Genomic DNA, 69,403 nt, shown 5'->3' on the forward strand with positions numbered 1-69,403 from the left:
ATATCTTAATAAAGATGATTAATATAAGGGCTGGAGAGGTGGCTCAGTAGTTAAGAGCACTGGCTGCTCTTTCAGAGGACCAGGTTCAATTCTTAGCCCCCACATGGAAGCTCACAACTCCAAGTTCCAGGTGATCTGACACCTTCACACCAATACATATAAAAATAAAGGTAAATAAATTATTTTTTAAAAGATGATTAATAAAACAACAATATATTTTTTGAAGATAGAGGCAGAGACAGAGAAGAGAGACAGGTAGCCAAAGAAACAGGCATATGGCTTCTGTGGTGGTTTGATAGAAAATGGTCCCCAAAGGAGTGACACTATCAGGAGGTGTAGCTTTGTTGGAGTGGGTGTGGCCTTGTTGGAGGAAGTGTGTCACTGTAGAGGCAGGCTTTGAGGTCTCACATATGCTCAAGCCACACCCAGTGTCTCAGTTCACTTCCTGTTGCCTTCGAGATGTAGAACTCTCAGCTCCTTCAGCTCCTTCTCCAGCACCGAGTCCCACTATGATGATAATGGACTGAACCTCTGAAACTGTAAGTCACCCCAATAAAATGTCTTCCCTTTTAAGGGTTGCTGTGGTTGGTGAGAGAGGAGGCGAGAAATGGAGAGAGGTGGAAAAAAAAGTCTGATTAAAAAAAGAAGAAAAGAGTTGCTGTGGTTATGGTGTCTCTTCACATCTATAGAAATCCTAAGACAGCTCCTATAAGAGATAAGCAGACAATTAAGCTTCCAGTTCAGTTGTTAACATTTAGAAGTCTATTATAAGTTCAACATTCGCCGTGGAATGCATGATACATTATAGACTTCACACACACACACACACAAATCATGACTTAAGATTCTCTTCCTTTGAAAACTCCTTCTTTCCCTCCCCATTTTTTCACCCTGATGACCTCGGGGACATGAACAATGATGGAGAAGACAAAAGAGGCATATATGTTAGAAGGATAAGAATCCAGGTGACAGCTGACGGGGTGGCACATGCCTTTAAACCCAGCACTCAGGAGGCAGAGGCAGGCGGATCTCCGGAGTTTGAGACAAAACTGGTCTACATAGTGAATTCCAGGACAACCAGGACTGCATAGAGAAGTCCTGTCTCAAAAAAGAGAAAAAGAAAGAAAGAAAGAAAGAAAGAAAGAAAAGAAAAGAATCGAGGTGAGGATCAGAGAGAGGGAAGATCGGAATGGGATTCATGATGGTGGCGCAGGAAGCAGACAGGCTACGTTGGGAGTGGAGCTGAGCTGAAGTGAGGGAAGGAGGTGGATGGAACAGTGTTTGAGGCACATGCAGGTCACTGAATGTCTATTGCACAGTGCCTGGGAAACAGAAGGCATTGTATAAACATTTACTGAGCCAAAGAAGGTTCTGGGAACAGGGTAACAGCGTGGGGTATACTACCAACATTTACGAAGTTTTACCACAAGCCAAGCATTCTGCTGAACATTTTAAATCTTTGCCAAAACTCCACTAGCGCATTTAATAGTTGAAGAAACTGGGGTTCAGATAGTTGAAGTAAAGTAATCACATGGGCAGTAAGTGACAGAGACAAGAGTTGAATTTTTACTTGTCTGGCTTCTTTCCAGTAACTGCATGAACTCCTACTTTGAGTCAAGGATCAGTCTATGCCCCTCACTTCCCTTACTGCCTTAAACACCCAAAAGCCTAGAGGGGACCCCAAAAGGTATGCCTGAAAGAAGGATTAAAAGAGGAGAGATGGGTGCTTTCTCCCACTGAGGAGGGGCCATATTAAAGTCTCATCTTCGACAACAGAAAGAAAAACAATTTGAAACTTAATCATCTCCCAGAATTATGATCCCTCCCCGCAGCAGGGAGCACATTAGTAGAACCGAGAAATGGTAATTCAGCAGCCCCCAACCCAGCAGGGATGGAAAGAGGAGGGGAGGGAGGAGAGAGGAAGAAAGCGGGCACAGGCCGAGAGATGGGGGAGGGGAGGCAAGGCCTGAGCTCCGAGGTTTGTTTGTTTGTTTTCCTGCTCAGGTCTGAGATAGGGTTCAGAGGAGCAGTCTCGCGACCTTCAATTTTTCAATTCTGCTCAGATGAAGGATCATGTTACTCCTCAGATCAGTTCTGAGCACCGAGGGATTCCCACACTCAGAGCATCCAAGCCCACCTAGGACAGATGTAGCGTGCGATCTTAGCTTAGGCGAGGAAGACTTCCTGAGCTACCAGGGCTGGCTCTGGGAGTCCTCGTCTAATGGCACCTAGGCGAATTAGCAGTTTATCAAATCTGAAGTGCTGGACAGCTCCCGACCCTGCTCTGGTTTTCCCGAATGCAGAGGGGTGGGGCTAGACTCCGCCCGCCCCTTCTCTGACACCGCATCAGTCCCCACCCTCAAGGGATGCGCGAAGGCTGCTGGGAACTACTGGGGACCCAACTTGGGGTCATGAAAGGGTCCCTACTGAGATCTGGTGGAGACCTTGAGATTGGAGGACCTCCCCCCCACCGCGCCTGGGGCGGGCAACTTTTCCAGACGCATTCCTTTCTTCTGAGTCGAGACCCCCGCTCAGTCCCCATGCTATATGCTCCCCCGCGGGGGGGGGGGGACACGACAATGGTGCCTTCAGCCCCCAGACATGAATGAGGCCTTTGAGAACTGCACGCCATGGGGTCAGCAGAGGCCACCGGGTCCCCCGGGGCTGCCCAGCCTTCTGATTCCACAGTCGCCTGGCTAGGGAGGGTGAGGAGCTGGTGGGGAGAGGTGTCCTATGGTCCCTGCCTTATAGACTGATGGGTCCGGGGAACAAAGTCATTCCCAATCAGGCAGTTTCTGGTAAACAGGATCTTGAGGGGCTGAAGATGGGGAGCGATCCCCTTTCTCTGTGCCAGGAGAAGGCAGTTCTGGGACCCCTTCTCAGGAAGGCAAGGCAAGCTGCATGCAAGCAGAATCCAGCAGGCATTTTCTACCTCCCCAAACCTCCCCTCCCCAAACCGGGGTCCACTCTGGATGGAGCAGATCCCCGCGTTCTCTCAAGTACCCATGCTTCTCCATCTGGGGCTGCCCTTGAAGCCCGGTCCCTCTTTCCTTCTGCCTCCCCTCCCACTCCCGCACTGCACAACCTACCAGGTTTCTATGGAAACAAGCTAGGGAGGCTCTGCCCGGAGGCCAGGGCCACTACTGCTCTTGGAGGGAGGGGAGAGAGGAAACTGAAGATCAGAATTCAAGTTCTAGCTGTTCCCAGAGGGGAAGCGGATGCATTGGGACTGAGGTTTTCTCCAGGGGGAGTGGGGTACAGGAACAGTAACTGAATGACTGAGGGGTTCCCTCCAATACCCCCAATCTTCAGTGCTCCCGACATTTAGACAAGTTCCCTCGGAGGGAACATTCACAGAGGCTAAAGGCAGGGAGGCAGGTAACACCAAGAGTTCTGGTCCTTTTCCCTCACATCAGACTCGTCCGTTTAGAAAACACCGATTTGAGAGGACATCTCCGGGGAAATAAGACATAGGAGAGAAATAAGAGTGGGTTAGAGAATTTGGGGTTGCTCAGGAGCCTCCCTTAGGAAGGCAATGCTAGAGGTGGCCAGGGACCTAGGACTGTCAGGTGCCTTTATGACACCCTTCCCAACTCAGGCACCTCACTGAGGAGCTGGGGTGGGTGGGGTGGGTGGGGTGGGTGGAGGATGGCAGTTTTCTCGCCTCAGTCCATGTCATCAGGGTGTTGGGCTATAAATATAGGGAAGTAGAGATGGCCAAGCATGGGCTAGGAGTAAGGAGGAGCATCTGAGACAGGAGGGGAGGGTGGGCGCAGAAGTATTCCACTAGGGAAGGCATGGAGACTCTTAGCTCTTACTCTCCCCTCATACACTGACCCCAGGAAAAGCTGTCACTTGACCAGAAAGTAGACCATGGGGTTCCCTTGGGAAGCGAGCTCCCAGGTTATCAGAAGGCTCAGGAAGCTTCCCCAGCGAAGAGAGGAAGTGGCGGGTTCCCAGGATCTTACCTATCAGTGTTTCTTTGGCCATAGCCCCCAATGAAGAGAGGGAGTGGAGGGTTCTCCTGGAACCCAGGGCTCCCAGGATCTCACCTATCAGTGTTTCTTTAGCCCCCAATGAAGAGAGGGAGTGGAGGGTTCTCCTGGAACCCAGGGTTCCCAGGATCTCACCTATCAGTGTTTCTTTAGCCCCCAATGAAGAGAGGGAGTGGAGGGTTCTCCTGGAACCCAGGGTTCCCAGGATCTTACCTATCAGTGTTTCTTTGGCCATAGCCCCCAGTACAGCCATCCTGGTGTTTGCTTATTTTGGTTATTTTTTGATCAGATATTTTGGCACTATGCACACTGCCTCCTGTTGCCATGGCAGCCGTGACAGGGGCTGAGGCACCGTGAGAAAAATACCAAAATTAATGAGTGAGCGAAAGTGCAGCCGAGAGAAAAACAAGGTTAAAAAAAGAGTTAAGACAGTAATGAAAACAGGCTTCCGAACTCCACAGCAGAACAGCTGCCGAGGCCTCCCCAGAGCAGCAACTCCAGACTAACCTTAGGGTGCTGGCATCTCCCAGACCTCTAGACAGGGCTCACCTGCCCTCCCCAACCTAGCCCATCACTAACCCAGCAATGGCCACTGGAGGACCATCCTAAGCCGATCAGCTCCTATCTCCAGTAGCATGCTGCCTTCCAGAACAGCTTCTTGGGGAACAGCTCCTCATTTCCTAGACAACGGAGTCTTAACTACAGCCCCCACACAACAGTGGTCCAGCTATATTACCAAGAAATGGCGTCCTAGCTACACTCAGAGCTTTAGCTGCAGGCGAAACAGCATCTCAGTGAGAGCCTTGCACACAAGAACAGCCCAGTCACAATCCTGGGCAATAGCATCTTAGCTATAGCCAATCCTCAATATGCTGTCATCACAGCTATAGCTTCAGGACCAATAGCATGTCAGCTACAGTCCTATGTACAACAGTGGCTCAGCTCTTATCCCAGGTAACAGCCTGCTTCTCAGGCACAGGCTCCTAGCAACAGCCTTTTATCCTCTAAGACCTAAACAGTAGATGCAGCTACAGCCCTAACCACGTAAAGTAACACAGACCAGCTTAGCGACAGCCAGTCTCAGGTGTACCAGCATTACACCTACAGCTTCCAGACCAATGGCTTTTCATTTGTGGCCCTCCTCCAACGCACATACACACACATAAACACATACTTCACAACAGCTTCTTGGGTCAACTGATTATCTGGCTACAGCCTAGGCACACCAGCATCACAACAAACAGAGGCAACAGCCTTTTCTATTGGTTTTAGATTCCCATGTATCCCAGGCTTCTTTGCTACAGCCCATCCCAGGTAAACACATATCAGCAAGCATCCCAGACAATTTCCTACCTAGCATCACCCAGGCTCCATTCTCTGGACACAGTCCCAGATGGACTCTCAGTCACTGTCAGTTTGAGGAGCCTCCCCCAACGCTTCACTTGCCAACTGGTCCTCCTCCCAGTTTGGTACAGGGCCAAGAGCCTGGCTTCTCTTCTTCAGACGCTACCCCCTCTACTCCCCAACCATTCTCCTCGAAGTCTCAGCTCTGCCTGCCTTCCCAGGGGAAAACAAGCCCCAGTACTCATACCTACATTGTCCCCACTCAGGTCCCCACAGACACAGCCTGGCAGCCAGAGTAAGAAGGGACAGAAAGCAGGGAATAATAAGCACACCTCCTATTGCTGCCTTGGCCCAGTTCTATTCCAACCACTTGGTGCAGGATTTTGGGTTGATGGTGGAGGAGCAGGGAGGACGGAGGGGAACATCTGGGAGATTAGCATTTCCTGCCCAGCTCTGAGGCTGCTGATCCTGCTCAACCCTGAGCAAGGGAGGAGAACAGAGAAGCCTTTGAATGGCTCCCAGCAAGCAGCCTGGGGAGGGTTTGCTGCAGCGGGCAGCGGGCACATGCTGGGGGCAGGGAGGCTGGGACAGTCCCTCTGCTGAAGATTTCTTCTCTGGCCCACTGATTTGCTTCTCGGGGCTGTGCTCAAAGATGGGGCCAGTTTGCAAGGGAGAGAGAAAGGACAGTCCCTCCTCCCCACAGCTTTCGGCATCTCCTGTTGGGCAGCCCCCCTCTCGGGCTCCCGGGGCTGAAGGACGGGGTTAAGGGTGAGTAGAGGGTTCAGATCAGAAAGGGAGACAGTAGGTTAGGGGTGCTCTGGCACATCTCTGGCAATTCTCCATTGCTTCTTCAGCTAGTACGGATCCCACCCTACCTTGAAGAATGTCCCACATAAAGAGACCCAGGGGCTAGGAAGATGAGGAAGCAGAAAAAAAAAATACATGAGACAGAAGAAAGGTAGAGATAAGTAGGGGAAATGAGGGAGGGACAGAGATTTTTGGCGGAAGGGGGTGGTGTCCAGAGGCAACGGCAGCGAGCTAGAGAGCAGTCATCTCATAGAAGAGCCCTTTCCAAACCTAGCGCCAGGCCTTGGTACATTCGTCTGACCTGGAACACGGGGCCTTGGCTTATAAAGCGGCACCAGGCAGGAGGTCCTACTGAACTGGGGCACTTGGCAGCCGGGGTACCAAAACCTGAGCAAGAGGGAGTGTCCAAGGTGCTCAAGCACCTCAAGATGGCGCCAGAGAGCCAGAGCTGAGCGCCAGAAACCAAGTATTGGAGTGTGAGACACTGCGTGTGACACGGTGTGTGACTCGCCGAGTGTGTAACAGGGAGCTTGTGGCACTGTGAGGGCGTGTGACACAAGTCGTGACACTGAGCGGCTTTACGGGGTAGAGATCCATTTGACTCTATGAGGTGTGTTAAGTCACCGCCTCGAGTGTGTTGGCGGCAGCTCCCCACCGCCCAGGGGGCAGGTGGACAGGGACCCTCGAGCAGCTGAAGTCAGGAGCGTCATTTCATTCTCACACTCGAATACCTTCCTCGCCCTCGCTCTAGAGCTCCAGGATCCCATCCCCTAACCTTTCCACCGTCACCTTTAGAGTCTCAGCCCCCGCTGCAGCTCCGTTTGGAGGGGGAGGGGCAGAATCCCCTGAGCGCAAAGAGAGGGAGGGCCACTCGGGGTGACTCGGGGGGCGGGGGTCTGACTGGGAAAAGGGCGGACCTGGTTGGGCAGCTGCCCAGGGAAGAGATGCTGGGGAAGAAATAACTAGAGGAGACACTTCCCCTGACTTGGCTCCCAGGAGGCAGAGTGGGGGACAGGTGTTTGAGGTTGGAGAGAGCCTTTCCGAGGGGGTCCGAGATGCAAGCTTGGGTGGGATGAGCGTACGGTGGAGAGCCGAAAAGGAAGCCTGCGCACCCGGCCTTAGGCGGGGGGGGAGGGAGGCGCGGAGGGGGCGCAGCGAAAGAGGAGGGGTGCTTGTTTGGGGGCGCGGTGCTCAGGGTCCCCTCCCAGCTGGACCAGAGCAGCCCCGGCTCCACCTCCCGGTCCGGGGGGGCTGGCGGAGGGCGGGCAGGCCGGGAGGGAGGGGGAGGGAGGGGGCGGGCCGGCTGTGCGCTCCGCTCGCTGCTGGCTCCGCCGCCGCCGCCGCCGCCGCTGCCGCCTCTCACACTAGCGGAGCGGGAGCGCGGCGCGGACGCGAAGCCGCCTGGCTGCTGCGCCCACAGCCCTGCCGGAGCCGGAGCCGGAACCGCAGCGCCAGCCCCAGCCGTGTGGAGCCGCAGCCCGCGCCGGGGCCGGCGGCGGCTCACCGACAGCGGGGCGGGCGGCGGGTGCTGCCCCGAGGCGGGTAAGGATCTAGCGGCGGCGGCGGCTCCGAGCCCAGAGCGGCCATGGCTGGCGGGAGCTGAGGGAGGGGCGCTCGGCGGAGCGAGGCGATCGGGGCCCAGCCGGTGTCCAGCGCGCTGGGGCTGAGGTGGAGGCCGTTGGGACACTGAGCGGGGAGGTTGCGGCTGGGGCTCCCCGGCCTCCGAGGTCCACGGCAAGGAGCGGAGAGAAGGGAGGGGGTGCTGAGCTGGACCCCAGCCCCGGCGTCCGCACCCGAGCGCGCTCCAAACCGCGGGGATGAGAGACTCCAGGAGCGCGCGGAACGGAGAAGGTTTGGGGGAAGCGCAAGGCCCTCAGTTAAGCCGGTGGCTGCCGGAGGAGCAGGCAAGCTGGGAACATTATCCACCACACACACACTTGTTGGGCGATTTGCTCAGCTCACTCAGGCGCTTCCAGCTCGTCGCGGACGCCTGGAAGAGCCACATTACAGACACACACACACACATGCATCCATCCGTACATACGTGAACACAGACATACCTCCCGCACACCAGCGCCCACTGGGCACAGTCACCAGCTCAGAATCTGCTTCGGTGCCTGCACGATCGGCAGCACCCGTGGCCATAGACAACCACAGCAAATCGGGTGTGATGCTGGGCAGTGCCAGACACAGAAACACAACCTCGTGTCTTCACGTACGAATACGACTGCCTCGGTTCGCCAAGTGAACGCTCCAAACCCAGCTCCCTGCTCATTCCGCTGAAGGAGCACACCCTAACAAAAATGATTGCCCACTCCCGGCCAGGACATAGGTTCACAGCTCAGGTCTTGCTTGTCCGCCTCTACTGCACCCACACACAACCCAGTGTCTCATAACACGCTCTGATAGCACACACCCTACCTAGCACAGAGGCACCTACAGCAGAGACTCATAAACAGAATCCACTGCTCACAGCACTGGTTGTCACACACACACACACCTTACACCAACAGTATCACATTACACTCTGCTGCGCGCGCGCGCGCACACACACACACACACACACACACACACACACACATGCACACACCCTATACACTCCACTCTCCCTGGCCAGATCCCCTCGGGAGAAGCCTCCAGGTTCTCCTAGAGAGCACCAAAAGCCCTGTCACCTCAGTCGGGACTTTGTTATTGTAAATATCGGCACGACTGGAGCCCAGGGCCCGGGGCCGGCCAGACCGGCTTCCCGGCGGCACCTCCCCCCACTTCCACTCCCGGGCCTGACCTGCTGGGTGTTCCGAGAACAAGCTGGACAGGGCCGGCCGCGCCATGCCGCCACCCTGGGGCTGTGTGACCCTAGGCCCTAATGCACAAGGTACGACACTGAAGGAGGTGTTTGAGACCTTTTCCGGGCCATTTAGCCGGATCCTCCGAGCCACCTGGGTCCCTCGCACACCTGGGTGCCGCACACCTGGGTGCCCCTCTACGCCGGCCCGGTTGCAGGCCAGTCCTGTGTGCTGACAAGGCCCGGGGGCCGGAACCGAGACCGCAGCATGCGCAGAAGAAAAACTGGTAGGCGACTAGGACTCTCGTCCCTTCCTTCGGCCACTCTCCGGTAGTTCAGGCTTCTGGTCTCAGTTTCCCCAGCCGTAGAAGGCGACTGTCCTTTCAGCAGGTGACGCTAAGGCCTTCGAGGACCGAGTGCAGGGCAAGTACCCCGTTTCTACTGTCGTGAGAGGATCGGTTTTATGAGAATGTCCCCGCCCGGCCAGGCTCGCGGCTTTGTGATTCCGGCGCCGGCTTCCTCCCTGCCCCCCTCCCGGCGTCCGCTGTGCTGCTCCCGCCGGCGCCGGCTTGTGGGGGACCTAGGCGGAGGCCGGAGATGCGGGAGAGGAGGGATTCCCCGCGGCGGTCCTGGAGGCAAGGGACGCCAGTGGCCGCCCGGCCTAGAGAGTTCTCACTGTGCTGAGCCTCACCTAGCCTCACCTTGGGCTCCAGAAGGCCAGGCGGCACCCTGGTGGGGGGCGGGGGTGGGGTGACTAGAACCCTAGGAGCGACCGCCGTCCCCCCAACACACACACACACACACACACACACACACACACACACACACACACACACACACACACACACACGGTCTCCTCTGGGAGGAGGCGCTGGGCGTGCTGGGCGTGTACTGAGAGTGCTCACTGACCGAGATGGTGAGGACTAGGGCCGCTCATGCTGGTTACTCCCAGGACTTAGTACCGGAAGGTGCAGGGCTCTTTCCAGCACCAGCTCTTGGGTCAGATTCCTGGACAGGGACAATCCAGAAGGTGTTTGCATCACTGTTAGAGGTTCAGATACGTGTGAGAGCACCTGGATATTACTTTCTTGACTGTGTGTGGGGGGAGGGGAGCGTCCGCGGTGGGGTTGGGATCTATGACAACAACTAGGCTGGGGCAGAGGGTGGGTTCCAGGAGAGAACCTAAGAAACCTCGGGAAAGGGCGAGAGTGGGTAGGAGGACAGGCCTGGGTTCTGGGGCACCTCATCTAGCTGCCTCTCCTCCTTCATCCATGCCTAGGTCTTTCCATGTAAGAGGGGACCAGCTATAAGGGGGTATCTTGCAGCTCTGGCTGCTTCAGCAGAGAGCTGGGCAAGAGCTGCCTGGAATGGGGCCTGCATGGGTGAGGAGGAGCTAAGAGGGAGTCCGAGTTCTGATGATGAGAGGCGTCCCTGCCAGGAACAAAGCTGGTTGGTGTTGGAGAGGTTTTGTTAAACAATGTATTGAGCAGATACTGTTAGGCAGTGCCCACTGTGGGGGCAGTAGTAGAACACACACTATTTTTTCTTTCATAGGCTAGCAGATTCGTGTGTTCCTTCTCTGAGCTGGGGAGCACCTCCTATGTGCCTGGTGGTGGGATAAAATGCTGTCTTACAGGACTGGAAGACTTGCATATCTAACCCTTCTTACATGTCTAACCCTTAGGTGCACTGGGTCCCATTTAGTTTTCCTAAATAACTTAGAGAGGCAGGATTTGTTTTTAAATGTGTTACTTCATTTATTTAGTTTATCTGTGGGCACACACATTTGGAGGTCAGAGAATGACTTTCAGTTGCCTGTTTTCCACTATCTAGGTCTCAGGAATCAAACTGCAAGCTTCCTTACCCACTGAGCCATCTTGCTTGCCCGAGAGGCAGGACCCCCCCCCTCCCCATTTAATGATACTGAAATGGGTTCAGAAGAGTGAATCACCTGGCTAAGGTCGCACAGCTCGAAAGTGTTGGGATGAGGGTTTGAACTCTGCAGTCGTGCAGGAACGCAGGTGCCTGGAAGCCTGCAGATGCAATGGAGGGTTCTGGAAGACAGGAAAGGCAGGAGCGCTGCGGGGAGCCTCTGAACAGCTCCACCCCAGGCAGCCTACTGGCTTCCCCTCCGCCCAGGCTCTCAGATGGTCCCTTTGTCCTGCGGTGTTTTGCAGCACCGGTGGCTGTTGTGTGATGGTGCTGGGGCAGGTGTGGGGGGCCGGAGACTTCAGAGCTGACCTGGCCACTGCAGCCGAGTAAGAGCTCTTCTCACAGCACCCAGCAAGAAGGGGACCGTGGTTCCAAAGTGGGGTGCAGACGAAGCTTCCTAGTGAACCCTCATCTGCTCTCATTACTTCTCGGATGTTGTGTCCCCTCGCCCCTCACCCCTAAAGCCTTGGAGGGCTCTTGCTGTTTTGTGGGGGGAGGGGTTGTTCGTTTGTTTTTGTTTTTGCCTCCTCAGTCCTCATGGAAATGGGTCACTGTGCCTTTCTCTACTTAGGGTCTGTCTTGCTAGGACCCTGGGCACCCATGTCACTGGGTGGAGAGGCGCTCTTGCCTGGGAAGGTAGCCTGTGCAGATAATGCAGCTTCAAAGACTGCCGCCGGAGACTAATGCCTCCCAACACCAACTGCCTGGGACAAAGTTCAGCAGTGTTGGGGGTAGGGATGTGGAAAGGCCACTTTACTGCTTCTCCCAGGTCACATGACTCTCCACAGCTGCAAATGGCTGGATGAGAAGTGATAGTTGTAGTAAATGCCATATTCAGCCTCAGGTTTCTGTTAATTCTTTCTCCAAATCCCGTCTTTAAGAGGAGACGAGGCACTCTTTAATAGATCCGGCCTATTCCTGTTTCTATGACTAGACTGTTTTACACATTTTCGAGTCTTAGAACTTCAGTGGTGGAGGGGGCATGGTAACTTTAATCCCAGCACTCGGGAAGGAGGCAGAGGCAGGTGGATCTCTGAGGACAGCCAGGCCTACACAGAGAAATCCCTGCCTCAGACCCCCAAAAAGATTTGGGGCGGGTGGCATAATAATCAGTAATGTCCATTAGAGTTCATTGGGATGTGGTGGTGTTGGGTGGCCGTGGCAGCAGAGGTGGTGATGACACAGTTTGCAGGGCTTAAGCTCCTTTTCAATCCTTTCAGGACTGTCTTCCAAGACCCTTGTATCACAGTTGCCCAGGGGGTTTCTCCAGGTCCCACCTTCACGTCAGAATCCCTAAGGGTAGAGCCAGGTAACCCTTATCTTGGTAGAACTCCAAGTACCTCAGGTACCTAAGCCCTCTCTAAGACTTGTCCCCATTTTGGGCCACCCTCCCTCCAGACATCCCCTTAACTTCCTTGGGCTGTGCCTTACACTGTGTCAAGCCTTCTTGACTGCCTCTGACTGGAGGCAAAGCAAGCTGTTAAAGGGTGGTGGGGCTGGGAGGCCTGAGGGGTGTGTCTCAGGTTGTGATCCCCAGATAGGAAGAGAGCCCCAAGAGAGAGGCTTAGTATTTAGCTTTCAAAGTGGCCATGAATCAAAATCACCCTGACTTTGTCAGACCACAGATCCTTCAATGAGTTGCGAAGTGTTATGAACAGACGTTTTCCTAGAAAAATCCTGCTGGATAATGTTGTACATCCTCAAAGGGGATGTGATCACCAAACATGAACTCTTCTCAGCCTCCGGTGGGGAGGAAAGTGAGGAAGTTTTGAGTTGGAGCTGGAAGTGTGATGGAGGGTGGATTCAAATGGTCTCCCTTTAAAGAGAGCACGCTTGCGGCTGAGGATTAGCATCTGTGTTTGTCTGGTGAAGGTCTCACAGGTTGTGAAGGGGCTCATATTTGGGGGTAGCTCCCCAAGGGAGGTGAAGTGCTTGGGTTGTACAAGGAATCTGTACATTTGGTGAACATTTGCTAAACGTTACCACTGAGTAGACTCACAGTGGAGATTTGCATTTTATCCCAGTAGATTCCTAGGGAATTGGCAAATAGGCAGTGAGTAACACATTCACCATACAGCCAAGACCACCAGGAATTAAACCCTGGGAATCACACAAGACCTAAGAACTGTTTACTTCAGGTCTGCTATGTGTCTGTGTCCAATGCACGGTAAGCAATTAGAGGGTTATAACTGTAATCTCGGCTCCCAAGAGGCTGAGTCTAAGGTCAGCCTGGACTATATCTTGAATTCCAGGTCAGCCTGGGTAACAGTGTATAGGACCCTGCCTCAAGAAATGCTCTCCACTTACTGTCCTGTAGGAAAGATAACCATTAGCCAATTTTCCAAACAGGCTGAAACTACACTCTGCCAAGTGCTTTGAAAGAAAGACCATTTGTTGAGTGCCTACATTGTTATAAACATTCAGTCTACATTAACTCAGACCCACTAGGAAATAGATAGTATCATCTCCATTTGACAGATGAAGAAACTGAGGCTTTCAATTGTTTACTCCAGGAAATAGGCAGCCAGGGTTTGCCTCACATTGTCTGAGGTCACAACCTAAGCTCATCTCCACCCTGCTGCCTTGGCACAAAGGGGTACATAGAGATAACCCAGGAAACTGACAGTCATGAGCTTGAACCACTGTTTCAGCATATGGGCCCAGTCTTTACTGCTGTTGCGTTCTAGTGCCCAGGACACAGTCTAGTACATTGTAAGTGACTAGTAAGCTTTTGTTGAGAAGCACTTGCCATACCCAGTTTTTACCAAGCTACATCAGAGGACGGGGTGGGAGGGCATATGAACTCTTGCCTCTTTGGAATGTCTGGCGTCTTCCTGGGGAGACGGAGAACACAAGAATAGGTGCCCAATACTATAGTTGAACAACAGGGCTGGGCGGTGTCCGGGGCAGCCCAGTGATTCATTGCCGTAGGACTGGAGTAGACAATAAGTGGCTGTGAGTTGGAGGAAGGAGAGGTCACTGTGGGCTGGAGAGACCTAGGAAGGCATCGCAGGGTTACAGGCGGTGGCAAAACCAGTCTTCAGTGGGATGGGCAGCGTTGGGCCTGGGATAGAGATTCTAGAAGTAAGGAATATGAGTGGAACTTGAAACACTCCTCCCTCCCCACAGGAAATGCTGGACCAGAGACTTGGGACTTGACTAGAGGAAGGGTTTGCCATGGTTGTGTTTTGGAGATGAGCGACCAGTATCTGGGACAGTGTGGCAGGTCTGACAGCATGGGCAGGTGGACAGCCTCAGAATGGGGTGATGAAAGACCAGGCTATTGTGACGACGACGGTGCAACTTGTAGTCGAGGGTGTGCACAAGCACAGCCCTTCCTGGAAGGATCTGGGGGCGGCAGGGAGAGAAGGATGTGAGATACACCGGGCCACTTAGAAAAGGGGGAAGTGATGAGTACGCAGCAGGCTCTGGATGTAGGCAGGGATAAGGGTCAAGCAGGAGCCAAAGCCAGGTGTGGCAGTGCACATCTGTAATCCCAGCATTCTGGAAGCTGAGTCAGGAGTTCAAGGCTAGTCTGGGATACCTGGTGAGATGAGACTTTGTCTAAAAAAAAAACAAAAACCGGGGTCTGGGAATATAGCTCAGTGATAGTTTATCTAGCATGTGCAATGTCCTGTGCTCAGTTCTCAGAACTGGGGGACAGGCATACATAGATACATACATACATATATACATACATACATACTTACATACATAGGCCAGGAGGTAGTTGATCATTGGAGAGCAGAGACAGTGGACCAGTGAAGGCTGACGGTGTCATCGAAGCTCTGTCCCAGTTAGACCTGCTGGGCTCTCTGTTGCTAAGGACAGGTCAGGGGAGCTCCCAATGGCAGTTTGAGGGTCAGTCAGTCCTAACCCCATCTTGACCTCTACTCTTTTCTTCTACACACCTGCCCATGGCAACAGGCGACAAGGAGTGCTGGAAACTCGTGTGTGTGTGTGTGCGTGTGTGTGCGTGTGTGTGTGTGTGTGTGTGTGTGTGTGTGTGTGTGTGTGTGCGTGCGCGCGCGCGCCCTGCTTTGAGACACATTTGTGGGAAAGCCAGGAAGGGCTAACACCTACTCTATTTTGGCATTTTCTTCTTAAAATGTTTCTGTTATATGTATTTATTTGTGCGGGGGAATGCATGTAACAGACTGTATGGAAGTCAGAGGATAACTTACAAGGGTCACTTCTCTCCTTCTGATGCAGGTCTCAGGGTTTGAAGACAGGTCATCGAGATGGCAGCAGGCATCTTTACCCACTGGGCCATTTCATGGGCCTGGCTGCTAGTCATTTTCACAATATATTGGCATTCAATTGTGGGAATGGGGAACACTGAGCACTGTGGATGCTGTTTGTCAAAAAGCGAGGATTTGGGATGTAACAGCTCATACATATAAGCTTATTTGGCATCTCAGAAGAAGGGGAAATGAAATTCTTTCCGCCTCTTCCTCTAGCTAACACGGATGGAAAGTGTGGACAACACTGGCTCTCAGGGTCTGCGGCACCTGAGAGATGGGTGCATGTTGCTTTTGTACTGTAGATGTGGGGGAAGAGAGCTCCACAGGAGGTGTCCCAGGCCTAGCCCTTCCTTCCAGTTGCTTTTGCTGCCTATCTCAGTATCAGGGTAATTACCACGGGTGACTAAGGCAGGGTGCTGGTGAGAAGGAGCTGTTGTGCAAAGCATGGGGCTGAAAGGGGGGTGGGGGCGGTACCCAGGGAGAGTCAGCTGGGTACGGCCTGCCATGGGCGGGAGCTGCTGTAGGCCTGCCTGTCGTTTTACCCACCTCTCCAGCTGGGGCAGACGCAGCTGCTACACCCCACTGTGGGTGAGGCCGGGGTGACTGTCTCTGGGAGAATGGTGAATCAGCGGGAGAGGGAGAGTGGGGGATTGCCTCTGTCGGCCTTTGGGGTCAACTTCCTCTTCACAGCTGATGGCCTGTACTTTGTGTCTTCTTGTAGTTCTCCCGATTCTGGAACCTGCTAGGATGGGGCCTCTGAGGCCCAGCCCAGGGCCTGGGGGGCAGCGGCTGCGGCCGCCCCCCTTACTGCTGGCACTGCTGCTCCTGTTGGCTCCATCTGCAAGCCATGCCACCCAGGTAGTATACAAGGTGCCAGAGGAACAGCCGCCCAACACCCTCATTGGGAGCCTTGCCGCTGACTACGGTTTTCCAGACGTGGGTCATCTCTATAAACTAGAGGTAGGTGCTCCATATCTTCGAGTGGATGGCAAGACAGGGGACATTTTCACCACAGAGACTTCCATTGACCGAGAGGGGCTCCGTGAATGCCAGAACCAGATCCCTGGGAATCCATGTATCCTGGAGTTTGAGGTGTCTATCACAGACCTCGTGCAGAATGGCAGTCCCCGGCTGCTAGAGGGCCAGATAGAGGTGCAGGACATCAATGACAACACACCCAACTTTGCCTCGCCGGTCATCACCCTGGCCATCCCGGAGAACACCAACATCGGCTCGCTCTTCCCCATCCCATTGGCCACAGACCGAGACGCTGGTCCCAACGGCGTAGCATCCTATGAGCTGCAGGCTGGGCCTGAGGCCCAGGAGCTGTTTGGACTGCAGGTGGCTGAGGACCAGGAAGAGAAGCAGCCACAGCTCATTGTCATGGGCAACCTGGACCGTGAGCGATGGGACTCCTACGACCTCACCATCAAGGTGCAGGATGGCGGCAGTCCCCCACGTGCCAGCAGCGCCCTGCTGCGCGTCACTGTGCTTGATACAAATGACAACGCTCCCAAGTTCGAACGGCCGTCCTACGAAGCTGAGCTGTCTGAGAATAGCCCCATTGGCCACTCTGTCATCCAGGTGAGAGGCCTCCTCCGTCTGACTTGTCAGGGTGACCCGTCTTTAGAAATGGGACCCACCGAAACCAGGTGGGAGGTTCCTTCACTTAGGGAAAAAAACCCAGAATGTTGTGGGAAGCTCCCTTTTCCCCAGCCCCAGATAAAGGAGAATTTCTCATCAACTTCCTGTCCTGCATCTGAACAAATGACAGTGCGGTAGCATCTAAATTACATCACACCTCCCCATCAGATTCAACTTAGGCAAACTTCAGGGAAGTGAAATTGAGCCAAGCTCAGGGAGTGCCTTCCTTAGCCCAGGCTGGACCAAGGGACTTACCTTTTACCCAGCAGACCCTCTCCTGCCATGGGAGTATCTTCCCACCCAGAGTCAGGTCCCTTTAGCCAGGTAACATTTTGCTGCTGCTGGCGACACAGCCTCATCACACGCCTTCAGCCAGGAAGGTCCTCGGTTTTGACAAATCACACTGGACTGTTTACACAGTTGCCTCCTTCCCAAGAAATGGGGGTCAGTAACTATGAAAGTTCTCAGCACCCTTCCTCGTGGGAACTGCCCCAGGGGCTGGGCAAGCAACTTGGTGGTGCTGGGGCCTGGGAGGGAGCAGCGTCCCTGCAGACAGGTGGGTGTATCTCCCGCTGTCATCTCAGTCCTGGCCTCCTGCCAGCCCCATCGTCTTTCTCCTTCCCCATGGGCTGAGGCTATCTCTGTCCACGACGTGAGCAAGCCAAAGAAAGTTCAGCTGGCCTGGATGCCTTGAGACACCTTAGTCCTAGGTCCTGGAGCTGAAGTGGGTGGGTGGGGGTGGGTGGCAGGTTTTATCTTTTCTAGAGGCTGGTGGACTAGAATACGGAAATGAGGCTGAGAAAGAATAGAAAGACAGTTGTTCAGGATGGCGAATAATAATAGCCCAGGTGCCAGGCATTGTTCTAAGTGCACTGTTCATATTATATAATTTAATCCTTACAGTGCAAGGTAAGTAAGCATTATCCCCATTTTACAGATGGGAAGCTGAGCCCATAGATTTCTTAATTTGCCTGAGCTCAGAGCCCACCTTAGCTCAAGTCCCATAGTCTTGCTTTGTGTCCCCTCAGTGAGATGACACGGCATACAGGGTCCTTAAAGGTTGGTAGTGCTGGAAAGTGGCAGAGTTGGAACTGCGCAAAGGTAGAAAGCTAGGAGTCATAAGAACAAAGATGGGGTGGGAGAAGGAGACAGCGGAGAAGGAAGATGGCCAGTCTAGAGACAGGGAGCACGGCCGTAGAGCTCGTGACGACAGACTGGGGCTGGGTAGGGAAAATGGCTACAGATTTGCCTGCAAGGGTGGGAAGGAACACCAGGGCAGCTGGGAGCCCTGTCCAGGGGTCTCCTGTGGAAACCCTTGACAGGCATGGAGATCCCTTCCTGAGGACACAAGTCCAGCAGTGTCAGGAGGGCCCCCAGGTGCAGCACTCAGCCTGTATGACTGGATTTCTTAGAATGAACAAATGATTGACAGGCAGATCAAAAGGGAAGGGGGATTATTTAAGAGTCACTTGTCAAGTTCCAGGCAGCATTAGGTATTTCTTTATGTTATCCCATTTAACCTTCACCACAATCTCATGAAGTAAGTTCTATTATTCATCCCCATTTTATATATTTGTCAAGTGAGGCTTGGGAAGATTAAATAGTTGGCCCAAGGCCACACAATTAATTGGAAGCAGCAGAGCTGGGATTTGAACCCAAGACTTTGATTTTGCTCCCTTAGAGACTGCCAAGGTATGCTGCTACTCCTTTGCACCCACTCCCCCTCAGACAGACAGACAGATGGACGGACGGACTTCACCACATTCTGTTTGGTTGTGAATACTTCAGCCCCTCACGAGAGGCACCTCATAGCCGTCCCCACCTGGCATCTGTTGCCCCATCACCACCCATGTTTGTATAGACGTGGTTCCCGTGCAGGGCGGCCTTGGCGTGGGAGGGCGTGCCCACTGCAAAGGGACAGGCAGTTCATTGTTTGGTGCTGGAAGCCCAGCCTGCTGCCAGCAGGCTCTGTGGCCTGCACCAGCCCCTCCCTCCTGGCCCCAGGCTCAGGCCGGATTCCTCACACTGGTGCCTTGCCAGCAACAGACAACAGTCAAGGAGCTGCAGCAACAGGTTCCCCCCAGTTTGACAGCAGTGGCTGGGTTGGGCCTGCTGGGCGCTTTCTGACCCGTATCTCTATCTGGCTGCTTTCAATAGAAATCCCCCTCACCTGGGGCCTCTAGCTGAGCATGGGGGTCTCCACTGATGCATGCACACACATGAACAAACACAGCTTCTCGCACTCAAATATCACGGCTTACAGTCACATACTTGTGTGTACGTCACATGCCTGCATACAAGGTATGTACATAAGTGCATGCATGACTACCATCTCTACTGCTCAAACACTTTCTCATCTCTTCAGAAGGCGGGGTGGGGGTGGGGTGGGATGGGAGAGCAGTTCATTTGGCTGAGAGGGTTTACTCAGTGCTTGTGGGCCCATCTCCGTGTTTAGGTGGATGGGTACAAGAGTGGAATGTAATTCTGCCTGGTCCTGGTGATGCAGTGCCACTAAGAAGGATTTGCATGCTGCATCTGGGCTCTTTCGGGAAATAGGCTAGCAATGCCTGCCAAGGTGTCAGGTCTAGGGGAAGGCTGCCGAGTGCTGCTTTTGGGAAGGGTGCTGAGTTAGCTTCATTGAGTCTGGTGTGCTTGTGGGAAAGGACATTAGCAACACATGCTCCTTAGCTTACTAACCTGTCCCTGTCCCCTACAGGTGAAAGCCAATGACTCCGACCAAGGTGCCAATGCAGAGATTGACTATACCTTCCACCAGGCACCTGAGGTTGTCAGGCGTCTTTTGCGACTAGACAGAAACACTGGACTTATCACCGTTCAGGGTCCTGTGGACCGTGAGGATCTAAGCACTCTGCGTTTCTTAGTGCTCGCCAAGGACCGAGGCGCCAACCCGAAGAGTGCCCGTGCCCAGGTAGTTGTGACTGTGAAAGACATGAATGACAATGCCCCCACCATTGAGATCCGGGGCATAGGGCTGGTGACTCATCAAGATGGGATGGCTAACATATCAGAGGACGTGGCAGAGGAGACCGCTGTGGCCTTGGTGCAGGTGTCTGATCGAGATGAGGGAGAGAATGCAGCAGTCACCTGTGTGGTAGCGGGTGATGTGCCCTTCCAGCTGCGCCAGGCCAGTGAGACCGGCAGTGATAGCAAGAAAAAGTACTTTCTGCAGACCACCACCCCTCTTGACTATGAGAAAGTCAAAGACTATACGATTGAGATCGTGGCTGTGGACTCCGGCAACCCCCCCCTCTCCAGCACCAACTCGCTCAAGGTCCAGGTGGTAGATGTCAATGACAATGCCCCCGTCTTCACCCAGAGCATCACTGAAGTCGCCTTCCCAGAAAACAACAAGCCCGGGGAAGTGGTGGCCGAGGTCACTGCCAGTGACGCTGACTCTGGCTCTAACGCAGAGCTGGTGTATTCTCTGGAACCTGAGCCGGCTGCCCAAGGCCTCTTCACTATCTCCCCTGAGAACGGAGAGATCCGGGTGAAGACGTCACTGGATCGGGAACAGAGAGACAGCTACGAGCTGAAGGTGGTGGCGGCTGACCGGGGCAGTCCCAGCCTTCAGGGTACAGCCACGGTCCTTGTCAATGTACTTGACTGCAATGACAATGACCCCAAATTTATGCTGAGTGGCTATAACTTCTCAGTGATGGAGAACATGCCGGCGCTGAGTCCAGTGGGTATGGTGACCGTCATTGATGGGGACAAGGGGGAGAATGCCCGGGTACAGCTCTCAGTAGAGCAGGACAATGGCGACTTTGTTATCCAGAATGGTACAGGCACCATCTTATCCAGTTTGAGCTTTGACAGGGAGCAACAGAGTACCTACACCTTCCAACTGAAGGCTGTAGATGGTGGCGTCCCACCCCGCTCAGCGTATGTCGGTGTCACCATCAATGTGTTGGATGAGAATGACAACGCACCCTTTATCACTGCCCCCTCCAACACGTCCCACCGACTGTTGACCCCGCAGACGCGTCTTGGCGAGACAGTCAGTCAGGTGACTGCGGAGGACATTGACTCTGGTGTCAACGCTGAGCTGACCTACAGCATTGCTGGAGGCAACCCTTACGGACTCTTCCAGATTGGGTCACATTCAGGTGCCATCACCCTGGAGAAGGAGATTGAACGGCGCCACCACGGGTTACACCGCCTAGTGGTGAAGGTCAGTGACCGAGGCAAGCCCCCACGCTACGGCACAGCCTTGGTCCACCTTTACGTCAATGAGACCTTAGCCAACCGCACACTGCTAGAGACCCTCCTTGTCCACAGCTTGGACACGCCCCTGGATATTGACATTGCTGGGGATCCAGAATACGAACGTTCCAAGCAGCGCGGCAACATCCTCTTTGGTGTCGTGGCTGGTGTGGTGGCCGTGGCCTTACTCATCGCTTTGGCGGTTCTCGTGCGCTACTGCCGGCAGCGGGAGGCCAAGAGCGGCTATCAGGCTGGCAAGAAGGAGACTAAGGACCTGTATGCCCCCAAGCCCAGCGGCAAAGCTGCTAAGGGGAACAAGAGCAAGGGGAAGAAGAGCAAGTCCCCGAAGCCCGTGAAGCCCGTAGAGGACGAGGATGAGGCTGGGCTGCAGAAGTCCCTCAAGTTCAACCTAATGAGCGATGCCCCTGGGGATAGTCCCCGGATCCACCTGCCCCTCAACTATCCACCAGGCAGCCCCGACTTAGGCCGCCATTACCGATCCAACTCCCCACTGCCTTCCATCCAGCTGCAACCCCAGTCACCCTCCGCCTCCAAGAAGCACCAGGTGGTGCAGGACCTGCCGCCTGCAAACACCTTTGTGGGCACCGGGGACACCACGTCCACGGGCTCTGAGCAGTACTCCGACTACAGCTATCGCACCAACCCCCCCAAATACCCCAGCAAGCAGGTAGGCCAGCCCTTTCGGCTCAGCACGCCCCAGCCCCCGCCCCACCCCTACCACGGGGCCATCTGGACCGAGGTGTGGGAGTGACGGAGCAAGGGTGTCTTGCCTGCCGTGATCGACTAGATCATGCCGGAGCATCCTGAGCTATCTGTGGGGGGTGGGGCTGGTCTGGGGGTACTGAGGCCTCACTAAGGACCCTGCTGCCTTACCCAGATATGAAGGGTTAAGCTGAGTGGAAACGGATAGGGGGCTCTGTAGTGTTTTCCCTGCTCCTCCCCACAAGGGAGAAGCCTGTGACTTGTCAGATCCCAGGCCGCTGAACTAGCTACTAGGTCTTTCAGGTGGAGCTGATGGGCGGGCGAGAGGTTTGGGGACAGAAGGGAGCAGGGGAAAGTGGGAGGAGACCATTCCAAACCTGGGTCTTTCAGAGATCAGCTATACAGGTGCTCCTTTGGAGGGGACACAGAAGACCTAGAACCTGGGCGGGGACTCCGCTGGGGAGGGGGGCCTCCCCACTCGTGCCTTCTTTATGTACTGTGTATTAATTTCTTCCTCATCCCCAGGCCCTGGGGGCTGGCCCCATATCCCTACCCTAGCCGTACCCATGTGGCCACGACAATAAAGTTCTCTATTTTTGGAGTTTTGGTTTCTTATTTACCTGAACTGAGAGAAGGAGTGAGAGAGACTGGAAGCAGCTTTGTTCTCAAATCCTGCCTCAATTTCTCCGTGTCTACCCTCTATCCCTCCCTACTCCCTAGGCCCGCCTACTTTACTCCAGTCCTATCTTAGAATATCATCTCCTGCCCACCCCCACACCTATTTCCATGTCTGGAGAAAGTTCCAGCCTTCAAATGAAGGAGTATGGTAGTGTGCTACCTCACCCCATGTCTGTGAGGCCTTCTTCCTTGCATGAGACCTTCACCAAGACAGGGTAGGAGTAGAGGCTCTACCTCCTACTCCAAGACAGTCTTTCCCCATCTGCCTAAATGGAGTAGCTTCTGAGAGCCCTGAAACCAGAGCACCTGTGTGGGCTGGCAACCAGCCTTCCTGCCTCAAGTGAAGCCAGAGAACCTTTTGATTACACCATCCACCTTCCCTCAGGGCTCTTCTTCCCCCAAGTCCCTTTCCCAGCCTCTTCATCACACTCAGCAATTAGCTGGCCCTGCCCTGCGTCTCCCCATGGTCACCAGCCTGGGCTCCAGAGAGGGAGGGCCCTGCGAGAGGGGCTTCTCTAAGGCTTCAGAGACCCACATTACACCCCATGCTTGGAGAGCCGTTGTCATAGGATGAGGTGTCCCAATTCTGCCTTCAGCTCCTTACTCTAGCCAGGACTATGGGCTAGCTCTCTCCCTCTCTCCCTCTCTCTCTCCCTCCGTCTCTCACTTCTTGCTCTCCTGGGTCTACCTGTCTCTGGTTGTGCCTGAGGGAAGTTACGGTGTGGGTGAGGGGCCTCTGGTCCTGGGGGAGTCTCTGAGGCCAGAGGCAACCTATCTCCATGGTGATCAAAGAGGCTTGGGACACTCCCAGGAGATGCAAGGCGCCAGCTCTCTTCTTGGTTCCATCTATAAACGGGACAAAGCCCTGTGGTACCCCAAATTGGAAAACATCTGAGAGTTTTGGAGGAGCGGGATATGGGGGGTCATATCTAGTTACAACTTCTGTCTCCTGAGAAAACAGCTATCTGACAGGTGATCTCCAAAATCTCCTGGCCTCCGTATTCTCTTCCATTTCTGCCTTGCAACCATCACTTCTTCCATTCCTTTAGTCCATTGATGCCTTTTTTCCCCTCAAGGTCTGAGGGACTGTTCCTCACTGGGCTCCAACCCAGCCAACCCATCCATGGAACTACGCTGAATACCTCCTCCCAACATTTGAGTATGACCAAACCTTATACTACCCATTGACATCATCAGAGCACTTAGGCTAAGTTCCTACTGCATGCTCAGCGTGGCACTCGACTTTGGTTAATAAAAAAAATGGTGACAAGTGAAATGAATTCCAAGTGTCAAGTGAGGGGCTATAGGAAGCTTTTCTTTATGTGTACTGTAAAACTATCTTAACTTTCTTTTTGAGACAGGGTCTGGAGCTTGCTAGATAGGCCTTGAACTCATAGAGATCCACTGCCTCTGCCTTCCTAGTGCTGGAATTAACTCATGTGCTACCACACTCGAGTCCATGCAACTTTTATTACTGCTGTTCTTTACTGTTTGGGGAGGCCTTGCTGGGTTCAAGGTACCATATATGAATTCACTCAGTGCTCATAACTTTGTGACACAGGCCGATTCATTATAGTCATTTCACATAAGTGAAAACTAGCAGTTGATGGAGTCAGAATTTAAGCACAAAGCAACAGGGAATCTGATTTCCAGTCTGCCATTATCTACTATACAATTAAGAGTGAATTCCATGATTAAGTTAGTGAGAGACTAGTTATCACATCCCATAAAAAGTTATGCAAAACCCTGTAACAAAGAGTGAACTTGTTAAGCTTGTATAACTGAGTTTTCCGCATTTGTCTGACTGTAGTGCCTCCTCCTACTTTTAGGACATAATAGGGGGGAAATGGGAATGGGCTTCTGGGAAGAGAATAGGAACCCGAAGCCAACTTGTTGGTGATGGGTGAGATTTGGGCAGAAGGGCCCCCTTGCCTAGGGTCACTGTGCACAGCTCTTGAAGCAGGGGTAAGCACAACCAGGTTGGAATGAGAAAGATGGCAGAAGGGGAGGATTCTGGCTGGAGTGGAGGGTGTAGAAGAAAGTAAAGTGAGCTTGGAAGAACTGTATTTACATTGTAGAGGACAAGGATGCCTTGCTAAATGTCCTCAAGAAGAAAAGTCCCTTATAGCTCAGTTTTCCAGTAGAAACAGCACTTGCTTTGCCTAGTCTGTGTAAAGGCCTAGCTCAATCCCCATTTGTGCTGGGGGGCTGTGGGAGGGGGAGAGAGAGGCACTAAGGTTTGGGCTAAGGATGGCCGTGATGATGATAGGTGGCTGAATTTATGGAGAAAGGGCCAATGATATTCAAGATCCTAATTGATAGGGTGTAGGGGTGGGGATGAGGGAGAAACTCCCAGGATACCCAGGTGTATATCAGCTTTCTGAGCGTGGGTGATGGGATGGTGATGAGCTCACTGCCTATGTGAAAGAGGATCGATGAGAAATAATTTGATTTCAGACATGTTGGATCTGGAGGCTCAGTATGGGTAGCCCTACTCAGCAAGTACTCAGGGCGGGAGACTGAGTGATTTGGAACCTGGTCTCTTAATATTTGATGGAATTGCAGAAGCAGTTAAGGTTACATTTAACCACCCAGCATTTCACTGATGGGGGAAAGCCCAAGGGACGCCCCTGATTACCCGGTTCTTCAGGGAAGAAGGGCTGATGGCCAGTCTTGACAGAAAACAAGAAGCACCAATAACCAGGCTGCCCTGTGCCTGTGAGGATCAGCTTGGAGCCTGTTTGTTCCACTGCCAGGTTGACCTTGCTCCTTTATAACCTCCTAGTCCCAAGGGTGCACGTCAGTTCTGGGGACCTTGTTTCACCACCCAGACCTTGGGTTGTTTGGGATTGAATGGGCTCCTGATACAGTGGGAAGACTGTAGTGAACTGTTCCCTAACCAGTGCCAAAGCTCCTTGTCTTGATACCCCTACCTTTGTCCTCAGACATTCACAGGAGGTGGCGGAGGGGTGGTGCGTGGGCTTACAAACCGGAGACCACCTCTCTTGGCTGTTTCCTTGCCCTTTTATGAACGGGCCAAGAGCCGATCAGGGTGCTTCTGTCTGTTGATTCATCAACAGGACCCGAGCCTTGCTGCTCCTCTGGCCTCCGGGTACCCAGGATCTTAGCCCTCCACTACTCCTAATTTCTCGTTGGCAGGAAAACCAGTGGAGGTCCCAGGTGGGTGGCTTGATGGTTGTGCCAAGTGCCAGGCTGAGGTTGCCAGGTTCCTGGTCTGATCATTAACCCATGGCAGGCAGACGGGATTGCTGGCAGGGAGCAGCCTGTCACTGCTCCGTTATCCAATGCCAGTATCCGGTCTAAACTCAAGTCTGGCTCCACCAAGCAGAAGGTCCTTCCTAGAGCTCCTTTTTGTGTCCTGGAGGGGACTCCATAGAGAAGAACCTTCTCAATATTTGACGGGCGTCACATGTTCTACCACACTGGGCCTTTCTCTCTACGGCCCCTTCCCTGACATGGAACACTGAGGGGTTCCATTTATCTTCTCTGACACCACATGTCCGATTTCCTATCAAGTTCCCTCTCCTCCCTCCGTCTAATCCCACACTCAGTCCTCTATGAAGGGATTTGTAGAGGGCTGGGGCCTGAGTAGGAGGGGCCCTCGGAGGCCTCAGGACTGCAAACTTGGTCTGAGGAACAAGATGCAAGAGGTTGGTGCCCTTTGGATGGAGGCAATGGGGAGTTGCAGAGCAGTGAGACAGGAGAGGAGCTCAAGCCTAGAAGGTACAGTTAGACTAATAGGGATGGTTCTGCCTGGAGGAGCTTTCAGGAAGCTGTTTCAGAAGCTTGGGGCTGTGCTGCTGGTGTTTAGAGGCCAGGCTGGCATCTGGAGTCGGCTGAGACTGTTCTGCTCCTGGGCTCTACTCTGTACTATGGCTCATTCTGTTCTGAAAGGCCAGGGATACCATGCCTGTGTTGGGAAGCTGTGCTGACATAGTGTTTGCTTGCTAGGGCTGTCATGAGGCTGTAACAAGAGTGGGGCCTGTGCTGTGTTGGGACTTTCAGTGTGTGGACTTAACTGTACTGGAAGCTAGCCTCGAATTAAGAGGCATCTCTTCTAGAGTCTATGCTTTCTGGGGCCTATGCTGTACTAAGGGGCTGGGCCTCTTCTTGGCTGTTGCTGAGGCCTGGGAGGGTTTGGGGCTAGTGTGGTGCTGGGCTCTGGAGGAGGCTAGCCAGCCAAGAGTAACACTCTCTCTCCCTACAGTTACCTCACCGCCGTGTCACCTTCTCGGCCACCAGTCAGGCCCAGGAGCTGCAGGACCCATCACAGCACAGTTATTATGACAGTGGCCTGGAAGAGTCGGAAACGCCATCCAGCAAGTCATCCTCAGGGCCCCGACTTGGTCCCCTGGCCCTACCTGAGGACCACTATGAGCGCACCACCCCTGACGGCAGCATAGGTGAAATGGAGCACCCTGAGAACGGTGAGGAGCGTCAGCATGTCTGAGGCTTCCTAGGAATGGGGACCAGTCCGGGAAGAGTGGTGATGCTTTAAAACGGTCCTTGTGTCTTGAGGTCTGCTTGTGTGTTCTGTAGTAAGCACCGTGCTTTCAGATGTATCTACGCATCGCATTGACCTGAGAACTGTACGGTACCCACTTTACAGTGGGGAGAACTGAGACTCAGTCAGGCTCTGTAACTTGCCCAAAATTACACATCTGGGGAGTGACAGACCTGGAAGGGGTTCATATCTGTGTCTGACTGCGGGGTCTTTGGGTTCGGCGTTGCCTTACATAGACTTCCTGGGAACAGGGTCCCTGAGAATGGTGGCCAGGAGGTTCAGGTACTGGGGAGGAAACTGGAAGGAGGATGGTGGTCCCCAAGTGAGTGAGAGGATCTGAGATGACAGTATGGCACTCCCAGACGCTGTGAAGAGCTCAGAGAAGGATGGGATCTCCCTGTTCCCCCAGCAGAAGTCAGGGACAAGGTTTGGCTCTGGGGGGAGGAAGTCTGGAAGGGGCGGTCCTCTCCAGGCGGAGTTGGAGGGGAGGAGTTGGAGCGGAGGTGAATGTGGGGATGGATGGTGAGGTATACTGTGAGAGTCTGCCCGCGCTGACATGTGTGTGCCCACAAGAGTGTGTGAGAAGGTATACATGCCAGCCTGCGGGGGAGAATCTGAAGAAGCCAGCCCTTGGGATAGAAAGGCTCTGCCTGAGAGCTGCCCCTGGCTCTCACACCTCTCTTAGTCCGAAGTCTCCCTGCCCCCCAAAGATGAAAGGTGCCAGTCTTCACCCTGAGTCGTCGGGCCCTGTCTCACCTCCCTGGCCCGGGCCCAGAGCACCCTCTGCCCCTTCCCTGCCACACCGTGCGTGATCTCATGCCAGTCTCGTCCTTTTTGTGCCCGCGCAGAGCCGGCTGGCCGGAGCAGGCCCTGAGGCAGAGTGCCAGGTAGGTGGGGGCTGCTCTGGGGTCCGGGGTCTATGGGACTCGCCCCAGCACCCGGCCCCGCCCACCCAGTGCTCCGTGCCATACCGGGTCCCCCAACCGTGAACTGAAGAGCTTTGGCGCACCGAGGGTTAATAACAAAACTATCCCCTCCTCACCTTACACTGGCAGGAGGCCAAGCTAGAGTGGGTGGTGCTGGGGGAGCCCCTGCCCCGGGCGGGCAGAGCTTCTCAGTCATGTCCCTGAGGGGGGGATCACTGCCTGGTGCTGTCCCTGAGTGAGGGCGGCCCAGGGGCAGCTGTGACAGGAAGTGCTCATGGCCCAGCCGTTCCCATGGAGACTCGCTGCCCAGCAACCGCACTGGCTACTGCTGATGTCAGGCGGCCAACTCCTTTTCCCGTGGGTGTTGTGGGCAGGGAGCTGGGGGCAAGGCCAGGGTGGTGGCTGGTGAGGGGCTGGCGTGAGGTGGGCAGGGGTTGCATGTGTGTGCTTGTTGTGTGTGTGCTTATGTGTGAACATCCCACGTAGAAGCTTGTCCCCTCCCCTTGGCTTTAAAGTAAGGCAATGCTGTGCTGGTGTGGGGCGGGGTTCTCAGAAAGCTGGGCGCATGTAAGGCTTGAGGGGACTTGGAAGGAAGGTATGTGCTATCTTTGTCTGGGGACGGGGTGTCCAATGGAGTAGATATGTATAACCAGGACTCAGGATGGGGGTGGGGGCTCTAAATTAGGATGGGACTTCCTCAGCCTTATCTGAGGGTGGAATTCCATGATTGAACCCGTCTGGAGACAGTGACGGTTTGTAGATGAGCTGTTTGTGCACCTGTCTGAGGGCAGATTTGGTGGGTGTGTGAGAGGGCTGGAGGGTAGATGATGCTGAAGAATAGCATCTATTTAAGGCGTGCGTGCGTGTGCGTGCATGTGCGTGCGCGTGCGTGTGTGTGCGTGTGTGTGTGTGTGGAGACTGACCTAGAGAGCAGCAGTCCTGTGGGCCACAGAGATGTGTGTGTGTGTGCGCGTGCGTGCGTGCGTGCGTGTGCGTGTGTGTGTGTGGAGACTGACCTAGAGAGCAGCAGTCCTGTGGGCCACAGAGATGTGTGTGTGTGTGCGCGTGCGTGCGTGTGTGTGTGTGTGTGCATGTGTGTGTGTGTGTAGACTGACCTAGAGAACAGCAGTTCTGTGGGCCACAGGGATGTGTGTGTGCGTGTGGAAGCGTGCGTGTCTGCGTGTGTGTGTGTGTGTGTGTGTGTGTGTGTGGAGACTGACCTAGAGAGCAGCAGTTCTGTGGGCCACAGGGATGTGTGTGTGCGTGTGCAAGCATGCGTGCCTGCAGTGTGTGTGCGTGCGTGCATGTGTGTGTGTGTAGACTAACCTAGAGAGCAGCAGTCCTGTGGGCCACAGGGATGTGTGTGTGTGTGCGTGTGCGAGCGTGCGTGCCTGCATGTGTGTGTGTGTGTGTGTGTGTGTGTGTGTGTGTGTGTGTGTGTGGAGACTGACCTAGAGAGCAGCAGTTCTGTGGGCCACAGGTGGATAAAGGAGTCTGTGCTTGCCTGAGGAGTGTGTGTTGCTCTGTAGGCAGGAGAAACGGCACCTCAGTTCTGCTCAGAAGCAGAATACATATGATAACGGGAGGCCATGGAGCAGAGCTTTTCGGGGCTGCCATCTCTAACAGCTGTCCTTGCTTTCCTACAGACCTCCGCCCTTTGCCCGACGTCGCCATGACGGGCACTTGTACCCGGGAGTGCAGCGAGTTTGGTCACTCTGACACATGCTGGATGCCTGGCCAGTCGTCTCCCAGCCGCCGGACCAAGAGCAGCGCCCTCAAACTCTCCACCTTCGTGCCTTACCAGGACCGAGGAGGGCAGGAGCCTGCGGGCGCCGGCAGCCCCAGCCCCCCGGAAGACCGGAACACCAAAACGGCCCCCGTGCGCCTCCTGCCCTCCTACAGTGCCTTCTCCCACAGTAGCCATGACTCCTGCAAGGACTCGGCCACCTTGGAGGAAATTCCCCTGACCCAGACCTCGGACTTTCCACCCACAGCCACACCGGCATCTGCCCAGACCGCCGCCAAGCGTGAGATCTACCTGTGAGCCCCCTTCTGGCCGGCGGCCGCCCTTCCCCCAGTCGCCGGCCAGCTCCCAACTGGGTTTATCCCAGGGCCCCAGTCGATCCCTCCAGCGTGGACTCTGTGGCCAGGGTCCGATTCGTGGAGTACTGGCTTCAAGACCACGTTGGCCCTTGCCCGATGCAGGGTCCAGGTCCTTTCCCCCGTTCCTACCCCTTAGCTCCAAGGAGCCCCTGTACCCCCTCTATGGGGCTCCACCCAGCGGATGCCCACGAGGGTTCCTCTGCCATGACTGGGCTCCCTTCCATCTTCTTCCAGGGAGCACCCCCTTGCTTTGGGCACATGGTGGCGTCAAGGGTGGGCAGCATACTTTAACTCATTGTTTCCTTCATGGCTGACCAGGGCAGTGTAGCCTTGCAGCTGGGTGACCTGGGGGACTAACTCCCTGGGAACGCTCAGAGGAAACTCTCCACCACCGGGGGCTCTCCGAAGGGCTGTCGTTACCAAAGGTGGGGTGGGGATTGGGGTGAGAATGCTGCGAAGGCCCCTCCCAGTACTGCCCCTGGGCTGACCCACCTGCTCACAGGCTCGATCCCATCTGGGCACCCCCTTCCCTGCTGGTCTTGCGGTGTCTGTATATAAGGACCTTGGAATGATGTCCCCATTTCTGCTTGATTTGCAACTTTTCTCGTTGATGTTGTGTTGTCTTGGGGGGCCCCTTGGGGGGAACCTGCCCCGTGCCCCTCCTCCCTGCCGCAGTGCCCCCCAGGCCTCTATTGTTCCATGTTGTAAATACCCCTGGGGCCGTGATGGGATGGGGGTGCAGGCCAGGGAAACAAAGGGTGGGGGGTGGGGACAGGGGTAACATTTGCCTATCAGCAGAGCTGGGCTTTTATTTAATTTTTTTTTAAAATACAAATCTCTATTTTTTTGGAACTGTTGCGCTGTGCCCTGGGGGGTGGGGACCCCCCCGCTCAGACTGGCCTCCCTCATCCAGATGAGCACTGCAGAGGGGCCCTGAGACTGGGGGGCAGCTGGACAGGGTGGGATGACTGTGCCTCTGGCCTGGTGGGGGGAGCTGGGGGCAAGAAAGTTTGCTCAGGGGGTGGCTGGTTGCTGCCTCCTGTAGTGGGGGACCCGCACCTTGCCTCCTCCCTGCCCTCCAGCCCCCAGCCCCCGCCATGACTGACCCATCAGCCTGTAAAACCACCATTGCCTTGATCTGAGGGGGTGGGAGGGCTGCCTCAGGGCACCCTGGGCTCCAGGCCCCTTCTTCCAGTTGGGCTTCCCTTCACCAGGGTCAGGGGCCCCGTGGGGGAGGGGGTGGGGAGGCTAGGGGCAGAGAAGCCCAGTCAGCCATGATGAGGTGGGGGTTTTCTTCACCTCGGGGGGCCAAGGTGTGAGGGGTACCCTGTAGAGCCCCCATCTCCCACTGTGGCCATCTCAAAGCCTCAGCCTCTCTTCCTTCCAGAAGCCCCCACTGCCTTGGCCCCTACCTCTCCAGCTCCCCAAGGGCCCAGGCTGGAGGCTGGAGACTCAGGGTGTGGCCCCCACTGGACTTAGTCTAAGCTTGTGGGGGTGGCCCATGTGTGGGAGGGGTGGGCAGGCTGCTGGGTCCTCTGGTGCCTTTGGGAGCTGTGCTGCTGGAGCTTGACTCCTGTAACCCCAGAGACCCCACGCCCACCCCAGAAGAGCTAAGGGACTGTAGAATCACCCTATTCTCTGCCTCCTCACCCCTGCTTTCTTTCGTTTGGGGTAACAGTGCTGGGGGGAGTGCATTGTTAGGGTGGTGGCCCCAGCACACACAGCCCTTCTATGGAGGGCAGTGGGTAGGGTGGCTTAGGTGATAACAGCCAGGTCTGGGGTTGGCCAAAGGCTCCTTTCCCCTGGGGGAGGCCCAGGAAGCAGGCCAGGGGCTTGTTAAAGACACAGCCCTTTCCCCTGCACAAGTGGGGCAGGTGCAATTGTGGCGAGGCCGGTAGCATGAGGTGCAGTGGCCTGGAGGGCTGTCCTGGGTCCTGGAGGTTAGGATCTGGACAAAAAGATTGTATGAGGCCTATCTGCTCAACGGAGAGGAGAATCCAGCCAGGAGGCATCCCTGGGGTCAGTAGACTCCCGATGGAGGTCCCTGGTGGCCTGGCCACCCTGGCCTGGTCTTGGAGACTCCTGAGCACTGAGTGGGAGGGCAGAGAACATTTTGCACAATGGAGAAGCCAGAAGGAAGGGGGTAGCCTAGCCGGCTGGGAGGGCCCAGAAGCACACAGCAGAAGCCCTTCCACAGGCAAATGCAGAGCCCTAGCCCCCTGGTCGGGGTGAGGGCGCTGAGTCTGTCACCACCTGGGCACTCAAGAGGTGAAACCAAAGGTGGGCAGGGGATGGGTGCCGGCACCAGGGACTAGCCCTGCTGGTCCTAGGGCTGCGGAGCCCCTCCCCAATGCCTTGTGTCGCGTACAGTTTTATGTACCCAAAGGCGACATTTGGCCAGAGGAGACCCCCCTCAAGCCCAGCCTGACCCAGTCAGTGTCTTCCTAGAGGGGACCGACTTGGTCCCCATCTCCCTACTTCAGAGCATGTCTCTTAGTAGGGGAAGGGTGTGTGGGGATATATTTCCTAGGGTCCCTGAAGCATCTCTCACATCAGGAGGGGAGCTGTCTCTAGGCAGCCCTAACCTGAGAGCTTCCTAGTCCTCATGTCTCCCCTTGGGAGTCTCTGGGGACATGAATTCCCACCAGGGTCCATGGGAACGTGTCTCCCTTCCCTATCCAGGCTCTCTGGGGAGCCTGCTTGCCTCCCAGGGTTCCTGGGAGTAGTACCTAAGACAAGTCAGTCTTGGGCCAGCTCTCTTTCCAGGGAAAAGCTGTCTCCGAAGCTCCCCGGAAGAGATGTCTCTGGTCCTCCCCCATCTCTCCTATGGGGTGTCTGCCCTCCAGCACTTGGAACGAGGCTGAGCATCTCTGAATTGTCTTTTCTCCTAGGGGCTCTAGGATACCACTCTCTCCCGAGGGAGGCCCCCTGGAGCCATTTCTTCCCTGGGTGGGGGCTGTCTCTGGTGTAGGGAGGGCTTGAAAGTCTCTTAGGGGGCATCTCCTTGTGAGACTTCTCTGGGAGGGAGGGCCTTCTCGCCCATGGGGGTTCCAGGGCGGGTATGTCTGCCCATGGGGAAGGGGGACTGTGTCTCCTCGGGTTATGTGAGTGGGGAGGGGGGGCCGTGTCTCTCTCGTGTGTCGGGTGGGGGGTGGGGAGGGGGGCTGGGCGCGTCGGGTGCCCACTTCGGGGTCGTGTTTCTCTTGGTTCGTGCCACTTCCCACCGCCTCGCTCCTCCCGGGAAGGGCCCCGCCCCCACTCCATCCCCACCTCCACCCCCACCCCCACCCCCCGGCGCTGCGAGCACAATCCCGTTGATTTGTAATGATTTCTGTCTTTTCTGTCTTTCTCTTTCTCTGACCTCCCTCCCCTCGCCGCGAGCATGCGCAGGCACCGCCCCTACCCCCCCCACTCCGGTTCGGTTCGTTTCCGGTTTGTTTGCTGAGCTGTCAATGAAAGACCCGTGTAATTATTCCCGAGCTTTACAATAAAAGTGTGAAAACCGGACCCCACTTGGCTTCTTCCCGCCCCTTGGTCTACAACCCTGGGAGAATAGAGCTATTCTTGGGTGGGGGCCTGGGGCTCGGGGGATGGGAGAGGGACTCGTGCTGGGCTCGGCGGTGCCCGGGGGTGGGGTGGGGACTGGAGGGAGAGGCTCCCGGGTAGGTAAGATACTGCTGCTCTCCCCGCTCTCCATCCGCCGCGAGCGAGCTCGGGTGCAGGTCAGGGGCCAGGGCCTCTCTGGGAGGGCCGTGCTGTGCTTCTTTACGCAGAGGGGAGCGCCCCGGGGACTTGGGGCCCGGGTGGATCCCTTCCTGCTCCTTTGGCAATGAGCAGGCTTCGCGGGACTGGGTGCGGGGGAGGTGTCTGTGTGGCTGGCACTTTCTCCCGCGCTCAGCAACGAGGGTTGGAAGCGGATTTGGGGAAGGGGACCGACAAGGTTTCTGTCCTGGGCTCCGGCTGCGCTCCCCTCCCCTTTGTGGACTGGAGCGGCCTAGCCTCCTCTGTCCAGCTCCCCGGTAAACACCGGCTCGAGAGAAGTCGAAGAACAGATCCCAGATCGGCCGGTTCCCGGCCCCGCCTTCGCGGACGCGCCTCCTCCTCGCCGGGCGCGTTTCCGCTCGGCCTGCGCGCTCCCCACAGGCTTGTGCTCTTAGGGTCTAGGACTCTGGGTCCACCCAGCCACTGGGATTAGCCGAGCACAGGGACTAATCCCGGATGAGCCACGGTGTAAACCCGGATTGACTGGAGCACGGAGGGGGGTGCGGGGACGGTCGCCGGCGCCCCTTCATCCATTCCCAGACGCGTGACATGACAGAGTCTCACTCCAGTTCTCTGCTACTTTTGAAATGACCTGTAGCTAGCTGCGTGTTTGCTGAGGGGCGAGGATTGATGAGAGCAAGTGCTAGGGGGCGTGGCGAAGACACAGCTGCATCCGGCACCCGCAAGTGTGGCACGTTGGTAGCGGGGTGGGGACAGAGAAGCAGGGTTCTTGGCAGCCTTGAGTTCACAGGGTTAGGTCAGCTCCCTGGCTGAGTCTGAAACCCAACCAGTCACACAGTACCCCAGCTACAGACTCACAAGCCCTCCCTCTACCAGTGGCCAAGGCGATGCCCCCAGTCTTTAGATCTCCGTGAATCAGGAGGCGGGTTAATCAGTGTAGAAGGCCAGTATCCTTCCCGCCCTGATTTGATTAGACAGTGGAGGATGGGGAGCCCCTCCAGTTAAGGCCAAGCCCATTAAAAAAGGTCAAAGGTCAAGGGAGTGGAAGGAAATAGGGAGTGGCCAGTTGGGTACCGCAATCCTGACTCGGGTTCACTTACTAATTCTACAAACATTTCCCCAGCCTCTCCCTCCCTCTTACCGGTCCAGCACCAGATACTGGGGCACCACAAGAATGACACATGATCTCTACGGGAAATGAAGACAGGTAAACAATGACCACATCTTGTGTTCATCCCTGACTTGAGCCTGAAATTCTGGCTCGGGAACCCCGAGGGTTGCTTCCTCCAGAGGCCAAAAGGCTTTCCTGAAGGGGTTAGGTAAAGGATGAGTTTCACAGAGCACATGACTGAAAACTCACAGGGGGAGGAGAGGAGGATGGATGGTCTGTCCCTATAGGCACAGGACGTCTAAGTGTCCCGGAAAAGCAAGAGAGGTTGAGCAAAATACAAGCCAGATCTAGAAGGACCTGCTAGTCTGTCTAAGAACTGGGGGAGGAGAGGGCCATCGAAGGAGTCCATGCCTCTGAGAGAAAAGGTCAGATTTACATTTTTTATAGATTCTGTCTTCCTTCCTCCCTTCCCTGCCCATTTCTCTGGGGATGTCTGGGCTGCAGAAACACACACAGGCAGAAAGACGGGAAGAGGAATCAGGTTTATTTCAGGTTGGTTACCACATGTCCTTCCATCACACATGGACTCAGTAACAGTGGAAACCTGGCTGTGCGACTCCTAGTGATCTGCTTTGGGGCGGGTGACAGGCTCAGTTTCTTCACCTATAAAGCAGGGATGATAATAGGTGATTATAGGATTTCAGTGAAGCCAATCATCGGCCTTTATTTTGGAAGGCCCTGCGCCAGGTGCTGACGTTAGGGCGCTGAGTTACTCTCTCCCCTGGAACTTACATTCCGGTGGAGAAGACAGACAACAAACAAACAAACAAATGAGGTAATTACAGATTGTGTTTACGTGCTGGGGAAGAAACAGTGGGGCAGGAAGGAAGATAAATGGAGGTGGGGCAGGGGAAGAGGCGGCTTCACTCATAAATGGACGTGGAGCAGGGGAAGGGGCGGCTTCACTCATAAATGGACGTGGAGCAGGGGAAGGGGCGGCTTCACTCATAAATGGACGTGGAGCAGGGGAAGGAGCGGCTTCACTCATAAATGGAGGTGGGGCAGGGGAAGGGGCGGCTTCACTCATAAATGGACGTGGAGCAGGGGAAGGGGCGGCTTCACTCATAAATGGACGTGGAGCAGGGGAAGGGGCGGCTTCACTCATAAATGGACGTGGAGCAGGGGAAGGGGCGGCTTCACTCAGCACAGCCAGCAATCTTCTTAGTTGTTACTGACAGATTCTAAGCTTCCGCACTTTGGAAGAACATCCGGGTGCTAAGGATCAGGTGTGGGCAACGGCCTTCTTCTTGAATCCCACTAAGATGTCAAGCTTCGCCGGTGGTGGTGGTGGTGGTGGAGTTGGTGGTGCACTTCTTTAATCCCAGCACTTGGGAGGCAGAGGCAGGCGGATCTCTGTGAGTTCGAGGCCGGGCTGGTCCGACAGCCTCCAAAAACAATACAGAGAACCCTGTCTCGTAAAAAACAAAAAACAACAATAAAAAGATGTCAAGCTTCCTGGGGGCAGGTACCTCGAGCTTTCTGGCATCTGACTTTCAGGCTGAGTCCAGGGGGAATGAGTAGAAGGGGACAGTGTCCCGTTGCTGACACCCTCCCCTGGCATTCATTAGAACGGTACTGGGGAGCTGCTCTCCATCTGCCTCCCAGTTCTAAAGGGAAGCTGACCCTAGACCAGGCTTCTTCTTCCTCTCCGTAGGCTGCAGGGGCAGGTTCTGTCCCTCCAGAATCTGATGGTCTGCTTCCAGGACCTGACAGAATTTAGTATCTGACCTAGGGGAGGGTGTTCCCAAAGGAAAACAGTCAACATTTAAAGGTTTAGGCCCTCCAGAGTGCCCCGCTTAGCACAGTCTCACTTCGGGGAGGTGACCTGGATCCCCGTCCAATTCCCTCTTGCAGAATGCCTCCTACACACCGATGCGTTTCCCACAGAGCCACCCGCCCCTCCTGCAAAGTGCATTCAGCTCCTCTCACACACTCACCATCCAGCTGCACACTTCGTCTCCATGGCAACTGGGAGGCCTGGTCCATGGATGTTAGAAATAAGTGCCAGAGGAAGAAGAGAGAAGGTGGGGGAAGAGAATGGGAAGAGAAACATCAGGAAAAAAAGGGATTTCAAAAGATGGCCTCGCTGGGAGACCCCTACCCTTGCTTTGTACCCGCTTGCCAGGAAGACAGTGGACTGGGGCTGAGGTGGGCATGGAGAGAGGACCAGCAGCCAGGTGGTCACAGGCGGTGGTGCTCCTGGGCACTAAGAAAGGAGCAGGAGAACCGAGTGACAGTATGGAGTGCTGGGTGAGGCTATTCCTTCTGGGTAAAAGGCAGATATGGGGGGGTGCGTTGGGAAGAGACTTGGGGAGCTACTTTCCCTTATTCCTGACCTAATTGGCTGTTCAGGCTGAAACCATCTCTTAGTCACTTAGACTAATTAGAATTGTTCTAGAGGAGATGTTGGGGGAGGGGACAGAAATAATGGGGGGCGGGAGGAGTGGGGACAGGACTTCTAGTTTTCAGTTTCCCATTCATTGGATGGGGAAGTCTGTAAGAGTCTAGGCTGGGAGTCACCCCGCATCTGTCCCCCAGCTGTCATTGTGCACCCTCTTATCCACCTACTCCACCCTCCCATCTCGGTCTCCGTGACTCCTCGGCTCTCTTCGATCCCCGAACCCATCTCTTTCCCCTTCCCCCTTCTTCGGGCTCTCCCAGCCTCTAGCCACCGACAGATAAAGTATTCTGGAACCATAGCTGGGGAACTGGCCCGCCAGGACATAGAGACTGATCTTGAGGGACAGAGCAGAAGCTGGCCTGACAGAACTCTCCAGGCTGGTGGGGACGCAGATGGAAGGAGTGAGATTCTCGCAATGGCTTTTCGTTTGCTAACCCTCACCTCTTGGGAGGTTTTCAGAGAGAGGAGGCCTGTGCTGTGTGAGCTCAGCCTGCTGCTGGACTGCCTGATTGCCTTGGGCAAGTTGCTTAGCCTCTGTGAGTGTCAGTTTCCCCAGCTGGAGTGAGGATAATGAAGCTGAGAGGTGAGTATAAGGTGATAATGCACAGACTGCTAAGCAAAGGCTCAGTAAGAGCTTGGCAAATGGCAGCTTTAAGCCAGGCGTGGGGAAACATGCTCACAACCTCAGCACTTGGGAGGCTGAGGCAGGAGGATTGACAAAAAGTTCAGGACAACTTCTGGGATACATAGTGAGTTCAAGATTGGTCTGGGCAAGAGGGTGAGACAGTATTTCAAAAAAAAATTAAGTAGATAGTGAGGCATAGTGGTGCACACCTTTAATCCCAGCACTTGGGAGGCAGAGGCAGAGGCAGAAAGATCTTAGTGATTTTGAGGCCAGCTTGATCTACATAGTAAGTTCTAGGACAACCAGAACCACATAGTAATGCCCTGTCTCTAAGTAAAATACACACACACACACACACACACTCACACACACACACACACACACACTTCAGGGCCTTGTCCTCTTGAAGCTTTCTCTTTTCATGGGAAGCAAAATGACCCCTTCCTAGGCCCAGATCCACCCCTTCCCTTGCTCATGAGGGCACTCAGTGGGTATCTTCTTTCAGGGGTGTGGGGCTTAGCCTCTGCCTCCTGTCCACAGAATCAGAAAGACTGTTGTAGCTTCAGGGCTGCTTTTCCCTGCTCTGCCTGCCTCTAAGGGGAGGAAAGAGGACAGCCATAAATGATGTAAAGGAAGAAGTATCCTTGCTGAGGGGGACAATAAGGGATGAGCAGCATCCAGAAGCCTAAATATTTCATGGGGCTGCAGCACCGGGAAGGGCAAAGTCCCTGGGCAGTGTTTGCCAATTGTGCATGTGGTTCTACCACGTGGTTTGGATGTCTTCCACCTGCCCAGTGACCTCTGCACTCCCTGCCCTCAAAAGCCTGCACCCACAGAAAGCTGCCCCATGAACCTTTGCTGGCCAGGGGTCTTCTTAAACCCTCACAGAGCATGCATATTTTACTCTTGCAGCAGCAGGAGTTTGCGTGGCATGGAAGCGGTGTTAAATCATGTTACCTAGGGCGGGAGAGATGGCTCAGAAGTTCACAGCTCTTTCAGAGGACTTCAGTTCAGTTCCCAGTCCTTGGGGGACTCCAACACCCTCTTCTGGCCTCTGGGAGCACTGCACCCTTGTGTACGGAAATATGCATAAGTAAAAAAATTTTTTTGGCTTGGCCATGACTTTTCTTGCCCATGTATTCAGGATCTCTTTCGTTTTGTTTTCTGTGTAGTATTGAAAATTACACTCAGAGTCTTCGTGCATCCACAATAAAATTTCAGTCATTGAACAACAGCCCTAAGTCCCAAATTTCTTTATTTAAATTGCCTCCAAAAGGCCTGACATAGTAGTGCACACCTTTTTTTTTGTTTGTTTATTTTTGTTTTTGTTTTTCGAGACAGGGTTTCTCTGTGGCTTTGGAGGCTGTCCTGAACTAGCTCTTGTAGACCAGGCTAGCCTCGAACTCACAGAGATCTGCCTGCCGCTGTCTCCTGAGTGCTGGGATTAAAGGTGAGCTCCGCCTCCACTGTCACCACCACCACCACCCCGCTCAGTAGTGCACACCTTTAATCCCAGCACTCAGGAGGCAGACACAGGCAGATCTCTGTGAGTTTGAGGCCAACCTGGTCTACAAAGTGACTTCCGGGACCAAGACTGTTACTTGGTGAAAACCGGATGCAAAAAATCAAAACCAACAAATAAATAAGTTCCCCAGGAGTAGGCACCTTTACTCCTCATCCCCTGAGCATTATGAGATACAAGTAGCTGGAAAAACTACCCTGGGTGATTGAGTAGCACAGGATAGCAACAGATTGAGTGCCTCTGTACCCACCATGTGCTGGGGACCGCCTGTGCAAATGTCTACTTCCTTTCCAACAGCCCTAGAGGACTGCTTTATCACCCTTCCCCTAACTTCCTATATCCAAGTTTTGAGATATAAGCCCCCCCCCCAGCACGCTTGTTTTTGAGGCAGGGTTTCTCTGTAGCCCTGACTGTCCTGGAACTCACTCTGTAGACCAGGCTGTCCTCGAACTCAGAGATCCTCCTGCCTCTGCCTCCTGAGTGTTAGAATTAAAGGTCTTCGACACCACCACCCAACTGAGATGCGCCCTTTTTTGTTTGTTTGGTTTTGGTTTTTGGAGACAGGGTTTCTCTGTATTGTTTTGGAGGCTGTCCTGGAACTTGCTTTATAGACCAGGCTGGTCTTGAACTCACAGAGATCTGCCTGCCTCTGCCTCTCAAGTGCTGGGATTAAAGGCGTTTGCCACCACCACCCAGCTGAAGATGTCCCCTTTTTTTTTTTTTTTTTTTTTGGTTTTTCGAGACAGGGTTTCTCTGTGGTTTTGGAGGCTGTCCCTGAACTCACTCTGTAGATCAGGCTGGCCTCGAACTCACAGAGATCCGCCTGCCTCTGCCTCCCGAGTGCTGGGATTAAAGGCGTGCGCCACCAACGCCCGGCTGAAGATGTCCCCTTTTAATTTGGCTCACAAGCCCCCTTTTGTCCTGTGATTTCCCACTATCACCACCAAAAATGTCTGAGGAAGGAAGAAAGGCAGGCAGGCAGGCAGGAGAAAAGGAAAGAAGGAATGAAGGAACAAGGGGCCGCCAAGGAAGGGGAGGAGAGGGGAGGGGAGGGGGAGGGAAATCTACTTGGGGATTGTACAGCCAAAGCAAGAAATGGGGAGGGGGAAGGGTGTCACTGGAGGTTTGTAAAAGGGGACTGAGGTGGGAGAGGGGAGGAGGCTGGGGAGGGGCCTGGGAGAGACACTGGGGGAGGAGTCGAGGTGAGGGAGGACTTGGGTTAAAAGCAGTTGGATCTGGAACCAGAAGCTGTGGGCTTTGGAATGGTTTCCAGAGGGGCTAACACCAGAGTTTTGGAGGAGGGAGTCAAACAGGATCCACCCTCACCAAAAGTAAGCCTGAGGGGTTCATCAGGAGCAACCTTAGGGATTTCCCAGAGCCTGGTGGCTCTGTCAGTGATCTCCAAATTATCTTCACTCTCACGTCAGACCTGGAGGCCCAGCCAAGTGTCTTTCTCTTAGGCTTCTAAGCCTTTAAGTGACCTAGGCTTCACTGGCCAGTACTTCCCCAAGCAAAAGGGCCAGGTGTTCTTCTGTGGTTGGGGAAGTGCCAGAAGCCAGCAGGGGCTCCTGACTCTTTGATTCCCTATGCTACAGCCTTGGGGGAGGGGGACTTTGCAAAGCCTCCATCCACCCCGATCAAAGATGACAGTGACATTAAGTCGTTAGCATTGAGCCCCAAGGAAACTAAGTTGGAAGGAATAATTGTGTACAGGGCTCGTCTGGCCCCTTGGCCTTCTCCCTAGCTGAAGGACTTTCTGAGAAGGCAAGAAGACAGAAGAGGTAGTCCAGAATATGTGTTGGGAGATTCTTATCATAAAGGTGTTGAAACCTCCCCCCCCCCACACACACCCCGAGCCAGAATTGGCCAGTATGGCTGTGTTAGGATGGGGATGCTGGGGAGGGAGCAGAGAATATTGGAGGTGAACACCTGCAGTAGTCGTCATGGCAACCTGACTTGGCTCCCAAGAGAGTGACATTTCCCCCAAAGCCCTATGAAGTCTGGAATGGGGCGCACACACACACACACACACACACACACACACACACACACACACACACACACACACACACCACAGGTTGGGTTTGACAGAACTCCTAGCCAAGGGTTGGCCACTTGTTCAAGCAAGGTAAGGGCTGTACACGATGGAGGAGTAGGGAGGACGGGGAGATTCATGGGCGTTGTGCCTGGGGTGGTGGCCCAGCGCTGGAGGACAACCGTATGTGTACGCAGCTCACCCACCGAGGTCCTGCAGTCAGACCACACAGCAGGGGGATTAGAAGAGAGATGATTATTAACAAAGACAAAAGCAATCACAGTTAACTTTAATTGAGAGCTTATTAAATCCAACTATGTATGTGGTTATGCTAAACATTTTATGGGCAGTGTCCCATTTGATTCTCAGAACAATACAAGGTAGGAATTACGAGCCCTGCTTACACACAGGAAAACAGATCCTAAGAGATCAGGTGCTGAGCTCCAGCAAGATGAGCTGGAAAGAGGTAGGTAAGCAAGGACCCTTCGAGGAAAAGAAGAGAACATGGTGGCAATCCTGAGGTCACTCGCCCTGTCTCCAGGTCACATGGGGCACTCATACTTAGGTGCTTTTGTGATACTGGGCAGGGCTGGTTGAGAGGCAGGGCCTGGGAATCCCAGCTCCTGATGCCTGCCTGGACTGTGCGGGGCCAGCTGAGGGCACCTGTGGGGGTGTGGGGTACACTGAGCAGCGGGCATCGTGATTGGCACGAGCCAAGGGAGCGGCTGGCAGCCTTGTTCCTGGTAAACACGAGGAGAGGTTACTTCACAAGGAAACAGTAATTAACTTTAATTAGCACCTTGCATCTCAGAATATTATTAACATCTCAATTTCTCTAATCAAGGCAGCAAGAGAAGGGCGGCATCTGCTTTGCCTACTCTTTCCTGGCCATGCTTCCCAGCTTGGCATGGCTCCTGAGCGGCCCCCACCCCTGGATGGTACCCAGGAGTACATCCCGGGAGCCTGGTTGCCAAGGGGTGCCAGCCAGTGAGAAAAGAAGGGGATCGGGCTGGCAGGGGAGCAGGTACAAGCCGAGGCTTCAAAGTCAACAGACAGGAGTTCAGGGCTCTGTATTTGGCCACCTCCTCTTTCCATATGTTCTGTGATTCTGAGAACAGACATGATCGATCACCTTTTTTCCTTCCTTCCTTCCTTCCTTCCTTCCTTCCTTCCTTCCTTCCTTTCTTCCTCCCTCCCTCCCTTTCTTCCTTCCTTCCTCTATCCGCCCCTTCTCGCTTTGAAGCTACCCTCCTCTCTGTTACTCTTTTTTTTCTATTTTTCTCATTCTCTCTCTCTCACACCTTCTCCCTACTGGAATTCTCTATTCCAACACCAGCACCCTAAGTCTCCTTTTTAGAACGAGGGCTCTGCTCACACTTCTGGGGATACAGACAAATCTGCCCTAGGGATGAAAAGCCTTTGTGTAAGGAAAGATAAGATTTGTGTATACAGAACTCTCATTAGGTTTCTTACTGATAGGCATCATAAGGTAGGGGAGATAAGGGCTAAGGGGCTCCAGGAGAAAGGCAGGGGCAGGAGAGGTCAGAATCCTAACTGGCAGAGGCACCAGGAAGGCTGCAGGACCCTAAGCCAGTGAGTGCACATGGGTGCTCACCCGCCCTCTTCAGAAGGCCATCACAGAAGGAAGTCCCTGAGGGCACAGGAACTGGTTCTCTCTTCATTATCCCTACCCTCAATGGCTGTTAACCCTGCCATGAGTCCAATATTAATAAGCGACTGCCCTCCTTGGTCTAATTACAGCAGCCAGCTGCTTTCACAATTTGGCATTTATTAGACAGTCTTCAGGAATGTCTCTCTGGTTCCTCCAGTTTGTAATTTCTTTTTTTATTGAGCACCTACTGTATGACAAAGGCTTGGTCTACCCTGGAGTAGGTACTGGTACTGGAGTCTATAGAGGGCTGGAGGAGCCAAAAGCAAGTGGCCTGGGCATTTTAGCAAAAGAGCAGTGTAGGCACAGGGTCCCCAGGAATGAGGCTGTGTCCACATTGACCTGGTCAGCAGTCCTTGTCTGGCCTGTTGCTGAACTTGTGCCTGCAGGGCCACTCTGTACCCAGTTTTATTTAATGTAGAGGACAAAGTTAGGGGATCAAGTCAGAAGGCAGGAAAGGAGTCCAGAGGGCAGAGACCCAACTCAAGCCTGCCCATTTGCAAGCACATAGCATACAATTGCCTGGTTTGCCTTGACTCAGGGAACTGACTGACTCATCAAGCTGAAGGTGCAAGGACACACACACACACACACACACACACACACGCACGCACGCACGCACGCACGCACGCACGCACACACAGAGCTGGGGGGGGGGGGGTTGTGGAGAAGCCAGCAGGGGCACCGCTTTCCTTTGCCATCAGTCCAGTCAGCACATAGGACTGTCATTGAGGCCTTAAGTCTCACTGGAACCCGGAAATGCGGCAATCATCAGACCTAGTTTATGACCAGGTGTTGTCCCCTTGCTGGGAAGAGAGTGAAAGTGGGCGGGACAAGCACTTCTCCGTCACTCCCTCCACTGTAGTGGGTCCACTTTATATTGAGAGCCTTCCTGACCTGGGCTTGGCCTTTGGCTGGAGGAGAAGAGGAGAACTGAAAGAAGGGTCTCTCTCTCTCTCTCTCTCTCTCTCTCTCTCTCTCTCTCTCTCTCTCAGATCCTCCCTCTCAACACCCCCCCCCCCCCCCCAAGTTCCAGCACCCAGAGGGCCAGGGGCTGGGTCTCTGTAATTGTAGAGTAGTCGGCACAGGGCGGGGAAGAGTCTGACGTTTCCAAAGGCCGTTTTGATGTTGATGAGTATGGCGGTGATGAGGCTGTCCTTCTCCTACCGAGGCTGGGGCCTTTCTTTGTTTTCCCTCTAGCCCGGGTGCTCTGAGGACTGTTTCTCAGGAACATCAGCACTGGCTTCTCCTTGGCAAAGGGAGGGGACAGCGAGGTTACAATGAAACCTGAGGACAGAGCCCACCCTCACCTTCTTGCTGGGCACTGGGATACATGGATGAGATCATTAGCATAACATTTGCATAAAAAACAATTGAGGAGATTGGAGTCCTGCCTCAGAGGAAACACCTGCAATCGTCTGTGAATGAAAGCCTTTCCATCTCCACCCAGATCCCTCGGCCCAACCCCCAGGATCCCAAGAACATGGCTGGAACCCTGTTTGATTAATGACGGTGGTGATCAGCTGCCATGCGCAGAGAGCCTACTAAGCACCAAGCACAGCTGTGCGCGCTGTTTCTTTTGATCTTCACAAATGACTCCCCTGAGGTGATAGGTTTTATAATCCCATTTTACAGAGGAGGAAGCTAAGAATCATCTACATGCTCCATCTACTTGCCTTCAGGACAGAAGGGCTGTTAGCATCCAGAAAAGGCCGTGTGACCCATGCCCTCTGCTCTCCCAGTGAAGCCTGGTGCTCAAGTCTCCTCTGAAGCATGCAGATTCAGGGCCTGTGGGTTCCGGGATCCCTAGAGGCTTAGATCAGAGCTCAGAGACAGGCTCTGATCTAATACACAGATACACATGCTCACACACTCACACGCACAGCTCTGGCCCTCCCCCACTCCTGCTTCTTGAGGCAGAGGAGCCCGCTGACTCGGCCCATAACCAGGTTAGCCAAGATCCAATTAGCTAGTTAGCACAGGCAGGGCTGGGGGCAGGCAGGGCGTGCAGGAGATCGGACGGATGGGTCAGGTAATAGGTGGAGACAGCCAGAGACATCGGCTCCAAGCTAACCTGATAAGCAGCTCTCAGCATCCAGGTGCCCCGCTTAGCTGGATGGAGACCCGACCCCAGCAGCTGGAGAGATGGGGGAGGGCTGGCCTCTGGCCCTCTTCTGCCCTCCCCCAGTGAATTTCCAGCACCCTCAGCCTATGGCCTTCTCTCTCAGCAACCCTCTCTCCCTTCTTCTTTCAGACTGTGGAATCCCAGCTTCAGGGAGATATATTTTCATCCCAATGAGGCCAGAGTAGGGACCTGGGCATGACTTATCCTTCAGGGAAGGAAACAGAGGGGAGAGGAGGGTAGGGAGCTGCTGGAGATCGTGGGGGGAGGTGAATGTAACAATAGCCACTATTTATGGCGTTCACCAAGCGCTAGGCACTGCAGAACCATTCAAGTGTACCATCTCATTTGCTCTCCCAACAGCCCATTGCAATAGGTATTAGCAGAGCCCTCAGTTTGCAGATGAGAAAATGGAGGCCCAAGGACAGGTCACACTTTCAAGCTGCCTCGGCCTCAAACCAGCTGTGCTGCGTACAACCTCTGGACCAGGTGCATAACAACAATACCGTTGCTTTACACACCCCTGCAGGCCCTGCAGGTTGACAGAGGTGGTCTGGTTCCATCATAGGCAGGTGCTTCACCGTAAGGTAGTTTTATTTCTGATCTCCATCTTGCAGTTAAATGAAACTGAGGCCCTGGCGAACAATGTGATTCGATCAAAGCCTCACAACCAGTATCGGTCCTAACTTGAATTCAGGCCAGTTCTGGCTTCTAATCTAGTACTCTTCTGGGGACAGCAGGAGAGGGAAAAGACAGTCTCTTCTGAAGTTAAGGCAGGCCACCCATCCATTTTGGTTTACTTCTTTATCTCAGGCTTATTGGCAGCCCAGCGTGAGGAGGTATTGCACTGCTGAGCATACATAAAGAAGCAGGCAGCCTCTGCCTTTTGTTGCAGCAGCGGGAGAGGGGAGGTCTGAAGTTCAGTGTCTGTGGACTCTGGACCATCTTAGGGGGCTCCAGGACACTGGAGAACCAGCAGATGCCGGCCCTCTGCTCTTCTCAGCGCCAACGTCTCTGCTTCGATTTCTTCCTCGTTCCCAAGGCCGTATCTGAAGGGCAGAGCTGAGGGTCTCAGCAAGACCACAACACCCAGATGGAGACAGAAATACAAACCAGGTTCTGACATTGAGGCTCACTTGCTCTCAAGCTGGGTGCCTCATTTCCTGCAGGGTGGGGACTCCCTGACCCCATAAGCTTTGCTTTAGGCTGGTGTCCTCTCGCTGCACAAGAGTGAGTGAGCCTGTGTGAGCACATGTGCTGCTTTCTCTGACACCAGCACCCGAAGGGTTAAGGCATCCTCAGCAAAAGGGACCGAAAAGTTGTCTGTACAGGAAGCTACTCTCCAGTCCCAAAGGCCTCTGGGGAGGGGGAAGGGAGTCACTTTTTTTCAGCCTGTTTCCCAGGCTCCTCAGCCTCCCCAGGGATCCAGCTACATGCCAGAGACTGACCCTTGACCTGTCGCCTTCCATACACCCTCCCCAGCCGGATAGACACCGATTCCACTCAGGGCCCCAGGCTACTGGGAGAATGGTTCTCCCCCACTTCCTCACCATCCCCTCTGCCCCCCCATTCTGGTTTATCCCCACCCCTACGGTGCCTCTCTCCACTCCTGTACCAAAGTCTCCGTGCTGGGACCCTCCTCCACTCTGGGTCCCCAGTCCTCTCCTCCCAACCCCCGCCTTCTTAATCTTCTAAAAATAAAAGCCTGTGATTTAAGTAGGCAACTCCGGAAATACACAGTTCAGCCCAGGCATCCGCCGAGTGGGGGACAAGGAAGGACCCACAGACAGTGAAATGCCCAGCCCCGGCAGCCCCAGGTAAACACAGGAACACAGGCTGTTCCTGAGCAGAAAGTAGGCAGCAGCTGTAGAGGCTAGAAGGAGCCAGGAAGGAAGAGAACATTGGGGGTGGGGATGGGGGGGTGAAGGAGTCTCTAACTAAGAGTTTCTGGGGTCTTCCAAGGCTCCTTGTCTGTTGTCATGAGTGTGTCCTACATTCTTTACAAGATTAACTCCATCCCCAAGGATGTGCCTAACTACATAGAGTCTCAACTAAAACCCAGGGAAATCCCCTTCCTACACACAGGTTGGAGTCATTCCCTCAGGGCTCCAGATGCTTTGATTCCCAGGGATAGGAGGATGGTCACTTTGGGTATGGTTGTTCAGAACCATCTATTCCTGGCCCGCTGCTGCCTCTTCCTGGGCTCCAGCCAGGACAAAGGTCAGAGGGAGTCTAGGAGTTGGACTGTCTCAGTGTCACCGGTGGTCATGGGAAGGAAAGCTCTTGACGGCGCCCGAAGAGACTCTCCTCTATGGCAGACCAGGCCACATAGTAGGGTGGCAGAAGGATCACACCGTATCACACTTCACTTGAGTGGGATTCACTTACTAGGCTCTCAGCATTCTTGGCTGGGATTTATGTAGTTTCTTGATCACAGAACATTTGGGGGCCTCGTGAGTTATAGCAATTAATTAGAAGTAAAAAACGATTAATATCTTTCAAGTGCTTCTTATGCTCCACACCTGGGCTAAAATGCTACATGCTTGTTATATGTGGATAATCCTGTTGTGAACTCTTTTTTATCATTCCCAACTTACAGATGAGGAAACCGATACATACTGCTTCCAGAGCTGGCCAAGGGTCCTAATAGTAAATGGCCCAGTGGGATTTGAACTCAGATCTGTCTGACTCCATAGCCCTTTCCTCTCAGCCTTTCTGGCTCAGCCCGAGGGTGTGGCATATCTCTGAGCTGGAATCTGGAAAGCAAGGGTGTTTCTAATTTCAAGTGGTACCTCATGTCCTGGGGTCAGATATCCAGATAGAGAGTGACACTAGCTAGCTGGGAAACTGGGGTCTCCTTCAGCACTGGCCTGGGTCCCACGCTGTACCAAGTGGCAGATCCCCTGGGCATGAGACAGGATCAGGGGACGAAAGGACTTTTTTTCCTTATCATCATTAGTCAGAGCTTCTGAACAGCTGCTGGAACCGTGGTCACAGGGAGTCCCAGCCTCTTCCTTGTTTTCAGGGACTGCCGTCCAGACTGTTGTTTTGCAGGCCTGGCTGACCCCTGTTGGCCACAGCCAGGCCACCTCCAGTGGGTGGTGGCCTCCTAGAAGCTTGCCTTTTTGTTTCCTTCATTGGGTGGAGATTGGGCCAGGCAACTTAGACAGCCCACAACCGGATGGCAAAGGAGAGATTAGTCTAAAGACTTGACCATCCTCAGCCCTCAGTTCAGCCAGGCCTGTGCTGTTCTGCCATATGCGGCCCCTGCATGCTGGAAAACAACTCTGGAGGTGCTGTCCAGCTCTTCCTGTAACATGACTGGGCAGTCTGGGAGTGTAGCCTTTGTTTACACAGTTACACATTGCATGGGGATTAGATGGTGTGCTTGAGGACTCTACCTTTAAAGTGGGTAAACACTGGTAAACACACACACACACACATGTCTGTGTATGCCGTAAGGCTTAGGCATGCTAGGCAAACACTCTACCACTGAGTTATATCCCCTACTCCTATACATATTCCTTATTTTTATTTTTGAGACAGAGTTTCTCATGTAGCTTAAGATGGCCTCCAAATTCCGAATTTCATAAGGTTGAGAGTGACCTTGAACTCCTGATCTTCCTGCCTCTACTTCCCAAGTGCTAGGAGTTGTTAAGGAGACATTTTTGGTAGTTCTGGCGTTGGAACTCAGAACCTTACACAATGCAAGGTTAGCAATCGACTACTGAGATAATAGCCTCAGCTCATTTATGTCTTTACTTGAGACTGGCTGACTTGGAAGTAGTTATATAGCCCACCAATGTGGGATCCTCTTGCCTCGTTCTTCCAAATAGCTGGGGTTCCAGGTTTATTCCACCATGCCTGACTCCAATATGCATTCTTATTTTTTTCTTGGTGTGCTCACGCATGAGTGTGCACATCATGCGGTACATTGTACATTCCTGTCATAGAGGTCAGAGGGCAACTTCAGGTTTCCTTCTCAGAAACGCAATCCCGTCCTTGAGACAGAGTCTACCTTTGGCTGGAAGATAACCAGTTAGGCTAGATTGACTGGCCATTGAGCTCCAGGAATGCACCTGTCTCTGCCTCCTCAGAGCTGGGATTACAACACATACCACCACACCCAACATTTTTACCTGGCTTCTGGGGATCAAACTCAGGCAAGTACTTTATTACCAGCCACCACCCAGCCCTCTTCCCATTCACATTCTTATTTAATACTCAAAAGACAACTCTTAGAGATAGGGGATACTCATCTTCATTTTGCAAGGGAGGACAATGAAGCCAGAGTCTTACAGACGAGCTGAGATTTGAACCCCCAGATTACAGACAGTGCACTTTCCTGTGGTCACTCCTGTCTAGCCCCATTGACTATTGGACATGCCCCACAAGCACACATACTCCTGAGATAAAGTTGGTATTACTTTCTGGGAGTCTAAAACTGCTCCAGGTAGTTCTTTCTTATGGGTTAACCTAGGTAAGGCTTTATGATAAGCCTCTAATTGGCTGCTGGCCAACGCCTACCCTCCTGGTCCAAACTCTCCTGCTCAGTAACTTGTGGATGCTGTCACACCTGTAAAGCCCTGTGAAGTCCATCTCATTATGGCAATTCTTCATAGCTCCCTGCTACCCCAAAAAATCCTCTGTCCTTTTCATGTTTGTCATTTGAGATCCTAATTTATATGCTCCCTTTGTCCTTTGTGGGTTTTAGATCCTACCTGATCCTCTCTCCCTCTGTGACCTTGGGGGCTCCAGGACAAATTTCACTCAGATTCTTTCTTCCCCATTCCCACTCAGACAACCTTGATACATAAATTTAACTCTAGTCCCTGCTTTGCCCATTCTGTTATCTGGCGACATTTCTGTAGACTCGTTCCTCCTGCCTTCTTGTGACTGCCTCTTGTGTCCCTATCCATGCCTGTCTTTCCATGCCAATGTCACAGAATCGCTCAATACGTGTGACTTACGAGGCATCTGAGGTTGAGTGACAGTAAACAGAACCTTGGAGACCAAGACAGAAATGCAGGTCTACGTGGATTCAGAGGAAGAGCTCAGAAACACAGCAAGGTGGGAGTGAGAGAGAGGGAGGCATGGGAATCATCAAAAGAAGAAGTTGGAGGGAGAAAGGGGAAATGGAGGGAGTGGAAATCATTCATTTAGGCCAGAACAATCCTTAGCTGTAGCATGGGAAGAGCCTTCAGAGATCAGTTAGTCCAGGAGTGGCAAAGAAGCAGTCAGAAGCTTGTGTGGAATGAGTGACAGCTCCCTGGATGCATCCTGAGAAGAGCGTGCTAGTGTTGATTGGTAATGCCTGTTACTGGCACTGGGTTGGAAATGGTGGTACGGGATTTCATACACTTGCTTCAGTTGCAACCTTTCCAATGTAGAACAACAGAACAGCCTACCGTAAGGCGTCAGTCTAAGGTTTTAATCCCACCCCACCTCTGCGGCTTGTGTAGCTGAGGCTGGCCTTGAACTCCTGATTCTCCACTTCCCAGGTGATATGATCACATATTTTTGACACCATACCCAACTGGAATTTCCAAACAGGCAAGGAAGGGACTTGAGAAATGTGGTGGGTCTGGGTACTGAGTGTGTCTCTCCATGATAACTGTCAGAGAGCAGACAATCCCCAGCTGTGGGAAGGATGTGGTGAGTCACAGCCTGCACATGGGGCCGATGTCCCCACTGAGTGCTAACTCACTGGACCTGCCCAGCCCCTGCCTCTGCCTCTTTTATTTCACACTTCTTATCTTCCCACCTTGGTGGGAAGACTAGGAGTCTCCTTGGAGCAAAAACCTTGGCTTTCTTTAGACTGAGTAGGAAATACAGTTGGGAGGCCAGAAGACAGGGGAGAGTAGGGACTGACACAGATGGCACCCATATGAGGAAGCCCCGGCAGAATGGCAGTGAGAAGACCCTGGAAGAGAGCAGCCATCAGGAGGAGCAGAGAGCTGGCAGAGAAGAGCAGGGACTGCAAAAGCAGCATGTGCCACCCCTGGCTGGAGGGTGCCAGTGGGGCTGGGAGGCAGGTCCAGGTGCTCATGAGCTCCGCCTTCTTCCATTCCCGTGCTGTCCGGCTCCTTCTCTGTCCCTGTCTCCATCCACACCGGAGTGTCTCCTGGGTACATGGTGAGAATGATCCCGACAGAATTAGGCCTGGAGCTGCTTTAATCTAGACTGTGGGGCCAAGGCTAGGCAAAGAAACTAGGCTGTGAGGATGCTCCCAGAGCATCTCAACACTGCCAGTTTTTCATAAGAGAGAAGAAGCTGCCCCAGAGTCAGTAACAAGGTTAGTGAGTCGCTGTCATTCACCACCAGACTCTCACCTTCCTGCTGTTGAGCACCCCCAGATCCTGCCTACAGAACACTTCTCCCCATGTCTGGTTAGAAAGGGCTCTCCAATCTTACCTCTGGATAGACACAGGACTGGATCTGGCCAGTTTCTGCCATTCATCCACGAACCACAAGTCACTGGATAGCAACAGACCCAGTGCTATCAGTCGGGGGCCTTCTGCTAACCTCTTGGGGAAAGGGTGCTTTTGTTTCGGCATGGTTTATTATTCTGGGAAATTTAAGTATGGGGCTGCTTTAGAGCATTTGGGGTGTGGCTACCCAGAGAAAATGGCTAACACAAATGAGAGCAGACCTGAGTCACAGAGACAGATGTTTGGTGACATTGTCTAAGTGCCCTGATCCAGATAGGCCTGAAATCTGTATCTCTGAGTTTTTCAGTTATGTGAGAAAAAAGCTTAAACTGCCTTGATTTGGACCCCCACCCCCACCCCGCCACCAGGGTCACAAGCTGGTCTTCAACTCTATGTAGCTGAGGATGACCCCGAACTCCTGATCCTCCTGCCTCCACCTCCCCAGCAGGGGTCATAGGCATGTGCCATCACACGAGGCGTGGCTAGTGTGGCCCTGGGGATCAAACACAGGTCCTTGTATGTGGTGGGTAAGCACTGCACCAGCTCAGCCTCCTCTTCAGCCTCCTGTCATTTACATGCCAGAGGTTGTGGGTCAGCCTGGAGACAGAGGGAACCCACAGAGAGAAGCAACAGCAGGAAGAGGAGCAAGTCTGAACAGAAAGCAGGGGTGCTTCTGGTGGGGGGGCGGTGGGTGGGGACCTGCTTAGATGGCCGGACTGACATTCAGCAGTGAAGCAGGAAGATGCAAGTTTATTGAAAATAACACAAAGCCAAAGAGGATTTTCAGAGAGGCCTGTTCAGGGCAGCTGGAAACTCTCAACTCTGGCTGTCTACTCATGTAACGACAGTGGGCTGTTCGAGCCCCGACCTGTACAGGTAGGTGCTGGGAGAACGCAGGAGGAGAGGAAGTCAAGGTCAGCTGGAGTGTATCTGGTCAATCAGCGCTCAGCTGCAACGGATGTCTTACGAGCCAGTCTTCAAAGATGAAGGAAAAACATTCAACAAACCCCCGCGTGTCTCACGCTCAGAATGCCCTGTTCCTTATCAGACGCATCCGGATTTCATTTGATGTACAGTATACAAAACTCAGCGATAAACAATGGAGACCTGGGGGGATCTGAACGGCCCAGGTTGCCTTATCTAATGCATCCTGAGATGGCCCGGGGAGGTGAGACCTCAGCATTTCTCCAGTCTGTAACGGCAGGACATGCTCAACCTCCACTGACTGTGAACCTAACGGAGTGAACCCTGGGGCCCCCAAACAGGGGATAGTCTGGGGCTCCTTCCAGAGGTGCCAGGCCAGGATGGGGATGGTGGAGGAAGCGGTGCCCAGCACTGATAAGCCACTCCCTTCCTTTGTCCCAGACTCTTTTCAGTGTCTGCTGTGTCTATGCACTGGGAATCCTCAAGGGAGAGACAGAGGACAGACAGACAGGGTGGAGGGGCTGCTTCCTGTGCCTAGGAGCCTCTTTACCCTTCCCCTCCTTTCTTTACTTCCTCTCACTGGGGAACCATCAACAACATGTGATGAAATCTCAGCTGTATAAATATAATGCATATATGTAATATATGTGCACATATAAAATATATATGAATGTATCCAATAACCAGGGTTATTCTTCTGTTTTCTTCTTCAGTTTACAGTCTGGCCCATCTTTCCTCGTAGTCTCATATAGTATTGTATTTATCCCCTCCCTTGCTGATGAACATGCAGGCTGCTCCTGAGCTTTTGATATTACAACCAAGAGCATCTAGATACTGTGCGCATGTGTGAATGTTTCTTGAGGATTCATTCCTAGAAAAGAGATTGCTGGCTCAAAGTGTCTATGAATTTTTCATTTTGAAAGAGTGTGCCAAGTTAGAGTGGAGACCTTTTTCCTGAGTACGAGCCCTCCCTCTCTGGGGCTTAACCAGAGATGAAAGATGCCCAGGCCAGAAAGAGCACAGGATTTCCATTAGATACGGGCAGGTTCAAGTCCAGGCTCTGCCACCTTCCTGTGTGACTTTGACTGAATCATTTAATCGGTCTCTCTCTTTCGTACGTGTGGTATGTGTATGGCGGGCACATTTCATGGCACACACGTGGAGTTCAGAGGACAACCTTGGTGTGGTCCTCAACACTCACCTTTGTTTGAAGACAGCTTTCTTTGCTGTTTGCCATTATCTACCCCAGGCTAGCAGGCCCAGCAACCCCCCCCCCCCAGCACTTGACCAATACACGTCCTCTTTCACTGTCTGCACCGTCTACATCCACCACGGCAGCCCAGCTCTGGGGAGAGGCTGCGGAAGACACTCGTTAATGAACGTCAGGATTGCATGAGGGTTGCCCATGGTCCGTTCAGCCCAGCCTCTGCTTCTGCGGTCTCTGCAGGAGGGGAAGGGGTCAAGAGCAAAAACATGGCTGGGTTTGAGGGCAGGGAATGGCCAGCTGCTCTCTACACAGAGCACAGCACAGAAGCACAGTAAGGTCTGTGGTTAGCAGCAGACTTCCATGTGAGAGAACACCGCCCTTGTGAGACCCTAGCCCGTGCAGAGGGAGGGCTCTAGAAGGGCTCTAGAAGTCCTTGGAGAGGCAGCAGCAGCGGCAGGTCACACCCACAGTTCCAGAGAGGACTCCCAGCTGCAGACTATTGTGCTCTGCCATCTCCCAGAGCTTCCTGTGGTAATCAGATCTATAGTTTCCTGCCCCCTGGCAATGTAATGGACATCTGTGGGATGTCCAGACCAGGCTGCATTCCCTGGAAGAGAGCACTGAAGGTGTTGGTATGGGAATCAGAGTGGTGATCCAAAACGGTGGAGCAGATCAGCATTGTGACAGCCGTGCCCCAGAGGCCCCCAGAGGATGGAGTCATGATGGGTGGCAGTGGGCCTGGGAAGTACACTCTAAAGCCTGAGTCTGGGGAGGTGGCTTTCAGTCCCAGATCCATCCAGTGCATGCTCTGTGGTATGGAGGGGGTGGTAATAAACCTTTTAAATATCAGTGTCTTCGTTGGTAAAATGAAGATAGTACCCTCTATTGCATCTATCTCCAGAGACTGGGTGTGGTGGCTCATGCCTGCGACCAGCACGCAGGAAGCTATGCCAGGAAGATTTCGAATCAAGGCCAGTTACAGAGTGAGAGTCTATTTTAATTAAAAACAAAAATGGAGCTGAGAGGAGTGTGGTGGCTTATGTACCAGAGGGCTACAACCAGAGGGCTGAGGTATGAAGACTACTGAGAATTCAAAGCCAGCCTGAGCTACATAGTACATTCTAGATTAGCAAAGAATACAGAGTGAGACTTTATCTCAAAAACAAACAAACACGCCGAGCGTTGGTGGCGCACGCCTTTAATCCCAGCACTCGGGAGGCAGAGGCAGGCGGATCTCTCTAAGTTCGAGACCAGCCTGGACTACAGAGCGAGTTCCAGGACAGCCTCCAAAGCCACAGAGAAACCCTGTCTCGAAAAACCAAAACAAACAAACAAACAAACACAACATACAAGAACTGCAGAGACCAGGGAAAGGAAAAGGAACCTTGCAGGGGTGGGGTGAGGGCGATGGAGAATGTACAATGATCTGACTGGAGAAACGAGGGAAAGCGGGGGCTCTAATTAGGGAGGGGATCATGGAAGGAGGAAGAAAGTAAAATAATGGTAAGGATGTCTGAAAAAGTCAAAAGGAATCCTACTATAAACCATCTACAGACATATTATAGTTTAACTGGAAACTGCCACTTGGACTGACAATGCTTTCTCCAAGAGCCAACACCTCAACACCAGTCATGGCAAGCCCTGTTTTGAGTTGTTAATCAGGGTCGTCCAAGAGAACATTACAGACTATTCGACTGACCTTGGCTGCAACCCCAGAGATGGAAGGCAAGTGTCTCTATTGCTGAAGACACATTGCACTTCAAACACAGAGTTCAGGGAGCTGGAAATGACCTGAAAGCCTTCTCTCTGAGGACTAGCTTTCATGGTACCGGGAGGTATCATTCAGGCTTTCCCAGGAGGGGAGCCACCAGCTATGACACCCATGAGCCGCATCAATGAACAACCTGGCAGAATAGCACTAAGGGTATGCATGCCTTAGCAGTAACCAACAGCTCTCTAACTGGACTGAAGACCTACTCAAGGAAGAAACCATGCCTGGTACGAGAAACCTAGCCAACTACCCAGGGATAGTGAAGTGATGGGTCTTGGAGAACCTAAAATTGCCATTTTACTTAGCCAGCATAATCCCTAATGATATTCTAAATATTTGTCCTTACACCCACAGGTAAGTGTAGTCATCACCCCTCATTGAATGCTAGCTAGGACACAGGGGAGTGAAGAGAGAAGCATTTGCTAAACCCTCATGCTAAAACGGCTCACCCTGCCCCTCCGGGGTAGGCATAGTACTTCACAGGAGCCATAACTCACCTGCCGGTGTTCTGCTTCTGTCATCACAAGGTCTTCTGCTCTCCTCCCTGATCAAACGGTTGCATCATGGTAACACAGAAATGCCTCACTTTTGTAAAAAGTTCATAGTCTGCTATGCTTGTCAGCAGCCACCATATCTGTATCACAGAAAGTGCCCAACTTGTGGGTTTTTTTTTTTTTTGTCTTTATAAATGCCCTGCTTTACTGGTTTGGGTTCACCTCTGTAGACTTGTAGTCACAGGAGTGCATGTCCTGGGCTGGGTCTGTGTGGCTCCTCACCCTGGTCTCCTCTTGGGTGAGAGCAGCCTGGTTACAACATCATAAAGGAAAATTTTTTGCAACAGATACCAGACCATTTCAGAAAAGCACAACCAATCAAAATGCAGAATTGTGGGGTTCAGTCCCAAGGTTACATCTACAACCCTTACACCTAAGGGTTAGGGGCCATCGTGTAAAAGGGGGCAGAAAGATTGTAAGAGCCAGAGGCACAGGGAGTCTGCTGTGAGGCAGTCAGAAGCTACACCCAGAAAGTCTCACCAACAACTGCCTAGACGGGACAACAATAGACGTGCAAAGAGGATAAGGAAAATCCCAGGAGGCCTGTACTTCTTGTAGACAAAGAACTCCAGGCAGCTGAGGAATGGAGTGAGGCTGGGGGTGGGAGAGCATAGACTTCCTCAGAGAAAAGCACACCAAGTGGTTATCCAGCGCCAGGCAATCAGCCCTGAAAACATCCATACGAGCCGCAGTGTACAGACTGAGCAGGCTGTACTTGTGTATTTAGGAATATGAAGTCTGTGTGCGCGTGTGTGTGTGTGTAACAACGATTAATAAAAAAGGAGGCAATGGTGGCGCACACCTTTAATCCCAGCATTCAGGAGGCAGGTAGATCTCTGAGTTTGAGGCCAGCCTGATCTACAGAGGGAGTTTCAGGACAGCTAGCACCCCTCCCCCTCTCTCTCTCACACACACAGGGATCAAGGGAGGGTATATTGGAGGATTTGGAGAGAGGGAATGGAATGGGGTTGGAGTAATTATACTATAATCTCAAAAATAAATAAATAAACCGGGCGTTGGTGGCGCACGCCTTTAATCCCAGCATTCGGAAAGCAGAGGCAGGCGGATCTCTGTGAGTTCGAGGCCAGCCTGGGCTACAGAGCGAGTTCCAGGACAGCCTCCAAAACAATACAGAGAAACCCTGTCTCAAAAAACCAAAAAATAAAAAAATAAGTAAATAAGAAAAAGAAAAGAAAGCAAAGTTTTTGGTCGTGTCTTTTTCTTTTTTAAAGATTTATTTATTTTTATTTATTATGAATACAGTGTTCTGTCTGCATGCATGTGTGCAGGCCAGAAGAGGGCACCAGATCTCATTGCAGATGGTTGTGAGCCACCTTGTGGTTGCTGGGAATTGAACTGAGGACCTCTGGAAGAGCAGTCAGTGCTCTTAACCTCTGAGCCATCTTTCCAGCCCTGGTCATGTCTTTTTCAATGTCTCTTTGTTAATGTCTTTTGCTGGTGCTGGAAATAGAACTCAGGGCCTTGTGTATTCTGAACCTGTGGTCTACCACTGAGACACACTCCAAATCGGGAGCAGATGTTACTAACAAGCTCACACTAAGAGTGAATTATAGCCTGACATGGTGATGGTGATGCATTCCGGTAATTCCAATACTCCGGAGGCTTAGGCAAGAGTTCAAGACTATCCTCATCTACATATTAAGTCTGAGGCCAAAATGTGTCACATGGGACCACCCCTCTCTAAAAAAAAACAAGCAAAAAATTTATTTGAGTATTTGAGAGTATTCAGGAAGATGGACTTTGAGGAGGGGGCAAAGCAGAAGTGGTCATTTTTTCCCTCTGGAATTCTCTGTGTCTCCCTGAGGCTCTTATACTCATGGGTCCTGATTCCTGAATACAGGAGTAGCTGAGATTTTCCGGTTCTCACTTCCATTAGCTTCTCACAGCAACAGCCTGGCTCTGGGCCCAGTCCCCACTCACAGGTTCTGGAACTGAACTTGCAGTCTCCAGAACCCTCCCACCCAGCTCCAGACAGGGCCAGGCAACCCATCAAGACTTGCATGGAAGCCAAATGCTCTGACCACCTCCCCGACTGCAGTCACTGGCAGGCTAGACCCAGGGCTCTCCACCCCAAGGTCCCTACCCCTCTGGGGTCAGAAGCATGTCACCACTGTATCTGAGCCTGATTCTGGGTGAGCAGGAGAGAGAAAAGGCAGGGCGGGGCATGGAAAACTGCCCAGGGGATGCTTTCTCTAGATGGTCCTAGAACCTGTAACTGAAATGCACCCTGAACTCCTAAGCCTCTGCTCTCTGTCTGCCTTCTCTGGTCAGCCCCTCCCTCCCCGGCCTTCAGGGCTTGCCACACTCTGAAAGACGGGCAGCTGTCAAAGTATGAGCCATTCCAGGAGAGCCAGCCTCTGGCACAGTGCTTCTCAGCCTTCCTAAGGCCACCCTTTAATGCAGTTCCTTATGCTGTGGTGACCCCCAACCATAAAATTATTTTCATTGTTACTTCATAACTGTAGTTTTGCTACTGTTATGAACTGTAACATAATTATCTGTTTTCCAATGTCTTAGGCAACCCCTGTGATAGGGCCTCCAAAGCGATGGAGACCCACAGGCTGAGAAAAGCTGCCCTAGAGTGAGGTTAGAGATGAAGCCCGATCTGCTTTGGGAAAGGAATGAGGCCAGTGTCTGCAAAACAATAGAGGGGCAGTGCTCACCAGTGACCCCTAGTGAGGGAGTATCAGAAGAGAACTACTTTTCCAGGGGTCTTGAGAAAACAATGGAGGGGCAGTGCTCACCAGTGACTGACCCCTAGTGAGGGAGTATCAGAAGAGAACTACTTTTCCAGGGGTCTTAGGAATTACTGAGCCGTTCCATTCTGTTTTAGGAGAGCCTGGTGCAAAAGGTGGGAGTTCCAGTTCGGTTGAGTAGCTGAAGAGACTTGGGATCTGAGAGCTGGTGTTGCTAGGGAGCAGCCGACCTGGAATGGGAATTCAGAATGGCCTGCCTGACCACCAAGTGGGTGTTCTGTGGTCTTTCCCAAGGTTCCTTATCCTCCGCACACAGACATGATACCCACCTGGTCCAGCCTTCACTCCATGCCCTGACCCCTCCCTCCCACCCACCCTCCCACCCCAGTCTCCATCTCTTCAGCTCCTGCAAGCTCCTCACACGCCTCACTGCCTTCCCTTCCACTTTGGAAAGCAGCCACAGGCTTTCTTCCTCCATCTGAGGGAAGGAAAATGGTTTCATCCACTACACCCCAGGTCCTTCCATTCTCTCTCATCCATCCAAACCTAAGCATCTCTCTCTCTCTCTCTCTCTCTCTCTCTCTCTCTCTCTCTCTCTCTCTCTCTCTCTCTCTCTCTCTCTCTCTCTGTCTCTCCCCTCTCCTCATTTCTTGCTTCCCCCCTCTTCTGTTTATCCATCACAGAAGCTGCCCCCTTCCCTCTTGCCTGTAGGTTCTGTGGCTATAATCAAATCATAACTTTTATTAAATTTAAGATTACTTTTTAATGGAATCAATTTCTTGTGTGGTGCTTCTCTGCCTGCCCGCGGGCTCCGCCGGCTCCACGCTCAGCATCCCCACCCTCACAATTGTCTCTGCCGCCGGCGTTTCCAGCTAAGCTGCCTCCCAAGGAGGGGTAGGCCTGCCATCTCTGCACTCACACCACACAGAAACACACACGCACTCGCACACACATCAAGCTGTGCCTTCCTCAAAACCCCAGACACACAATCTCCAAGCCCCAGGCGCCCATGCTGGGTGACGGGGGTGGGGAGCCAGCATGGAGGAGGCAGGGGCAGGAGAACGAGCTGCGGAGAGAAAGACTAAGGGTGCAATACAAACACGGGGCGGGGGGGGGGGGAGAGCAGACATTTCTCAGCCTGCTAATTTCCTGCAGTTCTGTTTTCTAGCCTCAGAAACAAGCCGGTTTCTGCCAGTTCACCCCTTCCCCTCACTCCGTCGTGCAGCTGGTGAGCAAGGGGCCTTGGAATTGGACCCCAGGGCATGCCCTCAGTGAATTGGTGGCTGACGTCTGCGAGGAGCTGAGGAGAGGGATCCATGAAGACCCCTGACACTGAGCCCTCACCCTGGCCTTTTAAGAAACAGAGACAGCACTAGTCTGCTTCTGGCTTGAGTCAAGGAAAACTATCTAGCCCTTCTCTGCAGCCTCAGGTAGCACCTGTTGTTTTTGAGACTTTCGAGGGCTCTGACATCCTTAGACAAGGTCCAGACTGAAGAGTCTATAAAGATTTAACCAAGCACTGTGTATGGGTGACCCTTGCTGCCCGTTCCTGTCCTCCTACTCTGGGGAGAAGGAAGAGCATTATGAGGAATGCAAAAAAGGGGCCGAAACGGTGAAAGCCATATTTAGCCAAGCTTGAGAGCAGATGGCAAACGTGGCCCAGTCATACACAGCCTCACCAGGCTCTGCATCCGGACACAAGATGAGAGGCCACTTACAGCTTGGCAGTTGTTTTAGAGGGGGCGGGGCACAGGAGCCTCCCGCCTTTAGGGAGATCTCTCCAGGAAGGAGGCCGGTCTGACCTGCTCAGCACCTCCCTTTGCTTGACCCCTGGCACAGGCATGCTGTTCCATCTGTACCTGAGCCTACACACCTGCATGGGCCTGTCTGGAGATAGGACGTTCCCACGGGCCATGCAGTCACTCCCACAGAGCGGCTGCCCAAGGGGACCGGTGAGCTTCAGACACCATCCTCTCCAAATCATTTCACTCAGGACACCCGGTGGGGGTTGGGCAGGAGTCACTCAAGCTAAGTCCTGGACTTTCTCAAGCTTGTTGCTGGGTTCTATGACCCTTGACCTGGAAGTAGTTGTAACCCTGATCTATACCTAGGGTGCATTCCTTACAGAGGGTTTATCACTCTTTTCTTTTCTTTTTTTACCTCTCTTTCTTTCCTTTTTCGATTTTTCTTGGGGCATGTGTAGGTCAGAGGATTGCCTATAAGAGCCTATTCATTCCACCTCGTGAGTCCAGGAAGGGCTTTTATCTGATGAGCATCTCTCAGGCCCCCAACCCCCCTTGTTTATTTCCTAGAACCCCGGCTTTTACCTGCTGTGCTGTGTGATGTCCCGTCTCCCTTCTGGAACCTGTACCCACACCTGCATGTGTGCCCTTCACTTCCCTTCTGGAAGCTGTACCCACACCTGTATTTCCTGTCTCTTGTCCTTCACTTCCATAGTCTCAAATGCGCTGTTGTCCTCACTACCTTCCCAATTCATCATTTTCTCACTTTTCATTTTGGTTCAGGACTAGTAATTACCGGAGACCCAAAAGCAGGCTCAGAACCACTCTGGATGTCCTTCTTCCTCTGTCTTCCTCTTCTTCTTCAACATCCCCATGCCCACTGCCGTTACCACCTTCACCTTTTGTAAAATCTCCAGCTGCAATGATGGCCACACTTACAGAGCAGTGCACACCCACCCCCTTCTGTGGGATCAGAGGAGGAGGTTCCCCTACACTACACACAATCGAAGAACGTGGAAAGTCCTCAGAAAATAAGGGCAGGGGTGGGGGTGGGAAGAGAATTTAAAACAGTCAAAGAGTGTGTGTTGAGGGAATTAATCAATGGCCAAGGAGATTGCTTGTCATCCTTCAATATCTGTAAAAACAACAGGCCTCTAGAGAGGGAGAGTCAGAGTGCCAAGGGAAGGAAGACCAGAAGACGCTCTGCCCAGCCCAGGCCTGTGAGGAGCTGCAGAGAGCCACCCTCTTTGGGTGCTGGCCAACACTCCACTCCATCTTCCCTACCACGGCAGCCCTTGCCACCCCCTGGAAGCTGGCAGCCTCCAGTAACGCCGCCCAGGAGTTTGGGAACTGCTTATTGCTGCTGGTCTGAAGCCCACCTGTCTCCCAGTCCACTAAGCACGCCTGCTCCCTGTGAATGTCGGCTGCCATCCGCACCATCGGCCTGCATAGAAACTTGAAGAGAGGGCAGAGGCTTCCCGGATCAGAGCCTCCGCCCAGACTTCCAGCCAAGGCCCCACAGCTCCCAGGACCTGGAGGGTTTTTTCTCCTGGTTGTATTTGGAATTGGCTGGTTTTCTGGGCACCAGGCCCAGCTCAGTTTAATTTTTGTTTATTTTTATGTACAGATTCTCTTCTGTTTGGGGAAGAGCTTTGTGTAAATTATTATTATTTATATGATAAAGAATAAATCACACCAAATAAAAAAACCCACAATCTCTTTTCTCAATAGAATTACTAAATTAGGGGCTGAAAAGAACAGCCGATATGCTGGGGTTTGGTTTTAGAAAGCTTTGGACATGGATTCTCACAAAATGTCTCAGTCACTGGGCTCTGTCATCGGGTTTGACGCTTTGTGCAGCCCGCAAAGGCACGTGGACTGGAGATGAAGACCAGAGCCAAGGCAGGACCTAAGTCTGCTACACTCCCATCCCCTGGGAGATGAGCCGGGCATTTTGATGTGATTTGCTAGCTTGGAATGGGGAAACAACAAGGGGAAACAGAGGAGCTGGGGGATTCCTGCCAGAAAAAAAATCCAGTGCCCCAAATGGGCATGGGGGGAGCACATAAGCGTTACTTGAATAGTGGCATTTATTACATCAGGGGAACGAGCCAATCATTTCTTTGCCTACTCATTAAATCTGCATATTACGAATCTATTGGTTGGAATGAAATGAGTCAAGAGGCAGGGATGCAGATGGGCAAAGGACAAACTTGCCCCTGAGAGTGTCCCCAAGTGCCCTCAGCCCCCATCCCCAACTGGAGGAGGGAGACAAATTCACCCAAGTACTGCCTTTTCCCCACCCCTCCATCCTCAGTCCCATCCCCTGCTTCCTAAGGCTCTGTTTGAGGGCTAGAGACACACCCAGGACTGGGACTCTGTCCCAGGGCCTGATATCCTAAAGGTCACAGAGAGGAAAAAAATACCAGTAACTGTTGCTTTGTTGATGAAGGTTTAGAACCCCAAACTATCCAAATATTGATAAGACAAATTAGGGCTAGGAGCATAGCCCAGAGGTAGTATTTGCCAGCTATCCGTGAAACCTTAGGTTTGAGCCACACTACAGAAAAAACAGTAAGTGAAAACTACTCAAACTGTGGCCTCTTCCTGGAATGTGATTCTCCAGTCTGCCCAGTCAGACTTGGCTGTCTTGGGTTGTAGACCAGGCTGGTCTCAAACTCAGAGATCCACCTGCCTCTGCCTCCCGAGTGCTGGATTACAGGAGTGCACCATCACGCCAGCCAGCTTCCACTTTTGATATGGTTACAGCCGCACTCAGGATGACCTTCCTGTGTCTGCAAATCCGTTCTTCCGCCAAATAGTCAGCCGTGGAAATTTTGAGCAAATTGCTTAACCCTTCCTAAGCCTTAATGTGCTCATCTGTAAACGGGAGAATACTAGCAATCCCACAGAGACGCCTACGTGCTCACACAGTCTCAGAGTGGGACTGTGAGGAAATCCATGTAAGAGTCTTGTTCATTCAGTGTTCCATATCTGCCTCCTCCTGCCCCCAAGCCAGCCACTGCCTGTGAGCCTGCCCATCTTTTGCCAGGGTTAGCACTTAGTAGACCCAATCAACAAATTAATAAAATAAAACATGAGGGCCCGGATGTAGCTTAGAGGTGGAGGGCCTGTCTCAAATTCTCCCCCTCCCAAATAAATTCCACTTTTTATTTACTTAGTGTGTGAGTACGAGTGGTCACGTGCACCCAAGTGCATGCACATGGAGCTATGCGGACGACTTTCAGGGGTCCCTTTTCTCCCATTATGTAGGGTCCTGGGTCGAACACAGGCAGCACACACCTTTACCTGATGAACCCCCAGGCCAACTCTTGCCTAGCATTCTTTTTTTAAATTTGATTGTATTTTATGTGTTTAGGTGTTTTGCCTGCATGTGTGTTTGTCTGCATGTGTGTCTGTGTACCATGTATCTGTCTGGTACTAGTGGAAGTCAGAAGAGGGCATTGGAGTCACTGGGACTGGAGTTATAGACAGTTGTGAGCCACCATATGGGTGCTGGGAATCAAGCCTGGGTCCTGTGGATGAGCAGCCAGTGCTCTTAATCAGGAAGCCATCTCCCCAGTCCCATTGCCTGGCATTCTTGAGACACTAGGTTCTATCCTTGGTACAAGCAAATAAACAAAGATCCCCGTAATAAATTATTGCCGGGGGGGGGGCTGGAGAGATGACTCAGAGGTTAAGATCATTGAGAGCTCTTCCAGAGGTCCTGAGTTCAAGTCCCAGCAACCACATGGTGGCTCACAACCATCTGTAATGAGATCTGGTGCCCTCTTCGGGCATGCAGGAATACATGCAGACAGAACACTATATACACAACAAACAATCAAACAAACAAATAAATCTTTAAAAAAATATTTCCCAGGTAGTCAAATTGTTAACTCCTGGAGATATCCCACTGAATTTCTGCTCTCTTTTGCAGCTTCCATTTGGTGACAGGGTCAACTATTCCCAGAAGAGTCCTCAGGAAGCCATGAGCTGTGGATGGGGGAGGGGCATAGAAGGTAGGAGATAGATGGAGCCTGTGAGAGACCACATGACACAGACTCTCGGATGCTTCTCTGGTGTAGTGCTTAAAAGTCTACCCTGATTTTTGATAAACCAGCTGACTACAGAATGTCCGCTTGTCCTTGTCCTCCTTGTCCAGCCAGAAGTGTGGGTATGGCTTAGCTAGTTTGTAGAAATGAACTGGCCTGCGTGGCTGAGCACACACACGTTTCCTGTGAGTATATCCATTTATATTTGTATGTTTGGGGGTAAACACTGGTTCTTCTATCTTGGAGTGCATCAGCCATTCATTCGCCTGTTCATTCTGGGGGGGGGGTGTTTTAGTTTTTGTGAGACAGAGTCTCACATAACTCAGGCTGACCTCCAACTTGCTGTGTAGCTAAGGATACCCTTAAGGTTCTGATCCTACTGCCTCCATCTTCCAGATTCTGGGATTCCAGGTGTCTACCATAATGTCCAACTCAATCCATTATTTACTGAGGTCCTACTATGTGCCAGCCCTTGCTGAATGCCATAATGCTGCATCACAGAAGACTGGATTTCCTTCTCTGAAGACATCATTGTTTTTTAAACAGAGCTCTGAGACAACTCAGATGCTGGGGATAGAGAGTGGAACACTTGAGGTGAATTAGTCTTCTCTCTGCACTGGCTGGCAATAGTGGCCACTTGAGGACACTCTTTGCACCAGGCTGGCCAACTGCACCCCATTCTCCTGGCTCATTTCATGCCAACCAATAGGATCTGAAGCATGCAAATTTAATGACTAGGCAAAACTATGCTGTAGAAGGGAGAAACCAACAGTAAGCAGGCAAAGAAACACATAATTTATTTTCTAGGCCATGTAAATGCTATGAAAAGGACCAAACTGTCTAAATAGGTGGCATGACAGGGTATGTAGGGAGAGCTGCTCTTTGGTGGGGGAGGGGAGAGTAGTTTGGCCAAAGGCCAAATGGAGGTTCTGAGAGCAGAGCATCCTGGGTGGAGAGAAGAGTGCGTGCAGGGGCACTGAGAGCAGGGACTTCAGGGACCCGAGGTCCGCCTTTCCTTCCTTCCTTCCCCCATCCCTTCTCTTCTTCTTTGAGACGGGGCTCAGGTAGCCCAAGCTGACCTTGACCTTGCTGATACTGACCTTGAACTTGCTGAGCTTCTTTCCTCTGCTGCCCCAGTGCTGGGTTACAGGTATGCACTGCACCGTCCTGTCCGGCCTACGCGGTGCTGGGAATTAGACTCAGGGCGTTGGGCATGCTAGGCAAGCATGCCACCTGAGTTCCAATCTCAGCGCCACGTGGATCTGTGACTTTCTGAGGCAGAAATCACCCAACCTTGGTGGATATGGTGGTGCACGCTTGTGATGCCAGCCGGCACTCAGGACGCAGAGGCAGGAGGATCAGTAGTTCAAGGCCGGCCCCGTCTCCATAGTGAGCTCCAGGACATCTGAGCTATATGAAACCCTCCATTTTTCATATATTCATAAAAATAAACCAGCTGTTTCCGCATACTTTTATGTCTTTCTCTTGCTCTAGAATCAGACCCCTCACGGTTGCTCAAACACCTCATCTCCAAACTCCACTGGCCTCCAATTCCACTGGTGTCTTCAGTTCTTCAGATAAAACAGTGCGCTCTTGCCATGGGCCCTTGTACAGCCAGTTGGTGGCTACTCAGTTACCTTCCAGTAGTCAAGAACCCTTTGTTAGATGCTTTCCCCAAATTCACATAGTCAGACCCTTTATCTTGCTTGGCAACAATGCATTCATTTACATGCTTATCTGGAGATCTGGGATCTTATCTGATGCCCAGCTCTAGGCACAGGGCCTCTTCTCTGAAAGATACTCCCATGGTTTTTCTAGACAGGGATTCTCTGTGTGACCCTGGCTGTCCTGGAACTACCTCGGTAGACCAGGTTTGGCCTTGAACTGGGAGATCTGCCTGCTTCTGCCTCCTTAGTGCTGGGATTAAAAGTGTGCACCACCATCACTGGGCTTTCTGGAGGATACTTAGTGCTTGCTGAGCAACTGCTCAGGAATGCTGGGGTGAAGGAAATAGCATGGGGAGGGACTTAAAGCTACTGATTAATGGCATCCAGGAGAAGTGAGTTGTTCTGGAGGGAAAGAGTACCTCAGGAGAGCATCAATGCAGACTCCAGAAACCACATGCCAGGGGAGGACCAGTCTCTTGAGCCGTAGGGTAACTGGGTGGCATTCCTTCAAGGATGGTTTTGTAGTTGGTGGAACCTTTCAGAAGAACAGATACCTTAAGAATTTATGGAGCCTTCTGTAGCGGAGCCGAGGAAGGACGCTGGGAACTTTCATGTCCTTAGGTCCAGTGTAAAGCTCTTGGGCTTTTTGGCTGTAAAATGGGCGCCCCCGAGTGGCACTGAGGACAGAGTCATCCCCAGCTTACCACGGGACTGTAGGCCGTTCTCCCCTCCTCCCCACCGGCTCGGCAGGGTACTGGGAGGGAAGGGGGGCTGCTTCCTTGAGTCTTAAGAGCCTCCACAGCTGGAGCGGTGGTGCCTATTTTAAGTGGAGTTTGCAGACAATGGAGCTCTCTAGGGCTTGGAGGGGAAGGAAGCTGAAATTCAGGACCATTCTGTGAATTCCCAAGTTCTTTGTGTCCATTGTGTAGGAGAACAATGCTGTTTGTTTGGCTTGTTCACTCAAGGTAGGGGATTGGGGCTGGAGAGAGAGAGAGAGAGAGAGAGAGAGAGAGAGAGAGAGAGAGAGAGAGAGAGAGAGAGAGAGAGAGAGAGAGAGTGTATTTAGGTCCCAGCACACTGAAATCCCCAGGGTGGCTAGCCTACCTAGGGAGTTGAGGATCCCTTAAGGAACTGGGGTGGCTGTAGGGATTTGGGAAGCTGTGGGGCTGGCAGGAGTGGTATTGAGTTCCCTGGGCTGTCCTTTAGGTTCAAGCCTTGCTTCCTTAGGGATTTCTGCTCCATTCTGGAGGATTCTAAACCCAGAGACTGCTGCCCTTGCTCTGTTTCCCACAGGCTGCACCCTATGGAGGAAGGGTAGAGCAAACAAATCCCAGTTGGACAAGTCTCTCCATCCTTGAGGCCTCACCTTCGTCGATGTCCACGGTCAAGTGTTTGGCTCACACACTCCCGTGCTCCTTGGGTCAGAGCTAGCTCTCCTCCTGGACTACATCACTCTGTCTCACCAAGTCTCTTCTTCACCTTGAATTTGCCTGGTGACTGCAGAGTCTGGATCCCCAGCAGAAGCTGTACATCCACAGAGCAAAGGCAATGACTCAGGGGGCCTGAGCTGAAGTCATAGGACCTCAGTAAGACCACATGGCAGCCTGACTCACCCAGTACCAGCATAACCTCCAGAGGCCCCGCCCCTTCAGACTTAGCAGCTGTGTCTGGACTCTGTGCCGTTATTGCCTTCTATTGCCTGATTAAAGTTCCGCTGGGCCACTGACTATCCCAGCCTCAGTTTCCCTCTGTAGATCAGACAACAACCATTCTATCCTGCTGAGCTTCGGAGAGGAGTCAGTGAAATACTGCAGCCCAAGGCCTGTGTGCTGTTGCTGCCTCCGTTGTTCAGACTCGGGAATCAAGGCAGAGGAGACAAGCTTCCCTCGGAGGACAAATGAAGGCATTGCAATTCAAGTCCAGGCTCTAAAGCTGGGTTGTGACCATCGCCCTGGCCTCCTGTAGAGGACTGAGGCATGCCCTGAGCAGGCGTCTCTGGACCTTCCAACAGCACCAGTCAAAGCCAAGTTTCCCCAGTCAGAGGAGTCATGTCGTCTAACCAGCGATGGGGGTTGAGGCTCCACTGCCCACTGACCCCCTGGAGGCTGCAGTGCCCCCACCAACTCTGACAAGGAGTGCCTTTCCCAAGCAAGGGGCACCAGCTCGGGATGGGAGCAGCCTTGGGGCTGGAAGCTGAGTTCAAGGGTCTGAGAGTACAGTTTGGCAGGAGACAGCACCTGGGTCCTGATGTTGCACCCCGGTGTGAGCCCTGAGGCTCATCAGGGAGCCTGTCTATGCTTTGGACTTTCACTCGGCAAAGGCACAGAGCCATGCACCAAGATGGAACAGCCTTGGGAATGAGAGCAGAAGCTCAAACCTCGGGGACCACAATGGTGTGGTGTGGCGGGGAGCGGAGCCCTGGCTTCCCCCAGTTTCCACCCTCTCCCTTCACCCACCTCAGCTCAGCCTCTAGCCACCTTCACTCTCCACCCCTTGGCTTCCCAATGAGGGGGGAGGGAGAGAGGCCTGGGGGAGGGGGTCCACTTTGCCGATGTGATGCCGCGCTGGTTCTGTGAATGAAGGTGATGTGGATTCAGGGTGGAGGAAGGGGGCGGAGGGGAGTACCGGGTAGGGCAGCCTGGGATGGAGTTGCCATGGGAACGGCAGCCTGCCAGGAGCCCTGCCTTCAAAGCCGAGGTGCTGTGCGTGTGTGGCAGGTTCCTGAGGGAGGCGGGTGGTGCATGGTGTGTGTGGGGGTAGCAGTTCGGAAGGGAGCCCCTTGGGACTCCAGCTCCTGGATTCCAGACCAAAACCTGAGTGGGAAGCAGCATTATTCACTGTTTCCTGGCAGATGCCCCGCAGTCTCAAGCCACCTCTTGCGGGGGATCAGTGTGGACTCATTCTGGCCATTGTGAAGGAGGGCAACACCTTTTCAAATGTGTTAGGGGCGGAGGGAAGAGACTCTTCCCGTGGGGCAGGGGTGGCGGTGGTGGTTTGCGTTGTTAGGCTCAAGTTGGGGCAAGTTCAGTCGCCTGAGGCATTTAGCTCTAACTCCAAGGGGATGCCCTGCAGCCTGAGAATTCAGCTAGGTGAGAAGACACCCGCGGTCGTCAGGGTGACCCTCTGGCCACTAGGGG

At 53.1% G+C, this 69,403-nt stretch overlaps 2 protein-coding genes and 2 long non-coding RNA genes across 6 annotated transcripts; 3 read left to right on the top strand and 1 right to left on the bottom strand.

Annotated features, from left to right (window-relative positions):
* The first annotated feature begins 8,817 nt into the window (after positions 1-8,817).
* On the top strand, positions 8,818-22,299 carry Pcdh1 (protocadherin 1). The gene is made up of 3 exons (XM_021226662.2): positions 8,818-9,021; positions 15,829-16,691; positions 19,468-22,299. The coding sequence occupies exons 1-3, from the start codon at positions 8,976-8,978 to the stop codon at positions 21,745-21,747; spliced, it is 3,189 nt and encodes a 1,062-aa protein (XP_021082321.1). The 5' UTR covers positions 8,818-8,975; the 3' UTR covers positions 21,748-22,299.
* Positions 22,300-27,905: 5,606 nt separating this feature from the next.
* LOC121138883 (protocadherin 18-like) lies at positions 27,906-33,437 on the top strand. 2 transcript variants are annotated; one of them, XM_040741894.1, is made up of 2 exons: positions 27,906-28,184; positions 29,474-33,437. In XM_040741894.1, the coding sequence occupies exon 2, from the start codon at positions 29,500-29,502 to the stop codon at positions 29,869-29,871; it is 372 nt and encodes a 123-aa protein (XP_040597828.1). In that variant the 5' UTR covers positions 27,906-28,184; positions 29,474-29,499; the 3' UTR covers positions 29,872-33,437. The 2 variants fall into 2 exon arrangements, with proteins under 2 accessions (XP_040597828.1, XP_040597827.1); XM_040741893.1 differs by lacking the exon at positions 27,906-28,184 and adding an exon at positions 28,238-28,422.
* Positions 33,438-33,577: 140 nt separating this feature from the next.
* Positions 33,578-39,084, top strand: LOC110340748. 2 transcript variants are annotated; one of them, XR_005875764.1, is made up of 3 exons: positions 33,578-37,074; positions 37,685-37,808; positions 38,763-39,084. It is a non-coding gene; the product is annotated as an uncharacterized LOC110340748 (long non-coding RNA). The 2 variants fall into 2 exon arrangements; XR_005875765.1 differs by having other exon boundaries at positions 33,578-34,860; positions 37,685-39,084.
* Positions 39,085-65,380: 26,296 nt separating this feature from the next.
* On the bottom strand, positions 65,381-68,856 carry LOC121138884. The gene is made up of 3 exons (XR_005875766.1): positions 68,723-68,856; positions 67,633-67,790; positions 65,381-67,245 (listed from the first exon to the last, which is right to left on the bottom strand). It is a non-coding gene; the product is annotated as an uncharacterized LOC121138884 (long non-coding RNA).
* Between the last annotated feature and the right edge of the window lie 547 nt (positions 68,857-69,403).

The sequence above is a fragment of the Mesocricetus auratus genome, unplaced genomic scaffold (genome assembly GCF_017639785.1).
Source record: "Mesocricetus auratus isolate SY011 unplaced genomic scaffold, BCM_Maur_2.0 Super-Scaffold_6730, whole genome shotgun sequence".
In the NCBI taxonomy this organism is placed as follows: domain Eukaryota; kingdom Metazoa; phylum Chordata; class Mammalia; order Rodentia; family Cricetidae; genus Mesocricetus; species Mesocricetus auratus.

Coding starts and splice junctions, on each gene's coding strand:
- Pcdh1 (XM_021226662.2), top strand. CDS start 8,976: ATGCCGCCACCCTGGGGCTGTGTGACCCTAGGCCCTAATGCACAAG. Junction 9,022..15,828: donor CCTAGGCCCTAATGCACAAG/GTACGACACTGA, acceptor GTCTTCTTGTAG/TTCTCCCGATTCTGGAACCT. Junction 16,692..19,467: donor TTGGCCACTCTGTCATCCAG/GTGAGAGGCCTC, acceptor TGTCCCCTACAG/GTGAAAGCCAATGACTCCGA.
- LOC121138883 (XM_040741893.1), top strand. CDS start 28,350: ATGCTGTGCTGGTGTGGGGCGGGGTTCTCAGAAAGCTGGGCGCATGTA. Junction 28,423..29,473: donor TGAGGGGACTTGGAAGGAAG/GTATGTGCTATC, acceptor GCTTTCCTACAG/ACCTCCGCCCTTTGCCCGAC.